Source organism: Pangasianodon hypophthalmus, chromosome 1, assembly GCF_027358585.1.
Source record: "Pangasianodon hypophthalmus isolate fPanHyp1 chromosome 1, fPanHyp1.pri, whole genome shotgun sequence".
Taxonomy (NCBI): Eukaryota; Metazoa; Chordata; class Actinopteri; order Siluriformes; family Pangasiidae; genus Pangasianodon; species Pangasianodon hypophthalmus.
The window spans coordinates 29,055,111-29,127,199 of NC_069710.1; the positions used below are offsets into that span (position 1 = coordinate 29,055,111).

At 38.2% G+C, this 72,089-nt stretch overlaps 1 protein-coding gene across 5 annotated transcripts; it reads right to left on the reverse strand.

Moving 5' to 3' along the window:
* Positions 1 to 11,939: 11,939 nt before the first annotated feature.
* On the reverse strand, positions 11,940 to 52,292 carry pfkpa (phosphofructokinase, platelet a). Of its 5 annotated transcripts, XM_053234524.1 has the most exons (23): positions 52,065 to 52,292; positions 42,791 to 42,864; positions 41,920 to 41,997; positions 41,145 to 41,334; positions 39,577 to 39,742; positions 39,006 to 39,050; positions 38,700 to 38,808; positions 37,101 to 37,196; positions 33,847 to 33,939; positions 32,184 to 32,309; positions 30,879 to 30,943; positions 30,706 to 30,775; positions 28,944 to 29,090; positions 26,219 to 26,289; positions 26,010 to 26,097; positions 24,376 to 24,549; positions 21,493 to 21,624; positions 19,819 to 19,983; positions 18,473 to 18,534; positions 18,074 to 18,185; positions 17,508 to 17,607; positions 13,876 to 13,981; positions 11,940 to 12,531 (listed from the first exon to the last, which is right to left on the reverse strand). In XM_053234524.1, the coding sequence occupies exons 1-23, from the start codon at positions 52,153 to 52,155 to the stop codon at positions 12,375 to 12,377; spliced, it is 2,517 nt and encodes an 838-aa protein (XP_053090499.1). In that variant the 5' UTR covers positions 52,156 to 52,292; the 3' UTR covers positions 11,940 to 12,374. The 5 variants fall into 5 exon arrangements, with proteins under 5 accessions (XP_053090499.1, XP_034164663.1, XP_034164666.1 ...); XM_034308772.2 differs by lacking the exon at positions 21,493 to 21,624 and having other exon boundaries at positions 24,397 to 24,549; positions 52,065 to 52,290; XM_034308775.2 differs by lacking the exons at positions 21,493 to 21,624; positions 37,101 to 37,196 and adding an exon at positions 37,413 to 37,508 and having other exon boundaries at positions 24,397 to 24,549; positions 52,065 to 52,290.
* Between the last annotated feature and the right edge of the window lie 19,797 nt (positions 52,293 to 72,089).

Genomic DNA, 72,089 nt, shown 5'->3' on the forward strand with positions numbered 1-72,089 from the left:
AGTTATTTCGTAGCTATGTAACTGCATGTCCCTACAGTGTGTCTTCATATATCAGTGTGTCCACCCTGTGTCTCCAAGTGTCACTGCAGTGTATCCTCACGCCTCATTTTGTCTCTGCAGCATGTCCATGCTGTGTGTACACACAGTGTGTCCCCTCGCAATGTGTCTCCACTGAACAGCGTCTCCTAATTGTGCCCCAGAACTGTATCACTGCAGTGTGTTGGCAACAGTGCAGTGTGTCTCAGTGCCGACGTCCTTCTCTGTGATTTCTGAGCCGGCAGAGCGTCCTCTCACTGAGCACAGCCTCATTCAGTAATTAAAATTCTGTTCAGCTTGACAACGCCGTTTCATGGCTCATTTTTCACATGTGCAAAGAATACACAATCAGCATTGGCACAGGCGAGAGGGGAGGGTGGTGGAGAACACGTACCGCTGTCAGAGAGGACATGCAAATGTGTGGACGGGCAGGAATTAGGGACATATGACCTGACATAGTGCTGATATGCAAGTTTACAAGGCTATTATTCCTACTGACTGATACACAGTTTGTCTTTGTGTGTATGTGGGTGTGTGTCTATTGGACTGTGAGTTTAACAAATCATGTTCATCTGCATCAGTGTGTGTGTGTGTGTGTGTGTGTGTGCGCACGTGTGTGTGATCTGGTAGATTGTAATAAACTGTGTGTCCAGCTCCAATAGTGTGTTTGTGTGTTTCCATTGCTAAGTAGCTCAGTACCTGTGCTTAATTTGGTTACTGTTCTTGACAGGGTGCCAACATTTCCCTGCAGTGTGTCCCCACAGTGCAGAGTGTCCCTGTAGCATGTCCCCACAGTGAATTGTGTCCCCACAGTGCAGCCTGTCCTTACATTGTGTCCCCACAGTGGTGTGTATTCCCACAGTGCAATGTCTCCCTGCAGTGGATCTCCACAATGCACTGTGTCCCTGCAGTATGTCCCTGCATTGCAGAGTGTCCTTGTAATGTCTCCACAGTGCAGTGTGCGCCCACAGTGTGCTCCCACAGTGCAGCCTGTCCTTACAGTGTGTCCCCACAGTGAAGTCTGTCCCCACAGTGGAGTATGTGTCCCTGTAGTGTGTCCCCACGATGTAGTATGTGTCCCCAGTGTCCCCCCACAGTGCAGCCTGTCCTTACAGTGTGCCCCCACAGTGCACCCTGTTCTTACACTATGTCCCCACAGTGCAGTATCTCCCTACAGTGGGTCCCCACAGTGCACTGTGTCCCCTCAGTGTGTCCCCACAGTGCAGCCTCTCCTTACATTGTGTCCCAGCATTGCAGTGTGTCCCCATAGTGCAGTGTCTCCCTGAATTGTGTCCCCACAGTGTGCCCCAGAAGTGCAGATTGTCACTGTAGTGTGTCCCCACAGTGCAGCCTGTCCTTACATTGTGTTGCAAAAGTGCAGTGTGTCCCAAAAGTGCAGTGTGTCCTTGCAACATGTCCCTGAAGAGTTTGCATTCATACCTTAATTTTGTCTATATATCAAAATATTGGCAACTTTAACATCATTTATGTCACAAATTAATCCTGCCTTGTGCTCAGTACATTAGCCTGTGAAGGAGACATGCACATGACCATGCACATTTTAACATTAATTTTTAAATTTCATTTAAAAGAAAATCAATTTACAAGATAAGTGATCACTCCTCCTATTTCCAGGGTGCTGCTATGAGATAGGAAACCACCCCAATGTTCTCAAACAGGATATGGATAGTTCTGCATGTGGACTAGCAACTTTGACAATAATGTGTCTATATCCAGTAATGTGTGAATGCATATGCATTTTCTGTGATTCAACATACTGTGAGTGAACAAAGTATGTCTGCTTGCACAGTGTGGATTGTGTATGTAACAATGTGTGTGTGTGTGTTCTATCAAATTGTAACAGTGTAACACACTGTGTGTCTATGTGTGTATCTGTGTGTCCCTTGTGAGCTGGTGCTTTGTTTATTTGACTGAAGCCAGGAGGCTCTCTGGGGATTGTGTCCACAGGGCTTGTCAATTACTGTCACAGCATTGTGTGTGTGTGTTTCCCCCATGTGTGTGTGCTTCCCTGCGTGTGTGTAGGGGTCTCAGAAGACCAAATGGTGCAGTCAGTGGAGCTGTGTGCTGTTTAACCCCGACCATACACACTCTGTTCTTCCTTCAAAGCCTCCCTGCACCACGGAGGAATATTACTCACGACAACGACCAGGCTCCGTCTCTCTCTCTCTCTTTTTCTCTCTCTCTCGTTCGTTCTCTGTTGACTGCGAGCTTGTTGGGTTTGCATTACCCTGTGATATTAGAGCTCTGTCTATTAAATATGCATGAACCCTGGAGATAAAATTAATTTTAGGAATGCTCTCTTTTGAATGTTCAAATGTGCTTTCATCTGCCTTTGTATCAAACCTTGAATGTGTAATTTTCGGTTGTAGCGACTGTGCTCAACTAAAGCGCTGCACCGTTTTGGCTGGTGAGCTCGGAGGTAAACAAATGCAGCCGAAGGAGGGACTATATGAGGTTTTGATCCAAATATATGTGCATTTTTGTCCCGAGGTCTTTACACAGGATATTGAGGATGTCACCTAAATTGAATTATGGATGGGTACAGGACTTTAACTCCTAGTTAATTCATTTTGAGGGTTTTTAATCTGTAATTCCCTCTTCAGTCAACATAATGTCCTCAGCTGCATGAGCTATGGGCACTCCACTGAAGCACTGTGGGTTTAAAGTGAGTAGAGTTAGTGCACTTGGCTGAAATACTACCAATCTGTGCTGATTGGAAAGAACCACTGTTTTATTCACACATTTTCACACATACTTATCTACTCTGAGATAGGAACACTGGCAAACTGAGTCATGAACAGCCTGTAAAATATGGAGTTATTTACTGCTCAAAAGCCTTCAAATGTAAATGCAACAGTTAATAAGATAGTTGTAATAATCGTATTTGTAATTTTGTGGCTGTTATTGAAAACAAAGTTTAAGGGAAATTGTAAGGGAATCGTAATTTACATCTTTACATCATCAATGCTGCAGTTATGAAACACTATTTACGTACAATTACATACAGGTGTACAACTCCAGACAGTGGAAGGGGTGGGCCCGAATCTAAAAGTTTTAGATTCTGTTCCATACTGTCAAACCCTTGCAAGTAAATGGCAAACCAATAACTATTCACGAAAGGCACATGGATGTACACGGTGATCCATTTTTACAATGTACATCCATGTGATCCTTTTTTTCAGTTATTTATCTTAAATAACTGCTTTATCCTGGTCAGGGTTGTGGTGGATCTTGAGTCTATCACAGGAAACTGTTCGAGGAAGGAGATTACCCTGGATGGGACACCAGTCCATCACAGGGCACCATGCACACACACACACACACACACACACTCATTCACACCTAGGGATAATTTAGTGTATCTGATCCACCTCGCTGCATGTACTTTGGAGGACTCAGAGGAATCCCACATAGACCTGAGGAGCTTCCATGCTACATACAAATGTAATCAGCAGAAGAGATTTCACACGTTTTACATGATCTAGCCAACACTGACAAAGCTCTGCACGTAAACTGGTAAACCAATTCATAAATGTCACAAGTGCACATCATGTTACAAATTCCAGATTTATCAACTGACTACTGATTTGTATGATTACATTTTTCGCCTTTGCACTTGCACCTGATAACCTTTGAGAGGAAATCACCTCCATGCATAAAGATTCCATATGACACACATGGCTTCTTATTGGGATTGAGCTGCTTCATGAAAGCACAAGTTTCTCATACACACACACACACACATACAGCAGTATCTATATAAAAACATAAGACTCCCTCATGCCGTCTCAGGGAGTTTTTCCTCGCTACTATTTTCTCTGGCTTGCTTATTAGGGATCTAAATCTACATCCAGATTTCTGTAAAGCTGCTTGGTGACAAGGTCTATTGTTAAAAGTGCTATACAAATACAACTGGATTGAATTGAATACTGTGTGGAAAACAGTCAAATCTGCTCTTAAGCTGCTAAACGGATAAATGGTCTGAGAGGCTTCTTACTGTCAGAATTTTATCCACAAACACCATACCTTCACTCTTCACTTCACCTTCTCTGGGCTGAGATCGAGAGCCGAAGCGGCCCCGTTTTCAGGACGGGTCATTAACAGTGTTAGTGCTGTCTGATGTTGGACCCCTTGGCTCTTAGCACAAGTGCTTTTTGATTAGGGTTAATGAGAATTGGTAATGGCCTTTGGCTGGTACATGAATGTTCATGCTTAAACAACAACGAGAAAGAGATGGGATTGTTGTTTGTTGTTGTGAATGCACACACCTAATTACTTTTCTCAAGGGCACAAAACTGGTGGGATTGTAAGAGCTGATTTTGGCTGCAGTTTTTATGGTTTATCTCAAACCACTGGCACTAATCAGCCCAAGTCAGTGCCAATTGAATATGATGCTAAATCATCCATTTAAACAGATTTAGCTACAGTACATCCCAAACTGCATCCATGTGAGCATAGACTCACCAAAGACATCCAGTCTGGCCTGACTTACAATAGCCATACAAATACATCACTACTGGTCAAATTTTGGCTAATTCTAGTTCAGCCTTGACATAGCGCCTAAATATCAGCCTTTTTTGGATCTATTTTTAAGTGTAATCCCTGTATATGAACACAATGTTTGCGTCTTCTACATCCCTGCAAATATTGAAAACTTTCAATCTGACTGATTTTTTTACACCTTTTAAACATACGCTATATAGCCAAAAAGTTTGTGAACACCTAACCAAAACACCCATATCTGAGTCTTCCCCAAACTGTTGCCACAAAGTTGGAAGCACACAATTGTAGAGAATGTCTTTGTATGCTGTAGCACTACAATTTCTCTTTACTGGAATTAAGGGGTCCAAACCTTTGAACTGATGGCATGGCTTGTTCGAAAAAAAAAAAACAACAAAAAGGCCACAACAAAAACAAAATGTTTAAAGACGAATGGCCAAGAAAGAATATGTTTATTCTCCGCACTTCAAGTTCAAAACAGATGTCTCACCTGTTCATAGTCTGCGGTGACAATCATAAGTGGTAACGTGAAGCACCACTATAAAACAAAATATAAAAACATAGCACTTCAGACTGTCTTATTTATAGCCATAAACTAGTTACTAATGCTAACTGGATCTTTACACGGAATAGCCTTGTAATATACCACAGAAATATGCCACAATATGCACTAATATACAATATGTGCATTATTTTGGAATACTATTTGGTGCATTAGTATAGAAGTTGGGACACAGACTTTGTCTTTGTCTATCTGGGATATTGTGTCCCAAATGCAGACTACTGCCCCATTGTGGTATGGAGAGTAATTACCTTTCACATGTGCATCCATCAACCATCAACCATCATCATATCTGTTGCTTGCAATTCCCTGATATTTAACTATTCACTGCGTCCTTGAAGCTCATCTTCGAGTTATTCTGACTATGCATTATAACTAAATTTGACCTTTCAAAGAATCTGAGCAATGAAAACTGGCTGCATGCTTGAGCACACCTTAGTCTCAGCACACACCGGTATCGAGCTGCATTCTGTCCTGTATGACGATGCATTCTTGGATTTCTACCTCTCGCCCAAAATACCCAGCACCTGCTTTGAGACTAATGCTAGCATAATATTATTCTTATGAACTGCCAGTGACTTCACATGTTAGCCAGCACTCCGTCATATTAATGTCAATTCCATTAACGCTGCTGTCCATTTGCGCCCTTGTTGCTCCCTCGCGCCAGCAGCTGAAAGTTTTTCTCGGTGGCGCCAGCGCAGCAGGTCTCCTTTCCTCCACTAAGATGAAAGAGCCAGAGAGTAATGGATGCCCAAGGTCATTTGTCAAAAGCAGGACCCAAAAGTGCAGACGAAACTGCAGATGAAAATCGGTCCTGGGATGTGCCTGTGACAAATTAACTCCAATGGATCAAATCTGGAGCTTGCACAGTCCTGAACATTTTACAATGTTCCAGCGTGAGCCGCTGTAATGGAGCAAAGCTGAGAAGAAAAGAGACACAGCCGAGGTTTAAAACATAGCATACCTCACCAGTATACACTGTATACGGTATACTACTCCTTTCAGGACTATTCTGTGTTTGCAGGAAATTGTTTCCTAGGTTATACTACACAATAACGTGACTACGTGTCAGTTCCTTCAGAATGACCTCAGACTGCTTTGTGCCTGTATTGTGTGTCATGTATTTTCAGTTACAGTGACACCAGAATATGTTGTGTTTTAGTCATTAAGGCTAAAAATTGTGCAATTAGTGCCAGAAAGGTGGCATATATGGACTTTAAAAGCCAGTCAAAATCTGCTTTAGCCTTAATTTTGAACCAGGAGTACGATGTAAACAACCCAGCTGGTATAAATAGCTAATTTTCTATTCTGTACCAAGTAAGCCATTACAACCAATTAGGAATTGATAGCTCTTTAGACAGAAATTTGCAGTATTAATGCATCAATTTATTAATAACTGACATAATTACAATAACGAATGAAAAAGAAAAACAGACCAAGGCTGAATTCCAGTTAGTTAGCCAATTCCAGAATTGGCTGCCACTTTGTCCTTTGTTTTTTGTCCCTTCAGCTTGCGGGCTGATTGGTCAGGAGGTAAAAAGGCGTTTGATATTGCTCAGTGCTTTTCTTTTCGGAAACTCTGGGGTGACCAAAGAAATGCTGACGGAAGCACTTTTTAAAAGCTGCTTTCCATAGGATTACATGTAACTCGTCTCGGCAGTTGAAAAAAAAAAGGCAAGTGTGAAAGCAGCCTAGCACGCTATTTAGCAGTCGCTAAGAGCTGTCGCTTAACATTCGTTCATTAACATATCTGCAACTTTTACAACCTGTTTTTACATATAGTGTATATAGTAACTGCTGCTTTTTAAAATCACAATTTTTTTCAGGATATTATTTGTAAAATGAAATGAAAGCATTGCATTGTGGCATACAGGACACCACAACTACAGCAACCTCGTGGTACTGGAAACGTTTGTGATCACAAACTGCATGCCACAGTACACACTGTTCTCAGACAATGTTTAATATGAGTCATGTGCACAGTTTGTCGTTTCAAACATATCCTCAGATATAGCCCAGAGGCACATCTGTCACTGGGTTGTCAAGAGTAAAGTTATAAATGCGGCAGCACTTTAATGTTGTGGTTAAAATAATCCTGATAGTGAACCTGCTTCATATGGCCTTTATATGACCTTTATATCATTGCACATTTTTACCAGGTGTCTAAATTCCACCCTCAAACCCGTTTCACTGTGCTGCTGAGAACTTGTGCATCTGTAAAACTGCACCTCGGGGCTCTCAGGATGAACATCGATGTAGCATGTAGCATTTTAAGGACAGTGGCTCATTGCCTCTCTTTTCTCAGATGGATTTTTTCCTGGCCTGTAGATATCCAAAAATGAGATGACTGCAGTTCTGGGGTGTCAGATATTTGGTGATTTCTGAGATATACTCAGAGCTGAATGTGAAAAATGGAGCCTCTTTACTCATACTGTGCATCTGGTTTATAGCATCAGAAGCGCTACGTCTGATGCTATCTCTAATACGAGTGTGTGAAAGCGAGCGACTCTGCAGCCTTTAATCAATGAGAGAAATCAGGAGTCAGATACTGCACACACTGTACAATACTGTACCGATTCGTTCAATCAGTACGAGAGGAAAAGTGAGAGAAACTCGCATCCATCACAGCCGTTCCTATTGAGCCGCTACTGCTACACTGTTACACCTTTTTATCCTTCCTATGGATATATACCATCATAAATATTCATTCTCTACTGTACACGTGTCACACAGTCAGACCGTCTCAGTTATACACATGCATGATTTATCTGAAAGAGAAATATTGCTTTTCTGATATCCCAGGCGAAGATTTATTGTCTCTCGTTACCATTGTTATTGCAATAGCTTTCAAGTAATCTTTTTTTTTTTTTTTTTTTTACTGCTATGGGTATTCAGCATTTAGTGCAGTCCAGTTTCGTCCAGGATCATACATCTTTCTCTGAAAATCCATACATGCAGAATCAAAGGCAGAAATCTGCATCACCAAGCATTCTCAGCTCACACGGCTCACACAGCTCACACAGCTCACACGCAGCCCCAAATTAAGAGTCTGTTTTATGGAAACTAGTCTCTTTGCCAGGCCATTTGAATGCTTACCGGCTTTGAGGTTTAATTGGTGCGGCGCTTAAGGTGACTGAGGTATTAAATGAAGATAAAGTTGACGAAGCACACATCTGGCTCAGCTATGTAACCACAACCGGTGCCTTCATTTACAAGCCCTAATCAGTCTGATGAGATCAGATCAGAGTCTGATTTAAGAGAGGGTAAGAAAGAGCGAGGGAAGAGATGAAATGGTAATTACTATTGATTCTCTATGTGCATATGACCCCTTAGGCCTCACTTTGCATTCTTAAATCAACTCAAATGATTGGATTTGCTAATTCTTTTTCGTGCACCGTGTGCCATTAGGGACGCTGCTACGAAATACCACTATGACAAAAAAAAAAAAAAAAAAACACACACACACACATTGCCATATTTATCTCAGTGATCCCAGTGTTTGATCATTTTTATTCCTTAATCCACCCCAAAGTTAAAGGTGATGCCCAGAGGGTCACGTTATCTTTTTTTTTTCCTTTTTTTTTTTCCTCATCTCATCAACACCACACTCAAGGTTAAAATGACTAGCAGATGTAACCACTTATGATTCGGATCAGCATATACGTGCTGAGTAAATCCATTTAAGTGTGACACTTTGCTTCAATTACAAGTGCAAACTGACACAACAAGCCCCCTGGGAGGGTAAAAAAAAAAGGATGAAAAAAATGACTCTGTTAAAGGACACAATGTATGCCAAATATATAAAACATGCGCGCACACACGCACACACACACACGTACTGAGAGTAAGCGTATTTCCATTGCAGTCAGCAGTCAGGAAATTTGGCAGAAAGAGAGAAATGAGGCATTGCAGATTTTAAAGCATGCTGCAAAAGCATGGCAGGTCCACGCTGCAGAGCACGTGCAGAGATCGCCGCTGAGACAGAACTCTAACACCCTCTACTGGAGAAATCAAACATCCCACACTCACATTTTGGCCCTGCAGCAATAAGCAATGTATGAGCTATATGCAAAATTAATGGTCGAAGACCAAAATCTGGGCACTTCACCAAATCTGGTTTACATTTCTCACAATTTTTTTGTACAAAGAGTTTTTGGAAGGAAGGAAGGAAGGAAGAAGCCATAAATTGAAGGAAGTAGCAATATAGTTATAAAAATGATTTTAACTGTATATGCTCACTGCACACAATACAACATAATTGCAACAGAAACTACAAACAGGCAACTAAGGAATAAACTATTGGTTCTGTTATGCATTTATTTATTCATTTATTTAGCTGGCCTGCTTTGAGAGTGAAGCATCACTGCAAATCAATACAAAGTTCTTCTGAGTGGTCACCTTCCTATCCTATCCTAATGGGCGTGGTCTCTTCCATGATGAACCCGCCCATATCCACAGATCATGAGGGTTCACGGAATGGTCTGAAGAGGATAAATGATGTAACTCATATGCTATTGCCTTCACTCTCACCAGATCTCAACCCAGTTGAACACCTATGGGTAATTTTGGAGTGACGTGTTAGACAGACAGTGAGGAAATATCATTTTGAAAAATGGTGTTCCAGTACATTTCCAGAGACTTGTAAAATTGTTGGCAGTTAAAACCCCTTTTCATTCAACCACAACCACAGAAGAAGCGTGATTATCATAATCACCGAATTACATATAACCTAATATCACTTTAATATGTTTTTAATTACGCCAATTAGAAAATGGACAGACAATTTAAAGCAAAATTAAATCATAACTGACACGCATGTACAGTGCCTTGCATAAGGATTCACCCCACTTTGAACTTTTTCCATATTTTGTAGAACCGAAACAGACAATTGGGATTACATGTCATGAATCTATGCAAATTACCCAGAAATATTGAAGTGAGGGGAAAAAATCAATAGTTTTTAGCGAGAAAAATAAAAATTGGTGAGAAGAAAGCCATTTGCCACTTGGACCAAGGTGGAGACTCAACAAACATAAGAAAAGGTTCTCTGGTCTGATGAGACCAAAATCTAAGTTTTTGGCCTTGGCACAAAGCACTACATTTGATGTAAACTCAATACTGCTCATCACTTTGAAAAAAATAAATAAATCATGCCCATAGTGAAGCATGGTGGTGGTAGCATCATGTTGTAGGGATGCTGGTCAAGGTTGAGGGCAAGATGGATGGAGCCAAATACAGGGAAACCTTGGAAGAAAGTCTTCTGCAGTCTGTAAGAGACTTGAGACTGGAGCAGAAGTTAAAAACTAAAGATTGGACTGGTTCAAAACCAAGAACCTGAATGAGAAGGAATAGACCAGTCAAATCCCAGACCTCAATCTGATAGAGAATCTGAGGCAAGACTTCAATATTGCTGTTCACAAACAGTTTCAATTCAATCTCACAGAGCTTGAGTAATTTAGCAATGAAGAATTGGCAAAAATATCAGGATCCAGATGTGCAAAGCTGATAGGAACTATCCCAGAAGACCTGCAGCTGTAATTGTAGCCAAAGGTGGTTCTACCGAGTGTTGACCCAGGGGTAGGGGTTATTACCTGGTAGAACCTCCTTTGGCTGCAATTCTGCTTTTTATGTTTAATAAACCGTTGCATCACAATACAAATGCATCTTTGTATGTTAGACATATTGCATGAATCGCAATTAAGTCCATTTCAGTTTCAGTTATGACAAAAATTTGAAAAGCTCAAGGGGGTGAATATTTATGCAGGGCAATGTATTTAGGGCCTCTTTTCTGTAGGAATGGATTATTTAGACAAAAGCATTAAATATTAGAAAGAGTTTGATAGTAGATGTGGGATGTTATACATTTGAACACAGATTTTTTTTTTTTTTGCCTTCGAATACATAAATATGAAAATCTGCACTGTGAAATTTGCTCTTTCCCTACTGGGAATATCTTAATCATCATGATAACCATTTAAAAGTCATACTGGAAAAATCATGACAGTCATAACAGAAAAAAATAAAATGCATGAAGATCCATAAAGAATTGATTTATAGATTAATGCTGTGTTCATGGTCTCTTGTAGGTGGTCATTTGCAAGTAATAACGTCATTTCCCACCTCGGGGCGTTCAACGTGTGAAGTGGAAAATAACATGGACGCCTGCACAAAGATGTCTTTTATTTGTCCTGTCAGAGCATGTAAAGCTCTTAAAAAAATCCTCTAAGCAAACTTTTACAGTTACAGGCCATGACCAGCTATTAGTGCTGTTCTACTTTAGTGAATTTCAAACGTTTATGCAACATTTTGGACTGAAATTGGAGCACAGCAACAACAGCTAACAAAAGCGAGTAGCTTAGCAAGAAGCTAGCCAGCTAACGTTTGTGACAACTCTAATGTTGATGATTGTCTTCTCAAAACAGCGATTAATATGGTCAGTGTTATAGATTTAACTAAGTCCTGTGTCTGTAATTTTAACTGATCTAAAGCCAATACTGTTATAAACTAATTTAAAAGTAGAGAAGAGGGACTTTACATCGTTCACAGTGTGAGCGGCCATGTTGCTTTGACGTCACTCTGTAAACAGGGAAGGAACTGGTAGATGAGAAGACTAACCCAAGTTGACGAGTTGAAATTGCAAGCTGAGGGAGTTTTCTGTGGCTTTTACTGGTTATAAGCGGGGAATTACACGTTGTAACTTCGTCTTGAATGCAGCATAATATTAAAGATTAAAGATAAATATTTCCACTCCTAAGTGCACAGTGTACACAGCTAATGAGTTGTATGAAAAAGTTAAATAACTCACACGAATCTTCAAGCATTTCAACAAGCAGGTGAAGGTGTACTTTATTGGTTAAACACATGATAGTCACACATCCACACACCAAACCGTGCTTGGGAGATTGCACTGGACTCAAAGATAAGTTACAGCATCTGGATACTAACACGTGGATCTACAGTACAGCTCCGCCTTAACAGAGAGAAATATTGTGTTTACACAGCAGAGGTGAAAGTTTGAGGCAGCGGACAGTGGCTTACATCATGGCTAAAAGCACTAAAAGCCGAGGAAGCGACTGATCTCTTGCTAAAACCACTCCGTACAGCACATTCAGGACACGACCGGGGGAGGGATGAGCGGGTTTAACGACGAGACGAAAAGCCGATAGTTCGCGATGAAGATGAACGGAAGCATCTGTGTCAGCACACCCTACACACAACAGGGTGACATTTGACCCTGCTGCGACCTTGTGTGACTTCAGATGGCGGCAGTGACGTCACTCTCCTTGCCTCGGCTGCGTACGACGTGTTCCAGCTGGCCCGAGTCAGACACGTCGTAACTCGTCTTGTATTTGGCCAAGATCTTCATCAGAGGACGAAGCTTCAGCCACCACTGCTCCTTAGGAATCCTGTGACTGAACACACACACACACACACACACACACACACTTATTCATACCTGGGGACAATTAAGAGTTGCCTATCCACATGTTAATCATTCAGCTGTACAGTCTCCTCCAGAATGATTATTTCTATTTTCTTGGAATAAATGAACTTCAATTAAAGGTTAGAATTTTTTTTCCCATCTTTTCATCACGAGATTAAGCCAATTACATTACAAAGACATTTTTCATTTCATAATAGCTTTTTTCTTTTCCAGTCTTTCCAAGGGGGGTAATAATTCTAGAGCTGACTGTAGATTTTTTTGCCTTTGATTATGTAAATATTATGAAAACTTGAACTGTGAAATGTGTTCTGACACCCCTCTATTGCTACGCCTGGTGCGTTTCCAGATGGATAAAAATGATAATGTTTTAAGCGCAGCAAGTGGTTATACTTATACTGAAAAAAAAACATCCCTAAGGAGACAGGAAGAACATAATTCACTCAGTGACTAAAACATATCTCAATGTAACAGCATAAAATGGCCCCAACAGCGCTGAGGCTCACACGTACCAGTGTCACACACACACACACACACACACCACCGCATCAGTGTCACTGCTGTACTAAGAATGATCCACCATCTGAATAATTTCTGATGAGTGGTGGTACGTTTCTATTGAAGTACAGTGAAAAGGGGGCTGAAAAACTGTGTGTATCAACGGAACAACCTAGAAAGCGACCGATGTGGAAGGTAATGTTGATTGCAGAAGCCGTGCTGTGACATGGAAAGCTTCAGAAAGTGCTTCACAGGGCAAGTACATGTACACATCAAGGAACACGGGGCATTTAGCCAAAACATTTACAAGTGAAACGCTATAAAAATATTGGCAGACGTATTCTACTTTTTTGGGTTAAATGTTAAATTTCTCATGTTTTTAGGGTGAGATTAAGTTGTATTTCTTTCCAATACAAGGCTTTTTTTTTATAACCTTTTTTCAACCCATCGTTACTAAGGACGCCGATAATTCTGGAGCTGACTCTTTCATTTAAATCACTCTGATTCTTTCATTTAAATATGGAAATATTATGAAAATTTGAACTGTGAAATTTGCTCTGACAGCCCTATTGGAAAAAAGGATAAAAATGCCAACAATAATGTTTTAAACACAGCAAGTGATCATAGTGGAACAATCATGTTTGCTACTGAAATCCTGGGTGGCTGTAAATGTGGCTCTGAATGTACAAAACAGCGACACAAATTAGCTGGAACAGAAAAACGTAGATTCGGAGCAGCGCTACACTACTTTTTATCAGCTTATCATCGTTAGGCTGTGTTCAGCGTAGTGTGGGAGGAGAATCAGCTTCATACGTACACAAAGTCCGTCTCATCCTTCAGCTGAACAACAGGCTGGAAGATGAGGTTACGGCGACGCATCCCCAACAAACAGGCCGAGTCCTCAGTGTTAGCAAACACTCTCCCTGAAGGACACACACACACACACACACACACACACACACACATGGATGTGTGAAGCATTAGAGCTGTCTGTAGTGATTTCTATTTTAATGTGTAAGAAGACCTGACGTCCGTGGTAACCGGATTTATACTACAGCGCTGTTGAATTCTCTATTCTGATTGGTCAGAAGGTGTAATTTTTATAACAGCAGCTCTGACTGTAGTTCTTGCTGCAATTCAAATCACAGGGTGATAACTCATCCCATGCATTCATTTTAATGCGTTGTTGTTTCTATAGTAACAGCTAATTCATAGAGACTTGAATGGTAGATATTTAGAAGTCTAATAAAAAAAAAAAGAATTAAAAAATGTTGTTCATTAACAATAGAAAACATATAATTGTTGATATTGTGAAGTATCTAACGAGTTTATTTAGCATTTTTGGAAGGAGTCTCCAGTATCAGTGCTTGGTATCAGAGGGTCAAGACAGAGGACTTGTTGCTTTTAGGTTTCTCAGTAACATGACGTACTGTGTTGTCTTTACTTCAAGAGAGAGAGGAAAAAGAAATGGTGATGATGGAACAACTGCTTATAGCTGCTATAACTTAAGTGACAAGTTGACGAGTTTCCCAGATGTTCCTCAACATTAAATGTGACTATAAATGAATAAAAATGATGACACACTTTGAAATTGTAATAGTTGGCTAATTACTGTGGTATAAGAGGAATAAAACATTCCATGATGTGATGTTATAGGAGAATAATCAACTTCAGGGTGGTAAGAGTAATTCTGCTTTGCATCAGGACGCACCACACCATGCATCGTTGATTACTTTCCTGTAACAGCACACCCCCAATGTTGGACTACAAAACATGTTTATCATGCCTCAGACAAACGTATGAATTATTATCACAGACACCAGAGAGTGCAATATGATTAAAATATTATCACAATATACAGTATTATCACAATGTGCTTTTCTGAGCAGGTATCAGCAGTAGCTCTGAAACACATCAGAAAAACTAGATATATATTATATGAAAATGTATTAATTTTAAATTTTCACATCTATGTAGATCTATTTATGCAATTTTAGATCTTTGATAGCGTTCAATACATGTATGATTAAGAACAAAAGGCAAGTTTAGGGTCCTCAAAAACAATCAAACATTTGGGAAATGAAGTCTATTTTGTGGAACAGACATGAATTACAGTGAAACAAAACAAACTGATGATGACTACTCATCAATACTCCTGAGTAATCCCTTTTAAACGTTAGGTTTCACTTCAGATGTTGTGATATTGTAAATTAATCATATTGCCCCCCTCAAGTTAAAAGAATGATATGATAAGCAACCATACCTGTCTAATTCTCTATGTTATACCATGGCATTCTGTTATGTGGATGAACATCTTATGGATATTATGGTTGAGGTTTTAAGTAAAATGTAAGTAAACAGTTACCTTCATCTTTAGTCAGCCACACGCACAGCAAAAAAGGCAAAAACACACAGTTGAGAAATCAAACCAAAGCCTCTTGTACAGTTAATAATCTCACACTGATACTTTGACTAAAATTATTAATAACAATTATATAAATAAATGTATACACTGAACCTCTCTATGTAAATGCAATACACTGCTCACCCTACATACAGCATCTTCTTTATCTCTATACCTTTATATACATGTCAGTTTCAACACTACTTATTCAATATGATCTTTTTGCACTGTTCAGTGATGTATACAACCATCTTTGCACCTCCACATCACTACTTGCTCTACATTATGTTTTTAAATGATATTACGCAATCTGAGCTATTCACACTACATGCAATCTCAACTGTTGCACTTTTCCGGTCACTTAAACAACTTGTATGTCGTATCTCCATGTTTGTCATATGTTAACTGTAGAGGGAAGCTATTTTTTTTTCATAATAATTTCATTGGGTTGAGTCAGTTAGTCTGTGTTGACTACTTTATTTCTATAAGAGGTCATTTCATAATAATAGCTAAGAGACAGATTTATTTCAGCTTTTATTTACTCGATCAGATTTTCAGTGGGTCAAACTTTTACATATACTTTGTTAGTATTTGGTGGCATTGCCTTTTAATTGCTTGAACGTGAGTCAAACACTTGGTGTAGCCTTCTAAAAGCTTCTCACTATACTGTACTTAGCTGGAATTATTTGCTCATTCCTCTTGACAGAACTGTTGTAACTCAGTCAGGTTTGCGGATCTTCTCGCTCAGACATGCTTTTTCAGTTTAACTTTTCTATAGGATTCAGATCAGGGATTTGTGATGGCTACTCCAATACTTCCACTTTGTTGTCTTTAAGCCATTTTCTTACAACTTTGGAGGTTTGCTTAGGATCACTGTCCTGCTGGAAGGCCCAGCTGTGTCCAGGTTTTACCTTTCTGGCTGATGCCATGAGGTGTTGCTTCAGTATTTCTATATAATCCTCCTTCCTCATGATTTGCATGGCATCAAGGGCAAAAAAAAAGCACTGGCTCTAAAATACAGCCACAGTTACACTCCTAAATAACTCTTAATGATCACAACTGGCCAATCAGAAGTCTGGAGTCTTCCAGGCTGGAGTCTTCCAGACTGCCAACTTGGTGTATGTAAACATTTGACCCACTGCAATTACGATATAATGAATTAAAGCTGAAATAAATCTGTCTATAGTCGATTGCTTTAAAATTACCTCTGATGTGAATAAAGTAGACGCCCTAACTGACTTGCCAAAAGAAATGTATGGCAACATGAAATGTGTGGAGTTGTGAAAAACTCAGACTGACTATCATTATCAGATTGATTATATTAAAAATTGAATATCCTTAGAATTTTTAGAATATCTTTATATGTACAACATGGAACTGAAATGAACTTAAGTGGGATTGTATGCCATGAATCTGCACAAAATAGCCCATAATACTGGAGGAGAAAACAATACAATTTGGAAAATTATTTATAAATAAAAGATGTAAAAGTGTGATTACATAAGTATTTACCCCAACTTTTATGATATTTATTTGTAAATCATTTCGCAAACTACTTTGATTTTCCTCCCACTTCAATGTTATGGGAAGAGTGTTGCATATATTGTGTTGAATTTCCTGATATTTATTTAAACTGATATTTATTAGACTTAATATTTTTGGCTAGGTATCTCTCTTGAGTGTAAAAATGTAAAAATATAAAACTATAATAAACTTGATGGGCTATTTTGTGTTGATTCGTGGCATATAATCCCAATTAATTAGTTCCAGGTTCTAAGTCTACCAAAGTTCATAAGGGGGTGAATACTTACGCAAGCCACTGTATACTGCTATTCCTCCAGCTAACACTAACCCCATCATTAACCTCAGCGCCCACAATGGAAATATGTTGTAAGATAGGTAAAGAGGCAATTATTTCGTTGTGGAAGTGCCTCGGGCTGTCTGTGTGGTTGGTGTGTTCCTGCGTCAGTGCTGCGTCTGTCTCTCATCAGAAGACTGGCTCAGCACGCTAGCGGTCTGTCAGCACTCTCTCGGGGTTCACTTACCTTGCCTGTAGCACTCGTTCAGCTTCTTCGAGATCCACTGCATGGCCTTGGCTGAGATTTTAGTCCCAAAGTTGCGGTCGAATGGGGATGGAGCACCTCCCTGAGGAGCGAGGGAGAAAGATGAAGAGAGAGAGAGAGAAAGGGTTTACATGAGAACATCACGTTATATTTATACTCTAGACTTTTTAAAGTAATAAAATCAGATCATTCTGTCTGAAGGATTTATTACAATGTTTTTTCTATGTTATTTCCATTGATCAAAAATGGTCATGTGGAGGCAGGATTATGTTTTTTCATCTCTTCATGGAGACCAAGTAAACCCATAATGATGACAGTTTTGACATTTGAGGAAAACTGTACTGTTAGAAAAATGACAGGTTTAACTTCATAGAGAAAAAAATAAAAGAGCCAAAATGTTTCCTTTTAAAACACCCTTTTACTGACGAGGGTTTATGGATCGGTGTAGAAACCATTATTTCGCTACAGTAACACACAACTTAATACAAATAACCCACAAAGAGTTACAAATGTGTGTGAGTTATGTGTGTGTATATATGTGTGTGTACCTGCTGCATGTGGCCAAGTACATTCTTCCTGCAGTCGAACACGCCTTTGCCCTCCTCTGAGTAGAGCTGATAAATGAAATCTGTTGTGTAGTTCTCGTTACAGTTCTCATTCCTGGAGGAACACGCATGCAGAAATCACACACCCCCACACACACACACACCCACACACACACAGCACAGCAGGCCTTGAGGTGCCAATCAAAACCGCCCCAAAAATATCCTTATGTGATGTGATGTGATCTGAGAGGCTGTTTAAAATATTCAGGGGCAAACTAAACACACATTTCGGTTCCAGTTCTGTTTACGGGGTGAGATCCACACACACACACACACACACACACACACACACACTGATGACGGCGTTAATGTTTAGTAATGAGAAGGGAAAGAAGGTGTTACCTGAGGACGAGTCCTCTCTGAATGCTGGTCTTCATCTTCTCTGTTAAGTGCTCCACGTTAGACTGGGATATAACACACAACAAATTAGTTCTTATATAACTACAAGATTAAACTACCTGAAAATGATGATAGTCCTCTATGTTTAATCAGTTAGCGTCTCTACTACTAACAAATCTACTACTAAAAAGTGTACTCTGTGACATTTTTTAATCCAAAAAAATAACAAAGGAACCTGAAAATGAGTTGCCTCTAACAATAACACCATACAAATCTTCAGGTCTGAGTCACAGACTGTGTATCCTGTTTTCATATGTGTGTATGCGTATGTGTGTGTGCAGTGGAGTTTAGAATTTAAATGATAAATACTTAGCATTTTAATATTTAGCATTTTAATGCATTCAAATACTAATGAGTCGACATTAGCAACAGCACTACACCATGTGTGATGGAATTGTACAGCTGATTATTTCTGTTATTTCTCTTTTTGTATGTTGTCATCTACTGGTCGTACTTATGCTGCCTTCACGCCCTTCTCGGAAGTTCGTGCGTACAAGTTCGACAGTGGTGATTACAATGTGGTGTGTGTTCAGGTGGTTTTAGTCAGAAAAAAATGGACAGCATAAGAAAACCTCTTCTGTTTTTAATCATTTACTTTTTGAATCTTCAACGACAATATGTTTATTTTGTCTTACTGAAAGAAATTGAAACGGTAACTGTACTGAAATGTTAAATTACCACTTAAATTGCCCCCTGCTGTAGATGTAACATTCATACTGGTAGCTGGCATGACTTTTTATAATTGACACGGCCGCAGCTCGAAAAATCGAAACTCAAAGAAAAAAAACAAGTTCCCGATTTGAAAGTATGACACTGTTGTGGCGTTCAAGTGCACTCACATCGTAATTACGATATTTCTGACAGCAACAAGAGTTAACTGATTCAGTGATAGAGAAAGCCATTTTAAGCATTTTCTTGTCACATCTGAGTCTCGGCCAAGAAAGTCCGTCTGTCTCTTTCCTGCGTCCTCCTTCACACCCAGACACACACCGTGTTCTACTCTGTCCTTCTTCTATAACTAAGAAAGCGTAATTGCTGGTAAAGTTCCGTAACATAAGAGGAATAAAAGCCTCTGGGGTGGTAACAGTAAATTTGCTTCGTCTTGGGCCGCATCACATCACCCCGTCGCTGATTATTTTTCTAGTGTTTTATTCCTTTCCGAACACACCATGTTAACTGATGACTAACACCCGACTCGTGTTATCATTCCTGCTGCGATCGCTCGAGTGCGTTAGCCTGATGCGATAAAACACAGGCTTGTTTTGGTCGCTGGTGTGTATGATGTGTACCTGCAGGTCTCGGATGTCGAAGGGCTCTTCATAAATGTAAGCGGCGTCAGCACCTGCTGCCAGACCGCCCACGCTGGCCAGATAACCACAGTACCCTCCCATCGTCTCGATGATGAACACACGCCGCTTTGTCCCACTGGCTGACTGCTTGATACGGTCACATGTCTGATCTCACACAAACACACACGCACACACACACACACACAAGAGATTTTGTCAGCAGGTCCTGCATTAATGCTGTGTATATAAGCTAGATTATATACTAATATAATATATTATATACTAAATTATATTATTATTACTGGCTCAGTGCTATGCAATATGTGGAAATAAAATAATAAATAATCAGGAAAACTGAACACTCTGCATTAACACTCCCTGCTCTTAGGAACTCTAATGGAAATACTTACTGCTGAGGAACAATAACGCGAATATCTTCCTCTAATAAGAAGACGTTTTAAAAAGATTTACTGTAGTTTTTGTCCATTGTAATTGTAAGCAGATTTCTCCTCAGCGTTGTATAATATATAATGTAACTAGAGCACAGAGGGTTGTGAATTAATCTAGAGGGTTGTGAATTAATCTCATTTTTAATTATTTTTTTTTCACCCTCAATTAATTGAAATTAATTGACTTAATCAGTGAGCTTAACTATTGGCTTAGTAATGTTACCTAGAAAATGATGTTACCTAGCCAAGTGATCCATACTGTTGTGGCAAATAAGTAAATAAATTCATGAATTAATTAGCCATTAGTCTAATCGATTAATTAATTTTGAGTCTAATTATCTTTGTATTTAAATAATGTAAGTCTAAAGCAGTCTCATTTTCATCTGATTCAAAGATCTGTGTCTGAAGATTGAAGAAAATTATGATTATATGCAAATATACAAAAATATCTCTCTAATTTCTCTCATTTCATGAAAGCTGTAAATTATAAATTATATATTAAGAGAGAAATAAAGCTGTAAACTGCAAAACTGTAAATTCAGAATAAAAGTCTACATTACAATGTAAATCCAAAATGTAAATAATTAAAACTATTTATAAATAATTTTTACACATTTTATACATTTGTATTTAGATTTCATTTTTTTCTGTGTTTGATCCTCATACATTTGTTTATATGTATAATTGTTTTTCTTTCTTTTTTATTTAACAAATTATTAAATAAACAATTTTATTTAACAAATTATTAAATTATTTTAAATATTTCTAATATATAATATCGATTTTTTCGTTAGATTTGCTTTCGATTATTTGTTGATCCTCATGCCATTGTTTTTGGCATAATTTTTCATATGTATAATTATTTTTGTAAAATTTCTTTTTATTTGTTTTAACCTCTGATCATCATTTTTATTTTTTGTCTTTGATCCTCATACGTTTGTTTACAGTTTACAATCTACTAAATAAAAAGGTCAGTTTTTTTTACCACCATTTAAAATGATAAGGTTAAATAAAACCATTTTATTTCTAAACTGACTAATTAATTCAAGGAAGTGATCATGATTTTCAATATTCAGTAAAATAACTGTAAGATTAGTTATTGTTATTTGCAGCACTATCCCCTGGAATTAGACTTTCTTCCAGTAGCAGAGGTGTATATTAGGGTGAAACCTTTTCTTGTAGAAATGATTTTCTAGAATGATCGAGGCAGTGTTTTCTCTCTTACCTCCACGATGGCATTAAGGGCAGTGTCTGCCCCGATACTAAGGTCAGTACCAGGCACATTGTTACTAATTGTAGCAGGCAGCATACACAGTGGGATGCAAAACTCCTCATAGTTGTTGCGAGCCTCATAGAGCTGCAGCAGACACTCAAGCGCCTGAGATGACCCCATGCACACACACACACACACACACACACAAACACAAACACAAGCACACCACAGCACATTGCAGTGCACACGTCAGACCAGCTGAGGCGCGTTCTGGTGCAGGAGTGGACCCCGTCGATCACACACTGACCGTGTGATAGCAGCACCGGCTTCCCATTGGCCAGAAGATAGAGGAAGGAAGAGGGGGAGGGGAGGGAAGGGGGAAGGGGGCAAAAACATAATGCATGCACGTGGGTCGGTGCATGCATATATACAAGTGCACACAGTGTGAGGTGGGATGCTGAAAGATGGATCGGGGTGGGAAAACATACAAACCACCAAGCACTTGTTGCCATGACAACAGCAGCAGGATGGAGAGTGCAAAACAGACTTTGTGTTGATCTGTCTATCCCCGTTTTCCAATCTATATTTAATTCTGCTTAACTGTAAATTGGGTTGTTTGATACTGCAATCATTTCCAAACTTTATTTTGTCTTTTTTTTTTTACGATTTTTTTCTACTATAAGAAATGAATGTCATTTTAAAGCGCAGCGATGACTCAGCTTGATTATTTATGCAAATGTTTGGCGTGTGTCAAGGCTTGATTACAAATTAAGAGCTGAAAATTAAAACTCAATCAAGAATTTGGCAGGCTTCCTGCGGCGTGATGAGTTTAATCGACGGCATTTACATTACTGAGGTGTTCGCTCGGCACCGTCCTGATCCTAAGTGCATTAAAGGTGAATTAGGGGTAAGTGCTCTGTGGATTGAGTTAAACGAGTGATCATGTTGAATTCCTCTCTGAAGGTTCGTGCTGCTCGCTGTAATTCAGACTTGGGGAATCAGCTCTCTAATGAGGCTGAAAGTGGTGCGTTTACAGTCAAGGAACAAGACGGCATGCACAAAACCAGCAGCGTGCCTTCATGCCTCATCATCATCATCATCACTTACCTGTGAGCTACCAGTTCGCCTTTGAGTTTACCAGCCTGCAGTCTCCAACAGCTCCTAAATCTCTGTTACTGCTGCACTTACGGTTTAATGATCAGTAATGGCTAATGGCTTTATGATTAGTGCCGGCTCACAGTAACGATCAGCAGGCCGTTATGGCTCAATAATCAGCATGGAGTGTGAAATTTAGCGTGTGTTTATGAAAGAAAAATGGAATTCTGCTATTAATGCCTATAATCTGTCATCTAAATCACACCATTTACTGATCCTGCGTGTTCAGAGATCAGAACAGAGATCCACACCTTATCATAATACCTACGGCTTAATACCAACTCGATTTGCTTAAAAAATGCATCATGTATATTAACTTTCCATCCATCAGCCAAATAATATCCAATTTCAACTAAAAAATAACCATTTATTATAACAACTAGTCTATGCTAGAATTATGCTTCAGTAGACCCCTAAAGGCTGAGTCTATAACCAAGAACTGATTTTTGTTTTATTTTCAGCATTTATCATTTTACATTTCCTTATTTGGCTAACGCTTTAATTCAGAGCGACTGCGAGAGGATATGATCCAGGCACAGGTCTGAGCAGGGACATTGGTTTCTGACAGGCCTGGGTTTTAAACTCACAACCTACTGGCTCCTAGTTTAGATCCTCATCCACTGTTACCAAAAGCCAATGCAAAGCGAACCTCAGGTATTTAAAGGGATGTAAAGGAAAACTCCAAATATATTAACTACCTTTATACTGAAATATCTGATGTGTTTAGTGATATTTGGTTCTAGTTTTTTTGTAGTATTTTCATTAATCCTGTGAGAAGGTAATAGTCCTCCCCTGCACTGACGTCACAGCAGGACAATGCTAGTGCAGAAAAAAATTGAACCAATCTCAAAAATCAGTGATAACGGTCCAGTTTTGCTGTTAGCTCCTAAAAAAAAGAGGAACAACTTCTTTTCTCAGTCTCCATTTTCCAATGCTGTTCAACGTCATATTAATAAAAAGTCCGATGTAGAAGTAGTGGAAAAATGGGTGCAAATGCTTGACTCAATGTCCCAGAATGCAACACAGATGTACGCTGATTTACAGCAGAGACTCGGCTAAGCTAGGTAGCTATCTATGAGAAGATGATGGTGATGGCATTGTCGGTGGTATTAGCATGAAAGTTGAAGGTTTGGAAGCTGATCTGTTTGAGCAGAGTGTACAGATTAGGAGGCGAGAGAGCTGGACAAGCTAAAGCATTAAAGCACTGCTGCATCACTATCAGCAGGTAATCCAATGGCATTGTGGGTAATATAGGAAAATATACCAATATGTAAATGAAAGAAGTTTAAATTGAAAAAGTCAACTTATAAATCTTGGACATCATTGAAGATCACTTAATTATAAAGATTAGGGTGGATTTTTCCTTTAGGAATACATTCCTGATCCTGTGTTTAAGTGTGTTGTCACGCCATGTGGTTCACCCAGATGGTAACACACACACACTCATAAATACAGATCATTTCTTCAAGAAAAACAGTTGATATTGATCTAATTAGTACAGTGTTCTATGTGTTATCATCATTATTCATCCCTAGCCTTGACGACTGAGGAAATGAAATATATTGTAAATAATTTTTTGTAGCTGACTCAGACATTTGGACCCTATCATATACAATCAGTTTGTTTGGTCAATCATGACATCACCACTACTTTTTTGTGTGTATGTATAGAGATGATTGGCATAAAGCTGGTAAACTGAAGGCGTAGCCCATGTTATGTCTGGCTAGTGTGATTGTGGGCGGAGCAACAAGCCGCACTTACATGAGTGATGGCGTTCAGAGCGGTGTCTGCGCCAATGCTGAGGTCTGAGCCTGGCACATTGTTGGAGACTGTGGCTGGCACCATGACCATGGGCACACACAACTCCTCCCATGTTCCACGGGCTGCTAACAACTCCATGATCCCCAGGTAGGCCTGCGGGGTACGGCAGAGCCACGGCTTTAGTAGTGCTGGGAGGGGGCTGTGTGGAGGGAGGTATGTTAGGGGAGTGTGAAGGGACGAGGTGAAAGAGAGAGAGGGACGGAGAATGGGACGGAGCCGAGGGAAGAGCCAGGTCTATCACGATGGACAGCACGGGAGGGACAAAGGTACCACTCCAAACACAGGAAATTACATGTTCATATAGAAGATTCATTCAGACATCCTAATATATGTCACTCACACACACACACACACACACAATTTGTAGACCTGTCTGAAAAATGTTTAAATTTCTCTGAAGAGAAAAGATGAGATTAGGTTAAAAGAATAAAAGGCCAGCTACATTTAAACTCTTAAAAAAGCAGCAGAGAAAGATGAACGAATGAGGGCAGAATAAAATGATCCACATGTACATTAACCACTTCTGAAGAGCAAAGAAGGAACCGGTATATCACACATGAAGAAGAGAGAGTTACACAAACATTCGACATGATTAAAACGAGTCTGAAAAAAAAAAACACAACATTATATACAGCACTCCTTTATCCTCATGTCCCTAGTCTAAAATTCATTACTAACAAATCCTGCTTATAATCCAATATAGATAACACTTTATAATAATGAGAATTTATATGACATCTGTGAGCTTTTACTTTATAATGAACTAAGCTCATTGCTTGGCTATGCATGCTCCATTTTTCTCAATTGCTGTTTAAATTACAGTTTTTTTTATTAATGCGCTCGTTATAATATGTAATCGTTTCTAGTCACAGCTCATTCACAGGGACAGACACGCTTTACAGAAAGCCCAATAAATAGATAAATGGATTTAAAAAACATTATTTAACAAAGACATTGGTTAATTGTTGATCTGGTGAAGGTTTTTTGGAAGGAGACATTTGTTTAACATTTATGGAAAAGCTTTCTAGCATCAGCAGTCAGAAAAAAAGCTGTTCCACTGTTGAAAATTCTTCAGAATGAAGGACTATAAGGTTTCTGGTTTCTCACTAACATAACAAGCTGTTTTTTTTTTTGGTCTTATTCCCTTCAAGGGAGAGAAAAAAGAGAACCTGGTGAGGGAATTACTGTTTATAGCTGCTGAAAAAGACGTTCCACAACATTAAATGTAACTATAAATGGATAAAAAAATGTACTGTGTGTCATTCATTAATTGCAAATTGCTGTAGTATAAGAGGAATAAAACACATCAACACATGCTGTTATAGGAAAATAATCAACTTCAGGGTGATAATTTCACACCACCGAGCATGTTTTATGTGTTATTTTAATTTATACATGTTAAAGCTCGTATATAATCTCATAAACTATCATTATTATAAAGTGTTACCCAAATATCCAGCAATTTATGAATCTTACTATCTAACATCTATAAATTCTAGGATCATTTAACTACAACATGGTCCACACATACTCAGTGTCCTTCACCCACATACCTCAAACCCTCCGATGACCAGCAGTGCGTTTATGTTGTATTTCCTAATCTGCTCAGCGATTTTTTCAGCGTGCTTTGCGGGAAGCGTCCTGCAAAGAGGGCAAGACATCGACTCAGGTACATTCATGGCAAGTTAATTAGATCAAAATCGCCTTAGCACATACGCTTGTCACAGGCACACGACAAATGTCTGCACGGTGTAATAATTACCTTTTAGTCCCTAGCAGAGATCCTCCCTGGCCTGTCCAGCCCCCTACATCTCCCCATTTAATCTCTTTTATCTGCGACAAGGACAGAATGAAACAGGTTTAAATTACAAACTGGAGAGGATGGATCTGAACACAAAAGCTGAGAAGCTATTAACAGTGGCACAGGCATGCTGCTAGCCAGATCCTGCTGCATCCAGTGAAAGAAATCTGGTTCTAATTTTTTAAAAAATGATTAATGATGTTGGTAAAAAAAAAAGTAGAGTGATAAAGACTGTGTTGCAAAAACAGCCCCTATACTGTTTCCTTGTACTAAATCACACAGAATCTGTAGAAAAACACCCTTACAGCGTGTACTTTAATAAATCCTGATGTAAGGATGTTGACCTTTTTGGTATAAGACACAAAGACGCTTAGCAAATCCCATTCTCTTGTATGGCGTTAGGTACAGTATCAAGTGGGCCGGAACAAAAAGAATCACTTTCGTTGACCATTATCACAACAGCTCCTCTTAAATGTGTTATCAGCATTTATCTGAAAAGTGCATTCTGAATGGATTGAACATATACGCTCACATTTTGTGTTACATTGTGGAACTGAAATAGATTTAATTCGGATTATATGTCATATAATACGACAGAAAAGCATGGATTCCCAGTGATTCCACAGCCATCCATGGCCAGGAGTCCAAGAGAGCAAAATTGGCTATGCTCTCCGGGAGGGAGGGATGAAATACTTTCTCTCCTCTATCAATCACAGTGACACTAGCCAATAGTAGGTGTCTGTGAGCTCATGCATGTAGAAGGGAGCTTTTCTCTGAGTCTGTTACGCCACCCCATGAAACAGCATGTAGAAGCAGGTAGAAAAGATGCAGCTGGAGGTTTCACGTGTCTCCCTGGTTAGTGGATGTCATACAGTATTATGGCTTTGAAGAATTATGCATCATTAGTACATCATTTTGTTGGTAGCCGAATTAATGGCGGCTACTTATTTTTCTGTTTTGCTCACTAATGTAATAATAATGTTTCAATTTAATAGCAGTCCACAGGACAATTTTACTTTAGAACTCGTATTCTAAATTAATTTTGGTGTGTCGGATTAGAAACTTTACCGGTCCAGTCCCAGCCTGTGGGGGGTATGTTTGTAACCCCTGCTCTAAATTGAAACAAGACACAAACACATGTTCAGGGCAAAGAGTGTCTGGTAATGGGGAATTGCATCTAACTAATTGACAGTGTTCAGCTGGGTGAATTCATCCATGACTGGGTCAAACCAACATTATCCACGCTTGCTGGATCAATGTAGAAATCGATACTGGATGGAAAGTTGGAACTGGTAGTTAATGCAGGTCCTTGCTTAATCTCCAAGCGCTCTTAATTCTCTTTTTCGATTGGCTGTCCACATCCAGATTCATGGTGGATTAAGATTTTATCTACTCCATTGACAAATGTAATTAATGTAATCAGTAAATAATTACTTTGGACATGTTTATCTGTATGACCCTAACAGTTTGCACATTGGCACTGGCACTCGTTGCCCCCTGTCAGCTCAGAGCAGTACTGCAGCCTACACAGTGAGGCTTATTGGTTTAAACTAATCCGATAATCCGTGTAATCTGGCTGACGCAGCGAAAGATCATGGGTGCAGGGTCACAGGTCACAGCACAGCGGCTTTGGTGTTTATTTGCGCTGTGACCCCCTGAACCTGACCCATTCACACGGCATTTGAATGAGACTGTGCAGGATGTTCTGTGGGACACTGATGCCCTCTAGTTTTCATATTTTACTTGTGTCAGTAGAACATTAAACACACATTTTACATTCACATAATCTAGGCTTCTTATGCCCACAGGATGCTTTTTGTATAGGCTGAACATGATAGCTGCTTTATATGCACTCTGTACAGTATGTACTCTGCTAAATAGTAATATTAAGAGCTTAGTGGGCTTCAAAGGGCTTTAAAAACCACCAGCTGGTTGCACCAGTGCTACATAAACTCTATTATTATAGCCTAGTTTGCATGGGCTCGAGTTTACAGACTACTAAAAATGAATGGGTGCACCAAATAGCGTAGTTTTAACACTGCTTTAAAGTTCTGACTTAAAATGCACACCCTCCCTCTGTGTCTGTAACATCTGCTGTAAAAATAAAACTACTCTGTAATTCAAGGAAAAAAGTGCATGTTTACTGACTATACATGTGTTTTGTTTTATTCAGCACCGCCACGTTGAAGTCTGATTCAACTTCACACACTTTTTATTTATGAAACTTGTTTTGCTGCCAATATTGCATACATATTCCATAGATACTGCGCATATTGTTCTGTGTATGTTTGGTCCTGCACTCATCTCACACTCCTGTTTACTGTTGCACCACAGTCTCACACTCCTGCACTCGTCTCACACTCTTGTGTACTGTTGCACCACAGTCCTGGAGACTTGCACCACAGTCCTGGCAGACTTGGCCACCTCACTGAAATATCATGTTTGTAACAGTACATTTATAGTAAACATAAGGGATCATAGGATAAAATAATTTTAAAAAAAGCTATCAGGCAGCATAACAAGCACTTGTAAGTGATAGCACAAAATGTCACGGGACAAATTATTATTACAGATTATTGGCAAAGTACATCACAATATATATTTAAAGCATTTTACCATTAATGTAATGTTATATTTTATTCGTTCAGTGAATACAAATACAGATTTAAGACGTGTGTGTGTCTACCTGTCCCTTATAGAAGCCCTCGAAGCCGTCGTTGATGGCGAACATTTTGTGCCCCTCGGAGATGCCCACTCTGACGGCAGAGCGCACGGCCGCGTTCATACCCGCTGCCGGAGCACCGACATTCAGCACCGCCACGTTGAAGTTGCTCTAAAGAGAAACAGGAAGAGAAAACAGACAGTATGATGAACATCTGACACTTTTGTTTGATCTTTTTAATGACTTTTGCATCAGTATTTTTCAGATAACAAGATAAAACATATCTGTTTAAGGCATAGGTAATTAGCACATCAGGTCTCAGTGTCTCAGCAGCTAATTTACTTGCATTATTATCCAACATATTTCATTAGCAGTATCACCAGAACACAAGGAAAATCTGTGTTAATACTCTTGCTATGTGAGTGGATGATAGGACCTGATTAAATTCTGAGTATCCTAACCTTCAAAATCTATTGAATCCCCATAAAACCTGTAGACATATTGTATTAGTGGCTTTAGTGATGCCTTGCGCTGTGTTTGTTCTGGATGCTTGTTTCTTCTGGATGCTTGTTCTAAGTGGAGGATGTGAGTCAGAGTCAGCGACTACATTAATGGTGTAATGACTTGCTCAGTATTTACATAGGGAAAGTTCTCTCTATACAGACTTGCCTTACATAGGTGCTTAAGTTAATTTTTTGGGCTCCCCCTTAGCCATGTGTAAGTTATGCCTCTGAAACTGACACGTTTTTCTTGTGTAGAGCTTTCAGTACAGCAGTTTTTTCAGTTCTGTCTAGATCACTGCCTGTAAAGACAAGCACATTCTTTTAAGCCCAAAACCCGGGGATAGAAAATGCTGACTGATGAAGCAGGTTGCATTTTGTCCTTTGCTATCAACTGCAAAATGATGTAGCACAGAGCAAGAGAATTTAAAAAATACATAGTTTACAGTGATATAATAACATACAGATGAGAAGTAGGCAAATTTTCAAATAAACATCTAATATTAATTGTGTAATATGTTATGGAAACTGACTATCATGGGCAAACAGAATATGAAAAGGATCCTAGTCGTGATAATCACGTTTCTCAGGATGATAACATGGGTTGCAGCATTATTGGCACCAAATATAAAATTTATTAATTAATTTATATTATATTCTCAATTCAGATTGGTCAGAAGCTGCTCATTAACATTCTCTAACAGCACTTCTGACAATAGTGCTGACTGCAAGACAAATCACAGGTTTATATTAATGCGCTCGTTCTAATACATTATTATTTCTATAGTAACGGCTAATACACAGGGACCTGTATGGCAGACGCTCCTCATAAACTCCTGTGTAATTGTAATTGATATGGTAAAGTCCTAGATTGTGGCATTGTGTTATTGTAAATGCTGAGCTAAAAATAATAATCCAATTCACAGAGATGCCTGGCAGGAGGTGTGCTATCATCTGATCTATTAACACGCTCTCAGAGTTACTATTGCCTAAACAATGCACTAGAAAGAGAGAGAGAGAGAGAGAGAGAGAGAGAGAGACACTGGCTAAAACAACATGTCCTACATTGTCATTTGTCAACCACTAAAGCTTATCTCCTCCCCTTCTCTCTTTCCAAACCTGTTCACATGTGCAACATGAGCCACAAGAGCAAACACACAAATAAAAAAAAAAAGAGGTGCGGACATGATTACACCTTCCTGCTGCTGGGAAACGGAGACATGCCCGTTGTGACTAATAAATACACAGCCCTTTGTTCATGAGTTATGAATCACAGGAAAGCTTACACGTGGAAGTTCAGATTCTGGCTTGCGATGAGCCAGGAGCTTGTAGGTCTTTAGATTGTTCTCAAAACTCCTAAAGACAGGAAAGAAAAAAAAAAAAACAAAGCATGAAATGCATTTTCAGAATTTCAGGTTGTACAGATTTTCCATCATGTACCTGTTTTCCATCAATATACCTGCCACGAAGCTTTACAGCATCTTCAAACTTCTTCTCATCCATGGCCTTCTGTACCTCCTGGGTCTGTTAGGACAAAGCACCAGGTTTTGAATTACAACAGAAGCTCATTCTGGGCTAGTGGTGTTTGACTGGCATTAAAATATAACATATAAGATTTGGTTTGAATCCTAGTGCTTATGATAGTTGTGTTCAGTGATGCAATATGTGAATATTCTTAATGCTTGAAATGTGCAGTATATGTCACCTCTGCTCAAGTGTCTCCTACAGCGAAAAAAAAAAAAGAAAAAAGCAATGCTGGATATCAAATTACACATTACTTTTCCAAGCTGAGGCAAAAGGCCACAAGGAGAAAGAGCAGAGGACAAAGTCAGAGAGTTATGCCTAAATTAAAAATCCCGTATATCAATTAACATTAGCATTATGTGCTACGGATATAATCCCAGGTGGCTTTCTAGCTAATTTTTTAAATAAAACAGCAGACTGCAAAAAATGACATCTTAGCAAGTGGAAAAACCTTGAATATAATCAAATTTATCTAATATTTCCAATTATAAGATTATAATAAACCAAATGTAAGATTATTAAAACTTTTTCAAGCCATTTGTGCTCATTTCAAGCTTGAAATAGTCTTGCTCTATTGGCAGATAACTGTACTCATTTTAAGCATTTATTTCTAAAAAGAAGAAAAAATACAAGCTTGAAATAAGTAATATGTCTAGAAATATATTTAGTAATCTTATATTTGGTTTATTTTAATCTTATAATATGAAATACTAGATAAATTTGACTATTCATTCAGAATAATTTCACTTGCTAAGATGACTTTTTTATTGTAGTGAAGTGAGACAGAAGGAGAATTATCTCACAACAGTACATACCAAAAATAAATAAATGAATAAAACAAACCAGAAATGATTTCTAACACTTTTCTTAACCAATATTATAAGCTTTTTTAAATCTTAATATTACAAGCTTTATAATACCGTAGCACTTTAAAAAAGCTTATTTAAAATAATTTCATAAGCTTTTTTTAAGTGCTACAGTATTATAAGTAGTGCTACAGTATTATAAATAATTACTAATTCGTCCAATGGCTTCAAAAATAACAATAATAATGACAAGAATAATGACAGCAATGATCATAAAAAATGAATGGCACATGTTTAACCGTCTGAAAGCATCACCAGGTGATTGTGTAGACATGTGATCCTTTTTGGTCCTTACAAAGGGCTAAATATCTCTCTCTCACACACACACACACACGCACACGCTTGTAAGGCTTGGCCTGCGTCTTAGAACATACCATCTGCACACACTCCATGAGAGGCAGCCTCACAGCCTGGTTTCCACACAGCGAGACGACGCAGGCCGGTGTGTTAGCCGTGGTCTCCAGCAGAGCCAATACGGCCTCCACGCCCATACGACTGGCCTAAACAAAACACACACACACACACAAACTTTACACCATATCCACAGGAAACACTCGGGCCTATTCTACTGCCATTTTCTTATTATACAGTTAATGCCTGTAACATGGTCAACAGTTTGATCAACAATCCTCTTGATGCTATCCAAACATATTAGAGTGTAACCACAACCGTCACGACAACCTAAATCCACTTTCCTACCGCACTGCAAAACAAAAACACGTTCATGTTATGGTTAAACAATTTAGAAATTTCTAAAGTCTACTGTTTATGGAAATGTGTTAAGAACAGTATGATGACTCTGACACGTAACCGTAGCGACGACGGTAACCTCTTAATATATACAGCGGGCTAAAGAGTTAGCTAAATAAAACACTAAGTTATTTTTCTATCAGTCTGTCATGAGTGAAGCATTAAAAAAATAAGTGAGTAACCATGATAAAAACCAGAATGGCCTTTTATTTTTAAAAAAAATGTCCATTTTGTCAGGGTTCTTCTTTCATTGGTCATTATCTACGACACATGTGAATGTGATTTCTTTACCATATCAAGGCTGTCAAACACATAGGCACACAATCAGGGATATATGTTATATATTCACACTGTAAAAAAATCTATTTTTGTAAGATATGTGCAAATATATCTAATATTTATTTGATTATATGTCAGTCTAATATTACACACTTATTTCAAGCTTAATTTTTCTCGTTCTACTGGCAAATAATTTTGCTTCTTTCTAGAAATGAATTGTTTTAAATTAGAAAAATGATCTGCCAGTAGAACAAGATTGCCTAAAGTTAGTAAAATGTCTAGAAATAACTTTAATAATCATATATTTGTTTTTGTGTAATCTTATAATAGGAAATAATAGATATATTTGACTACAATCAAGATATTTTCACTTGCTAACATTTTTTTAGAGTATAATCTATAATCATGATCTATAATCATAATGGAACAATTAATTAATTTTTATTATTATTTATTAATTATTAGATGATGTACCATGAAACATGAGGAAAACCGAAATATTTGGTGAAAAATATATTTTCACATCCCATCAGCTACCTGTTACACAAAATTATATTTTTGATTATGTTATTGGTAGATAATTTTCTAGAAATAAAAGTTAGAAATTGGGAAAAATTATTTGTCATTAAAATAAAAATATTTTTGTAAACACATTATTTTTGTATCTCATAAAGAAAAATATTATAATAAATAAGTAAATTTGCCTATATTCAATATCTTTATTTGTTAAAACGTATTTTTTTTGCTATGTAATTAACGCTAGACAGTCAGCGTTATAAAATTATTACTGATACCTGCAATATCTCAGAAGAGGTGTTAATGTATCACAATTTCAGTGTTATCATCAGTCATTGCACTTCAGAACCTCTAGTCCTCGTGACGAAGAGGTAAAACACATGTTCGTAAAATCTTAACACTCCAAATCTGTTAATGTGCTTAGACTAAAAGCTCTTCCAAGTGCAAGTACGTACGAGCAGGGATCACACACACACTCGTTCACTCTCTCACCAGGATTCTGTCGAAGGCTGACGGTGTTCCTCCTCTCTGGACGTGACCCAGGATAGTCACACGTGTATCGAAGCCCAGACAGCGGACCACTAGCTGTAGAGGAGAATTTAAAAAAGACATAAACCAGACATTATTTCCAGTAATGGATGTCTGATGTAGAGAGTGAAATCTGGGAAATACAGATTCTCTCAAAGTAATGTCAAACACAATTAAATCTGAAACCGAGGGAACAGTATGCTTTATGTTTTAATGATTTAATTAGGAAAACATTTGAGCAATCAGTCAGAGCTAGGCAGGAAAATCTGGGAATTAAAGAGGATGTGGCATGCAATAGCAGACGTTCACTGAAGAGCTGCCATGCATGTGCAAGTCATTAAGGAATGAACAGCAAACGAAGCATGTTTACTATTAACAAGCGCGTGCAGCAAGCGCAAGCTCAACTCCTGCAAGACCTGTTTAACTGGGAACACGGCCCACTATGACCTTATCCTCATGATATTCTTGGTGCTTCTTTAGTTTTCCACTGGAAAACACAGGCTAAAAATATTCATCCATATTCATATACATACACATTACATACAGTATTCTGTCGTAAATAAAAAAAATATCTTAGAGAAATAAATAAAAAAGAAGCCTTTAAAATCAGCCTAAATCTGTCACACACTTGGCTACGGCGCCTGTAAAGCTTCTGCGAAGCAGGAAAAATCTCACGCAAAAACCAGGCGCTGATAATCATCTAAAGTTTAGTACGTCAAACAGAATATTTAATCAGCCACGCTTCCTGATTCTCCACGTGTTTTTATTTTAGCTGACATTCCACTTTTTGTGTGAACCTTCTTCAAATGATTTTTATATTATGTATGAGAGAGAGAAGTAGACTTTGCCTGATGCTGCGTGGATGCCTAATAAGGCCTTGTACAATGTTTTTCACGCAAAATGAAGCGTAATTACGCCTGAAAACAGTAAGTAGCTTACATCAGACCCACACTGCATCAAAAAAGACTATTTCAAGCTTGAAATTAGCTTGAAATCGTCTAGAAATAGGACTAATAATCTTATATTTTGTATATTTCACTACATTCGACTGTATTTAAGATATTTTCACTTGATAAGACACATTTTTTGCAGTGAAAGGTGTGTTCCAATCAGCATTTTTGGAACTGTCTGTTGATATGTATCTTATTTGGTGTCAGCTTTGCATGTAACATTTCTTTACTGTTCTTTAAGCACTGTGTTTACAGTTTGTTCGCAGTCATTCTGTTGTTAAAATGAACTACTGATATCACAGCTTATGCAGCTAGTTGATCTAGCCATCTAGATAGGCTGTGTTTTTGATACATGATACGTCTCAAGCTTACTTTTCAGATAAAATACTGTCTAAGGATGCAGCTACTACAGCCTTTAAAATGGACTGAAATGATAACAGTGTCTTTTTAAGCTGTTTTTTAACAAAATAAAATCAACAAATATCCTGTTATTGCCCTACAACTGGACTGACTGATATATCTATTTAAGGTGCATCTTCTAACGAATAACAATTACGTTTCGGTTATTATGTGATGGATGATAGGGATGAGAGGAGAGCATATGACTTGCTGGTTAGCAGAATTAGCTTTCAGCAATGGCCAAAAGTTTTGGCAGTGACATCAATATTGTGTTTTGCAAAGTTTGCTGCTTCAGTATTCATTTTTTTTTTTTTTACGTTTCTATGTTATACTGGAAAATGATGATAAGCATTTCATAAGTTTTAAAGGCTTTTATTGGCAAAAACATTCAATATATGTAAAGAGTCAATATTTACAGTGTTAACCCTTCTTCTTCATAACCTCTGCGATTCACTCTGGCTATCTGGATATCAGTTTCTGGGCCAAATCCTGACTGATGGCAATCCATTCTTGCCTTATTAGTGCTTATTAGTTGATGACAGTCTGTGGGCTTCTGCTTGTCCATATGCTTGTCCTTTTGAGGATTGACCACAGGTTCTCTATGGGATTAAGATCTGGGGAGTTGCCTGGCCACGGATCCAAAATTTCAATGTTATGTTCTCTGAGCCACTTCATTATCACGCTTGCTCCATCATGCTGGAAAATGCACGGATCATCACTAAATTGGTCCTGGATCATTGGAAGAAGTTGTTCTTGCAGGACATTTTGATACTGTTCTTTATTCACGGTAGTGTTTTTGGGCAGAACTGTGAGAGAGCCCATTCCCTTGGATGAAAAGCAACCCCACACATGGATGGTTTCGGGACGCTTCACTGCTGGCACAACACAGGACTCAGGGTAGCGTTCACCTTTTCTTCTCCGGACAATCGATTTTCTAGATGTCTCAAACAGTCGGAAGGGGGCTTCCTCAGAGAAAATAACTTTGCATCAGTCTTCTGCTGTCCAATCCTTGTACTTCCTGCAGAATTTCAGTCTGTCCTTGATGTTCTTCTTGGAGAGAAGTAGCTTCTTTGCTGCGCTTCTTGACACCAGGCGTTGTTCAAAAGTCTTCGCCTCACTGTGCATGCAGATGCACTCACACCCACCTGCTGCCAGTATTGGTCAAGCTCTGCACTGGTGGTGACATCATTCCGTAGCTGACTCCTCAGGAGGAGACGGTCCAGGAGCTTGCTGGACACTCTGGGACATCCTGAAGTCTTCTTCACTGCATCTCCTTGCAGTTCTTGATGATCCGGTAAATGGTTCTTTCATTGTGAGGCCATTTTGATGCAAAGCAATGATGGCTGCACACCTTTCTTTGGAGGTAACCATTGCTAACACAAGAACACACTTCTTCCCTCCTTTTAGAGAAATCAGTCTGCTCTTATTATCTGATCAGAATGATAGAGTGATTTCACCTGACTAGTACTCGTTTACACTTTCCCATGTGCCGATGATATGATTAGTGAAATAGTGTTAGCTGGTCATTTTGTACCAGGGCCAAAAACAGTGAACTTTGGTTTTTTGTCATAAAGTTCATTTTTATAGCCAAAGAAGCTCTTTGCAATTATTTACAATGCATCTGATCACTCTGCACAATAATCTAGAAACAATGTGAATCAACACCACAACAACTGAAGCAGCAAACTTTGCAAAACACAAAATTTGTCACTGCCAAAACTTTTGGCCATGGCAGTACTACAGCTATCTTACCACACAGCCTTCCAAAGAGGTCACAAAGCCACACAGTGAAGCCACACAGACAGGTCAGAGAGGTCAAAGGTCAGGTCAGTGCAGGAGTCGTGCTGCCAACAAGCCTGATGTACTTACATCTTTCACACGATCTGTGGTTATAGGCTTGTTGCTACGATCAATGGCGCCCTCGGCTACTATTATGATATTCAGCCTTTTTCTTCCTGCCCGATTCTATGAGTAATGAAAGACACATTACAGCAAAACGGACAAAAAGTGCCGAGGGAGTCCCAAAGCTGGAGACCGTATGGTGGAAGCAGTTCAGCTCGTCCGGGTTTTTTTTTTTTTTTTTTTTGTATAAGGATCAAATCTGAATGTTAGTTACTGAAGCTGCTATCATTCAGGTCTCCATGCGTTTGGTCTCGCCTGGCTGCATGATCCAGTACTCACATCCTTCAGCAAACTAGATGTAATTGCTTTCCCATGTCTGTCAATGGCTCCCTCTGCCACTATGATAATGTTCAGCCTCGAACCTCTGGATCGAGTCTGGGTTCATGAGCACATTTCAGAATAACACGGACACAAAACATTTGAGAAAGAAAGCGTCAGTGGAGATCACTTTCAGATAAATTACCCTGAAATAGAGCTGCATGATAATGAATAGAAACAGGATCACAATTATTGTACTCAAGAGTTAAATCACAATTATATAACCAAATTAAGGAAGAGTCAGTTTATAGTGCATCGTTTAAAGGAGCAGTCTGTAATTCTGAAGCCCTCTGGAGCCGATAACATGAACTGCAATTGCAAATAACAATAAAGAACCCTGGCTAACTGTTGTATAATGATAGTAATATTATATAATTATATCTTACGTTATTATATGTTTATTACGCGTATATAAGCATTACAGTATATCACTTATATATAATTATATATATATATAAAACAGTATATCACTTCAAGTGAACAGAATATCCAGTATAAACCCATGCTAACCCACACTTCTCAGAACTTGTAAATGATAAACACCATTATGACCAAAATAAATATATAAGCAATAAATAAATAAATAAGTTTGTCACAGTATGGCATCGTGGCTATGATTGGTATATCCCACCTTGTCTTTAATTTCGACTGCGTACGCAAATAAAATTCCTTTTGTCTGCAGTCTCAGTGTAGTTCGTAAAAAAAAAAAAAAACAAACAAAAAAAAAACAGAGACTGGAAGACTATCAGGGAGAGCTGTGATTGGTCAGACAGGTTACCATATAAATGAAGTGCTCATATGATTTAATAAGTGTGTCTTGTTAGTACTTGGTGTGTGTAATGTCATATTTTATGTCTGTCTGCTGCTGTGAAAAAACAATTTCCCTCAGGGATCTATAAAGCACTCTATCTATCTATCTATCTATCTATCTATCTATCTATCATCAGACTGAATCAAAACTGATATCCAATAAAAGCTAGTTAGATACCTTTAGCTCTAATTAAGTTGGTTATGTTTAACTAATGTGATCATTATTAAAATTGTGCAGCTCTACTATCTTACATTACGTATCGGATTCTGAAGAATAGCTTCTCAAAGTCTACAACAATCAACTCAAGCATATATTTGAACTATAGTTGCAAACAGATGCATATAATAGAAGCTGTATTTAATCAAAAGTATAAAAAAGACATGTGAAACTGTAGCCGGTCGAATCTGGAGGTGAGGAAGAGCTGGAGTTTGGTTTACCGCAGAGAGCTTCTCACACATCTTCTCCTCCCAGCCGTCTTCAGGAGGCATCTCGGGAATCAGAACCCAGTCCGCACCGCAGGCCAAAGCGCTCACCAGCGCCAGGTAGCTGCGCAGAAACAGCCCAACAACATCTCAAACACTTTACTGTGCAGATTTTAAAGAGGGACTCTCAGTACGAGTTTGAGTTTTGAAGCAGACTTTGCTCATCTGAACATCACCATGAATGTGTCATTTTAACTGGCTGTGATCTGATAACAACAAGGGGCTGATTAGATTTTGTAACAGGTGACTGGTTCTTCTTACCCACAGTGTCGACCCATCACCTCCAGCACAAACGTCCTCTGATGGCTGAAATCACACGCAGTAATTCCAGTTAGTTCAAAACTAGTGTATTGCAAATGGTTTTAAATTAAAGTTTTAAAAAAAATAATAAAATTACAAAATGTTGGGAAATAACTTCTTATTCTTAAATATTTGTCATCTTAGTTTTATTATTATTAGTATTATTATTATTATTATTATTATTATTATTATTATTATTATTCAGTGTGCCCAGATACCTCATGGAACTTAAAAAGCACTTAATAATTATAACACTGAAATTAATAACATTTTAATAAACAACAAGAAAAAGGTAAATAAATAAGTAAATAAATAAATCACAATAATAATAATAATAATAAAATACATAACAATACATAACTGTGAGATAATAAGCAGATTAGAAAAATAAAATGTAGTGAACACAGCTGCAGTAAAACAGCTGCATATGGAATTAATTAGCCTGATTTATTAGTTAAAAGATTATTCATTGTACTTTAAAGGTTTATTTAATTTAACTTAAAATTTCAGCTCTTAAAATCTCAGCTCCAACCTCTGAGCAGTAGTCATGATGGCGTCCACCACTTCGATGATTCTGTGCAGAGCTGAGTCCGTGCCGATCGTCATGTCTGTGCCGCAGAAGTCGTTGTCGATGGATCCCACCATTCCCACGATGTGCAAGGCTGAATATTTCTGCGCAGCCTCGTCATCAATCAGACCTGACAGGGAAATTTCAGAATATACGTTCTTTCTCTCTGCTCTCTCTACATCCTGAGTTTAACAAACACAAAACTCATTTACTCAGAGAGTTTTCCTAAAGTAAATTAATCTCTACATCTGCACAATTTATTCTTTCAGATATGTGACTACTCTTCAGAGAGAGTAAAATGCGGATGCCACGTAAGCTTTGGGAAGAGATAAGTGTTCAGAATTACTTTTAATTTGAATTAAATAAAACTCTACAAATTTATAAGACATTTTTCATGTTAGTCTTGTTCTAAGACCTTTATTTAAGAAGTCTTTTAAACGTTCACTGTGAAATTGCAGCGTGTGCCCTTAGACTTCCAGTACAAGTGTATTTGGAGTAAACAGGTTTGCTCTTCTTTTCTCAGTGCAGGTAAATGCGTTAAAAATTAAACTCTGTGCTGTTCTCACATACACTACAATACATAACTCTATTACAATTCTATTACCCTTAATGTTACATCTATTACTATTCTATTACTTCTTCATTATACAACTTCATTAGTGAAGTACTGTAGGCTGATTATCCAGAATAAATTGCATTTTAGAGTACATTTTTACACACACACACACACACATAAACTCAGATGAAAACCTTTTATAGCCTCTATATACTCTCTACACTGCAGCTACAGTGCCGAGAGCTCAGCATGCCTCTAATCCAATCTCCTCTCCCAGATATTCAGCCTTATCTTCCACTATCCAAGAATAAACACATGCACACACACACACACACACACACACACAAATACCTCAACCTCAGTAACCAAAAGTAAATATTTTGGCTCTTTGGCCTGGGTGACATTTGACACTGACTCATCATTGTGAGGACATTTCACACTGACTTATCATTGTGAGGACATTTGACACTGACTCATCATTGTGAGGACATCTAACACTGATCTATCGTTGTGAGGACACTTGACACTGGCCTATAAATGTGAGGACATTTGACACTGACCTATTATTGTCAAGACATTTGACATTGACCTATCGTTTTGAGGACATTTGACACTGACCTATCATTGTGAGGACATTTGACATTGACCTATCGTTTTGAGGACATTTGACACTGACCTATCATTGTGAGGACATTTGACATTGACCTATCGTTTTGAGGACATTTGACACTGACCTATCATTGTGAGGACATTTGACACTGACCTATTATTGTCAAGACATTTGACATTGACCTATCGTTTTGAGGACATTTGACATTGACCTATAAATGTGAGGACATTTGACACTGACCTATCATTGTGAGGACATTTGACATTGACCTGTCGTTGTGAGGACATTTGACACTGACCTATCATTGTGAGGACATTTACGCACACACACACACACACACACACACACACACAGTGCACTGCGCACCCTGCTGCACAAGCTCAGCCAGCAGGCTGCTCCACTCCTCCCTGAAGAGGTTGGCGCCTGTCAGACTGCCGTCTCCGCCAATGACACACAGGTTAGTGATGCCATGCTGCACCAGGTTATGGGCCGCCTTCAGACGTCCTTCACGTGCCCTGAACTCTTTACACCGCGCACTTCCGATCACAGTGCCACCCTGATGATGGTGCGAAGGAAAATATTTCAATTCAAATGACATTTAAAAATGAAAAATACAAATTAATAAACTACCATAAAGGGCTACGCAATAACAACAAATATGGACAGGTATAACATCAATATGGAACTCATGAGGGCACAACAATTAATAAACAGTCAGCTAACTGTAGATAGACTCAATAATAATAATAATAATAATAATAATAATAATAATAATAATAATGCTGTTAATTGTTTCACAAAGTGAAATAAAATAAAAAACAAATATTGCAGATTAAACTTGTGTGTGAGACATAATCTACGTCTCACTGGCTGGCTAACAGTTCCTAAAAAGTCTATGGCTGGCTAACAGTTCCTAAAATGGTTCTGCTTATAATCACCTCTATTATGGAAATATATCCAGTGTAGGGTTCTTCACAAAGCCCTTAAAGTTTTCCCCAGAAAAACAACCAAAGAACCCTTAAGAGATTAAATATGCTTCTTGGAAAGTTTTTGCATGTGAGTCTGTGTGTGTGTGAGTGTGTGTGTGTGTGTGTGTGTGTGTGTAAGTGTGTGTGTGTCTGAGCCTTATCATAACACTCACCACTTGCAGCATGCTGGACACACTCTCCCATGTGGCCTCTTTTATGTTATCACCTCCATCCACCATACCCTGATACCCCTGTGGAACAAACACACACACACAAATAATTCATCTTTCATGTCCCATATCCTTTTATGTCCTTTTTACTATAATTGAATCATCAATTTGATTTTATTTTGCTACAATTTTAATCTGAATGTCATTAAGTCATTTATTCACATCAGACATTTAATAAAAAAAAAAAACCTGGTGTGTGTGTGTGTGTGTACACGCATGATTGAACCTTCAGGCTGCTTTATAAAGAAACACACGCGCACACACACACACACACCCGTCCCTGGGTCAGCAAAGATTAGTAGCACACAATCCATTTAGGGAAACTAAAGATGGCACAGTTTTAGCTTTAGGCCACTTTTTTTAGGACGCTGCTGCAGGGCAGGGTTTATTTATTGGAAGCAAAATTAATGGCACTAATAACATCATCAAAAAAATGTGTACACAATCAATATTACAGGAACATATATAAAGACATTACACCTATAAAAAGGTATTTACACTTAAAGACCTTTGAAGAAATTATAAAGATTTTTCAAGGGTTCTTTTAGGGTTGACTGATAGGAAAACACTTGGGTGTAGGGTTCTACTAAAAAACCTTTAAGTGTTCCCCCAAAATGTTTAAGGGCTCTGAAGAATACATAGAGACCCTTCTAATTTATTAGGAGATAACACAAAAGTGTGACATATTCTGCAATACGCAAATCCATAATGTTGCACAGTGACTACCACATGCTCTAACACGGGTGTCCTCAGATCACCGCTTATATTTATTCCTTTAATAAACGCGACATGTTTACGGTCAAACCTAACTTACCTCGTGAATGAAGTAGACTTTGGCTCCCACGTAGATTCCCATTCGCACCACAGCCCTTACGGCGGCATTCATACCTGTAACACACACACATACACAAAAACAACAACGATTAGCAGTGCGTACTGTATGAGAAAGAGCCACATATCTGCAACAGCCCCAGTGACTAAAGCAACCTCAGACATTTCATCCAAACACACTGACAGGAAGATGGTCACATGTCTATCAGACGGGTATCAAAGCAGGACAGTTATGAGGAGAAGTCCACTTAGCGTACATTTAAATAAGAAACGGAAAGTGTACGTTTGATTTACAGTTTATCTACAAATGCTAAAAACATAAGCACTTGCATTTAAGAACCAAAGAAAAAAAAAACAGAGAGAATGCAGACTGAAGAAGCAGACTGCATTTGTTTGCACTTGCTGTCAAATGTGAAACAATGTGTACATAAAAGCAAGAGCTCATTAAAATGAAAATAATGAGCCTAATAAGACTAATACAATGATATTTGAATTAAAAAGATGGCAAGCGTTGAAGTAAACACATTTCAATCATAGGATTCTAGTATATTTCTGTATAAATAGTGCTTGTAATTATTACATTAATCGCACAAATTAGTGAGGCTATGAGATACTACATCAAGGTCATGAAGGTGTAATATCTCAAATCCACAGAAAAAGAAAAATTACAGTGGTGCCAGTGGATTAGAAAGAAAAAAAGGAGTTTTGGTGTCAGTCTTTTGGATCATACTGTGTTGTATTGTGTGTGTGTGTGAGCTCTCTCTCACTCACTACCATGTTTGGTAAAAGCTGAGTGTGTCCTGAATCCTCGCACTCCCTCACTCTGAGGTTTTGAGAGAAGTCACTCAAATTCCTCATGTGGAACTGAGACACAGTGGTGAGGAACGGAAATGCCAGCCTGTAATACTCTTTACCACTGCTATGTGTTCTGTCTAATGTATTAAACTATTAAACGCATTAAAGCCCTTCTTCACGGTTGTTTACCAAACACTGAGACACTTGATGATTTATAATGTAATGCTGGCACTAAGCAACAAGTCAAACTGAAATCAAACACTAGGACCTTGACAGAAATTTTGCAGAAGCTACGTTTTCATGAGGACAACTGCGAGTCTTCATGAAAATGTAGCTGCTGAGAAAAGCAGCAGCAGCGGAAGTGAAGTAAACGTGTGAAGATGCACACTGATATTAGATTAAGACTGAACACATTTCCTTTTTAAAGCACCAATGCACTGCGGTCGAAACCATAATGAAAATAAGGAGTGTGTCGTGATTTATGTTCCAGTTAAACATGCAGATCTTTCACTTTTCGGATATTACATGGGTCTGACATTTCCGTTACATATTTTTAAAGAATATTTATACCACAGTACTTTTGAATTCTCAAATCTGATTGGTCAGAAGGTGTAGTTCTGATATGATATTCTTTCTATAGTAACAAACACACATGGACTTGTATGACATTTATTTAACATTTATGGAAGGAGTTGGGGGGGGGATGTAGTGTAATGCAGTAACTAATAAAAAGTAAGATGTGTTATTCTTAATTAATTACTTGCAATCAGTAGCAAGTTGCTGTGTTATAATAGGAATAGAACAGTTCAGGGTGTGCTGTTATAGGAAAATAATCAACTTCAGGGTGATAAAAGTAACTCTGCCACAAGTAGAGTTCCATCACTTCACCGTTTTGTTGATTAATTTCCTATAACAGCTCAAAGTGTTTTATTTCTTACGAGGCACTGTGTTTAGATTTTCTTATTATGATATCCACAATCATGCACATAGTAAATTTTTCTAAATGTATCCAGTCACTAGGTCTTAGATCAGCCTGTCCTTGTGCATATTCTCTTCCCTGGTGACGAGTTCCCATGTTTTCACATTGACGCTCCATCTGAGGTGCCTGTGAGTCTCTGCAAACCCGCGAGTGTCCTTCAGCAACATCATCATCAAACCTCCAGAGGGTTTAAATCAATACATGTCACCTGATCCTGCTGGTGATCTTCTGCAACTGCAGAGAAACCTGCGGGTCTTATTAAATTGTGCTGACAGCACAAACGTTGAGCTGTCAAGATGCTGCGATTAATAAGCTGGTGTGTGGGCATAACTGATGACCTTAAGAGTGAAGCAGGAATTCATGGCTTTAATATCTCATTTTCTACAAATGTCATAAATCAGCAAAGACATATTTGCTGTCTAAAGGCAGCTTTATTCTGTACAATTTTCGTCATGATTATGCTGTCACAAAAAAAAAAAAACGATGGTCTTGAATCGGTTAATATGAAGCGATGCACCAGTGGCACATTTGCGACCTAAGATGGCCGACAGTGTCAAAAATTTCAGAACAAAATCTTGAAATGTGAACGCATGTGTTACGATACGTGTCCAGAAAGTCACCAGTATGACCAACACTGCACTGCAGGACTACTGTGAGAGAATCTATCATATAACCTGAAACGTAGTGAACAAATCATACAGGCTGGCACACAACTCAAGATTTACTCGCGTCATCTCCTACAGTGTGTGAGGCAATACACTTATAAATCCAGTGTAAAGTAGCCTTAAACCGTGATTTGGCACTAAAATTTGGCACTGGAGCCCCAAAACTAATTTAGCCACTCATGTTAAAGTAGTTTTAAGTAAATTTAGGTAGCAATGTTAACTAATCAATGAGGTTAATGCAAAACTCACCTTCACCTCAAATCACATCAGATCCACACTGTATGATGTCACAGTCAATAAGGATCATTCTCGCTTAGTTTTTCAAATTAATCGATTTGTTATGCCATCATATTTTAATCAAAACTTTTATATCTATCCTTAACCATTCTTGTCACTCTTTCTAAAAACTGTACATGACAAGATCTAGTACGTAAGTACACAAGTTTTGTTATTTATTTACACTTTTAGCTGTCGTACATTGCAATTTGTGTATTTCAGTAATAGAGATACACTTCAACAGCCCATGTGCCCACTGCAGCCTCAGATTCCTGCTCTTGGCTGACAGGAGTGGAACCTGTTGTGGTCTTCTGGTGTAGTACCCCTCAAGGTTTGTCATGTTGTGCATTCTGAGATGCTTTTCTGCTCACCGCAGTTGTAAAGAGTGATTATTTGAGTTACTGCAGCCTTTCTGTCAGCTCAAACCAGTCTGGCCATTCTTCTCTGCAGAACTGCTGCTCATTGGATGTATTTCTGCACCATTCTGTGTAAACTCGAGAGTTTTGTGTGAAAATACCAGGAGATCAGTGGTTTCTGAAATACTCAAACCAGCCTGTCTGGCACCACCAACCACGCCATGGGTCAAATTCACTGACCTCACTGAGATTTTTGTTCATTCTGATGTTTCATGTGAACATTAACTGAAGCGCTTGACCGTTAGCTGCATGATTTGGTGCACTGCGCTGCTGCTACATGATTGGCTGATTGGATAACTGCATAACTCAGACGAATCAGACTCAAAAGAGAGGCTATTCTCTTCTGGGTGACACTGGATAGTGGGGTGATATAAGTGATATTTACACTACTGTCAGCTATTATATTATAAAGACAACAGACTGATATTATGTGTTTGACAGTTAAACTGTCAGCTAATTTTTGTCCGTCTGCATTTAAAGAAGACGGTAATGAGTACATCTGATTTTTCCCTGACTGTATGTTAAACTAACGGCTGAGCTAAGCATTGTGTGAGAAACCTGTCAGTCCCTTGTAAGTGATTCTACATTATATCATGTTTCCTGATTAGCAACACATCGGAAAGAGCATTCAATTCTTGCTAACAGGAAGCTGACAGATGTCTTGCTCCCTGGCGCTGCCACTGCTGGCAACTCACTCACCTGTTCACTTCCATCTGTTTGACATATGGGTTTTTTTATGGTTTTATTGTTGCATTTCCAAGCTGGACTTTTGTGTATTATCTACCAGCCAGGATTCATGATGAAGTACATGTATATAATAAGATTGATTATGTCGCGGTGTGTCAGTGTGTGCGGTCCAAACAATCACAGGATGAAAAATATGTTGCCATTTTTCCGACACATCTGTGAACCAAATTGTTTAAATTGATAAACCACTGATGTCCCTGGTTCTAACTGAGTAAATTATGAAGCATACAGGTGTGGGTGGCAGGAAAGCAAGTCTGAAATATGCAGACTAGTTATTTGTCTCTATTCTATTTTAGGGCCCATTCAGAAAGAGCAACAAGAGCAGCGGTCATCTAAATATGTCAATGACTCTCCTGTAATATTCCAGATGATTTAGTATGACCTCTTCAGATACAAATTCTCCATGTGACACGTCCGGGGCTGCCTTCACACAGGACGTACTTTCCTCAACTACTGCTGCCTTTTCAGAGTAAGTACTGTGCGGCGTCAAGCACTTTTTATCTCTCGACCAATCAGGTCGCAGCTTAGCGGGTGAGAAACAACATGAAGGAAAGTGTCAGCAGAAAACATGTCTTTGTCAGTGAGTGAGGAGCTTTATTATCTTTAGAAGATATTTTGATGTTAATATTTTAATGTTGCCATGCAACTAGAGATTTGTAGAGAATATTTTCAAACTAGTGCTGGACATACAACTATATTGCAAAAGGTGACTTCATGAAGACATGGTGTGATAAGTTTGGAGTGGAAGAACTCGAGTGTCCTGCACAGAGCCCTGACCTCAACCCCACTGAACACCTTTGAGATGAACTGGAACACCGACTGCACCCCAGACCTCCTCACACAACATCAGCGCCTGACCTCACTAATGCCCTAAAGCTTTCCCAGAAGAGTGGAGCTTATTATAACAACAAAGGGGGACCAAATCTGGAATGGAAAGTTCAAAAAGCACATATGGGTGTGATGTTCAGGCGTCCACAAACTTTTGGCCAAACAGTGTACCTTTGGGGTACAGGCTTCATCACACCACCCTGTCGTTGATGATTTTCCTATTACAGCATGCACACAAATGTTTAATTCTGTAAGTGTTGTAGGTTTTTGTGATGATTAGTGGATCACATGGCTATAACATGTATATAACACCTGCAACACCTGTGCATTAAAATCTCGGTCAACACTTGATTTTGGTTTAGTTTCACTGGGAAAAGGTACATAAGAGTGTTTCTTGTAGTATCTCTATTCCAAAGTAAAAGCACATAAACTCTATTTCTCAAAAGATATAATAGAACCTTTACCAATGTAAATGTGGATTGGATATATGTATATTACCTGGCATGATTTCTTTTTTATAGTATATAAAGGATGGTGACATTTTCCAGATGGAAGAAAAATACAGATATGACATATACATCAGGTATAACTACATTACCCTACATCCCTGTGAAAAACTAATCCAGCTGGAATAGGGCTTTTGCTACATTGAAGACCTGGAAAAGATGGACAGCACAGAACGTTGGCGGTGAAATGTAAAGAAGGGATTTGCATAGTACATACAATACAGAATTCATATTTCAGTCCAGCTCACCAGAGAATACAAGTGCTTTGACATCAAGTGTAAATCTATGTGGTTAAAAATAGGGCCTTTCGCACCGCTTTAGTTCCAGAGCTAAATTTGCAGTACTAAAGTACAGGGCGATTTTGCGCAAACTATTTCCCAGTACCGTTTAAAGGGTTGCATTCGCACCGACAGTGGGCACTAGGAAGTGACGTAAGCCGGTCGACAGCGACGTCATTTGTGCGCGGCGTTCAACAACGGAAACAAAGAAGAACAACGGAAACAACCGGAGGATGGAGGACGCTGTGATTGGAGCTGTGTTTTTGCTGTGTCTCGCGTCCATCTATCGCTGTTCTCCATACATGCGAAATAAGTTGACACTACAATATGTTTACTCAGCGTTTTAAATCATGGCGGGTGAGGGCTTTTTCTTACATGTTTGGTCAATCAACGTCTACTTACGTCATGGATACTACCAGTTGTGCTGGTTAGACCCTGCTCCGGAGTAGGAGCTAATTTGGTTCTCGAAAAAGGCAGTCCGGGACTAAAATCGCACCCAGTTCCAGAGGTGCGAAAACGCCCAAAAGTGGGTAGTTCCACAATTAGTTCAGGTACTGTGAAAAGGTTCCTGCGGTGCGAAAGGCCCTAATGTATCTGAACACAATCCAAACACAAGACTCATTAAACATCCAGATGTAAACTGGGTCTAAGATACACATCTTATGCCTGGGCCACACTAGAAGATAATTCAAGCTGATCGCTAAAAGATCTCTTCTGCAATTATCCTGCGGTGTGTAAAATCCAATCTTAACCCCTCTGATCCAATCCAGTCGTAGGCACCTTTATATAAAACCGTAAACTATAAACCTACTTAGTGTTTATGACTCAGCATTCTGTCCTGTAAGAAACGCTGAAGGTGTCGTGTTGAAACACAATCCTGACTGCATGGAAACCAGTGACAAAGAAGCTGAACTCTTGCCATGTATGTTGTGATCTGGAGTCATGTTTGCTCATGAGAAACTCTGTAAGATGCCAGGTTCAATGATTCATGAGCATTCTGTGTGGTGGTTTTACTTCCAGGCAAATCTTGCAGTTTGTGAGCGTTTGATGACAGAAGGATGATCGAGAACCAGAAAAAAAAATTTGTGAAATCTGTTATTACTTGTGGAGCCTCACACAATCCTCACACAATTTCACACTACATTGACTAGTATTGCATAAATCGTGTAGCGCAGGTGGTGCAGGATGATTAAAACATCTAAGAGCAATGTCTAAAGCAGGGGTTCACAAATGTTTTAGACAAACAACCCCAAGTCTTGACCACCTTACATTTTTCTAATTCCAGATTTATTATATAGGACTACTTCACCATTTTATTATGTCAGTAACATACGTATGTGTAACGTATGTGTAACGTATGTGAGTAAAAAACATTCACTACGTGGCACATTAGAGACAAAACACTCCTGTTCATCAGGATTTCAAGTCGAACTGTAAAATGTTTATAGCAATTTTATGCACAGGGATGTTAAACACACCTGTGAGCTCTGTTTCTCTTAAAGCTTTCCACCCTCATCGTGATTGTTGTCATGATCTGCGTCTCAAGTCGGAAACTCTTACCTTCCATTCAAGAGTATCTAGTAATCTAGAAAATCTAGAAGACTGGCAAACAGGACAGGTTTAAAGGTGGCATGAAAAGTTTTTTAAAATTCAAACACCACACGTAATAGGAAATCTGGACTGTGTTAGCACTCAGTAACAGTTTAGAATAATACATATGTATGAGATTTGAGACACAACGCTAATTTGTTAAGCTGAAGTAGATGGATGAGGCCCACTTTTAATGCGAAATTACGCTAATTCAGTGTGTCAGGATAATGCAAGAGATGAAAATATCACGTATTGATTTAACCGTCGCTTGTCTGAATGTGACTCTCAGTAATATTTCAAAATATTCGCACAGAAAATCCATCTTCAATGTTAATTTGTAAAGTAAATGAATGAAACAAAAGAGGAGGTTTTCTCTTGTGACCCCAAATGTCTATAAAGCGACTCCATGTTGGGTCGTAACCCCTCATTTGGAAACCTCTGGTCTAAAGGTACCGCATCTGAGCAAGTCTTCAGCCGAAAGAAACTGGACTAGAAGGCTGAGAAGCCTCTTTTTTTTCCTTTATTCATTCGGTCATTCATTCGTTCAACCCCTGCTGCTGTACCATTAGTGAATGTCTAGACAGGGAGTGATCGCAAGATAACAAACTGTTCTCCAAATTATTTCTGGTTGAAGCCCTCGTATGGAGCATCTGAGACTGGTCAGAGAAGATCACAGCAAAAAAAAAAAAATGAATATTCAGGATTTGAAGAAGAATCATGGTTTTAAAAAAAAGAAGAAGGAGAAGAAAAAAGGAGAAGAACATCATGAGAATGGTTAGGAAAGAATAAGAAGTCATGATATGACTGTCATATAGAGTAAACTGATGGTGTTTGATGTCTGTACGGAAATGAGTGTGTGTGTGAGAGAGAGATTTTGAGAGAGAGAGAGAGAGAGAGAGAGAGCTTCCCACCGCAGGGTGACGTGCCTTCACTCTCGTGCGCCTAATAGAGAAACTACACGCATGACTGTACGTTTCCGCCGGTTGGGATGCCAGATTGGGATTTTCTACGCATACATTTTTCCTATTTTCACTAAACCAGGGCAATAAACGTGGTCTTATGGCGTGTGCTTGTGTGTATCTGTGTGTTAGTATGTGTGTATGTGTGTGTGTTCGTGTATAAACATGCCATATACTTAAACCGCGACACTGATGTCAACAGCTAACACCCAACATGGCAACCCACCTAAGTCAGGTAACTGCAGTTTATCACGTAGCCTCCTTAATGATGTCATTTCCGCTGATGTTTAAACCTTAACATCCAATAAAATATTGAAAAGTTATGACGAGTTATGAAGGGTTGAACTGAGCTAAAATAGGACGACTTCCGGGTTTGGAGTTAAATACAGGAAACAAAACACTTTAAAAAAAAAGGTCATTAAAACATTAGATAGAGTTTTAATAATTACCGGAATGTCTGTGGGTTGCCATGGTGACCGTGTGTCGCGCAGTGTTTTCGCATACTAGGGTTTTTTAGTGCGCTAGTATGCGTTTTTCCAACGCAGCCTACGTGATGGTCACGACTCCGCAATGCAGTGGGTGCCGGGGATTTTTTTTAATCATCAGAGCCATCTCAGAATGATCTAATACTGTATTAAACTGTATTAGGATCTAGATAAACAGAGTGTAAACCCAGTTTGAACAATCAAAAAAAAAAAAAAAAAGACACAAGTAAATAAATATCCTGTATCCTGATACGCCACCTGTTTTATTGCATATTCTACACTGTGCTTGTGCACCTGAGAGCAGAACATGTTGTTGACATTCAGGAGATGCAGTTAAATACATTTAAATTACACCACACCCTGACAGTAAGTTTAGGTTTTAACCTACACACACTGTCATTAAGCTAGCCATGAGCAGCCAGAGCTTAACTCCTGCATTAAAATATGTTAATTTCTACTCATATCCTATTTTGAAATAAGCCGTATTTACGTCTAAGATTATATTTAATTACACGTTAAACCCTTTAAAAGCTGTCAAGACCAAAATACAGCTGTCCCTGGGGTTTTATTCGTCCTTTACAATGTCACGGACAACATTCTCCAACACTGGCTGCATACCAAAACAACCCTAGTGCACTACATAGGGTGCAGAAGCGCCCTTACCTCGCACCCTACGTAGTGCGCATCTATAGGGACTAGGCAGTTTTTTGGGATACATCCCAAAACACGGTACCTTGAGCATCTCCTCCGCTCGTCAGCACCGCTATGGCTTTCCCAGCTCCGGAGAGGTTCTCAAAAAACTTCTTGGTGTCAGGCTTCGACATTTTCGTTCCGCAGAAACACCGAAATAAACGAGATGGGTTAAAATTGTGCCGGCTGAGGGACACTGTCCGCCCCTTTTCCTGTCTCTCCACACACCGCTTTGGCACGTCCGCGAACTGAGCGAGGGCTCATTTGCATAACGGGACAGATCGAGAATTCGCCCAATGGCGTGCCATATCATGGCTGACGTTTATTCGCGTCCACCAATCAGATCTGTCATAAGTGGGATGCTTCCGCGTAGGGAAACCGTGATGTGGGCGGGACAAAGAAGTGCATGGTGTGTGATGGTGGCTCGCGCTGCTGCATCTCTCCAGCTTATAGGTACTCTGTTTAAAATAATGTTTTATAAGCATCAGTACAACATGAGTACATTTTCCCCCACGTGTACAGCATTTTTAAGTGTTCAAAGTCACAACATCAAGCAGATAAGGATTAAAGATTAAAAATTAAACATTTTAATGCAGATTAAAGTGTTTGACATTCATAAGACCCTATCAAAGTAGCATACTAAACACTTCATACACTTAAAACACATCTCAAGTCATAATATGTGTTGTGACAGGATTAAATAAAGTGCATTAAAAAATTATGCACTTTCCAGATCTGTGGTTTGTGCACTAACAAGACAGTGATTTGTTATTCACGAATGAGTCGACTCTTTGAACCGACTCTTCTTGGTAAAAGATGGGAGTCAACTTGGAAGAGTCCTAACAGATGCCTTCACTTTTTTGACAATTCATCAGCAATTTGTCACGTATAATTGTGACCAAACTTCATCCAGTGAAAAGATGGAGTTAATGATAGTTAACTACTAATTTAATAATAATTTAATAATTCAAAATGCATAATGCACAGGATCCCAACCCCCTGCGATGCACATTTTAGTGTTTCCTGCTCTACCAGACCCTCTGCAACTTAGGCGTGGCTGTTAATTAGCTCATTACAGTGCGTAACTCAGGTGTGTAAGAGCAGGGAAAACACTAAATTATACAGGACAGGAGTTATGCCAATGTAGTTAACTGTCCAAATTTGTAGTTTACATTTATTCAGTGCTATTTTATTAAGCAAAGGTAGCGTAATAATTTTTTTTCTTCGAACACATTTGGTGTGAGTGCTTGTACTGCTTTCATGAGGTTCGACTCAAATACAGCTGATTCGACTCAAATAGTAACTTAAGTGTGTATGAGTCGGAAAATCACCCGTGTTGGATTTTGGTACTCTAGGATTGGAAATAGAAAACCCTGATGCAGGGTAAAGATTTGCATTTAGATTTGCATTTACTATTCTTTTTTAAAGTTTGTGTCATAGCTCATACAAGTATAGAGCTACGTGTTACGCTCAAACAGCCAAAGATCACCCTCCTAGGACCTGATCACCCTCCTGGAGTCATCAGCTAATCAGCACTGTGCTATTTCTCTGCATCCTTTGTGTGTGGTTAGTCACAGAACATTTGCAGCTCTAGTAATTGGCTCAAATTACATTCCCAGGAATGAAATCTCCACAAAGCAAAGATACCGTCTTCTAAGACACATATAGTACATCTGGGCTTTCATGAGCCATTAAACAAATATATAGAATACTAACGCTATTACTTTTCCCAGGTCTTATAATATCTCTGTGGTTTGGGCTTGTGGATTGAATTACATAAAGCAGGAAACTGAGATTTTTGTAACATCAGGAAAAAAAAAGAAGTTTTGAGATCATTTGATTTCTGGGTGATATGATTGGGTTTGTACCCAAAGCAGTGTTTATGAGAGATTTGCTTGCATTATTACTCTCTGTCCACTGTGTGTTTCTGGCTTCAGCAGTTTATGCAGCATCAGTCAATGTGTTATAACTATTATACTCATTAAAAGAACTTATACAACTCATATTACTTATTTTGTTGAACTGACATCATTGGTGATGTGCAAGATGTATTTTTTCCACAATACAGTTCAATTAAGGCTTATTAAATGGGAAAAATTGTTCAAATAAATATTAATCGTTAATCGTTAATTCATCAATTGTTAATCTGATGAAAACATTTTGCAATTGTGACATAAACAAAGTTTGAGAGGGTTATGAGGTCAATATTTCTATTTCAATATTTAATTTCAATTAACATTTTGCCAGAAGTCAATACTGTCTCACAAGCATTCCAGGACGATTCTCCTTCTGTACAGCAATGACTTACTCTATTCATTTCTACTGAAAGTTAATTTAAGCATCAATGCGGGATATGAAATATGATTATTTGATAAGTGTGGATCTCATTATATGAAATAATTTCGATAAATCACTGCTTTTTTTATCATGCTGTCTGCAGGTATCAAGTTAAATTTAATAATTTTTAAGGCTTTTAAATGCCACTTTGGATGTAATTTGTACCAAATACCAAATATAAAAACTCACATTTCCATTTATTTAGAGAAGAATAACTAATGGTGACTCCAAACACTCCAATGATCTAAGTCGCATGATCTAAATATATGTACATCCTGTTCCTGGAAGGACAGAGTTCGTTAAAGAACAAAACTAAACAAACTCTCCATAGACTTGCACTGGCTTCTGAGTGATTCTAGCCCTTGGTGTATGATTGGGATGTAATTAGCAACATAGCTAATACAGCATCTTGATTTCCTGTATGTATAGTCATTGTTGTCATTACATCAAGGGAAAATCACATACAGCTTTGTCTTGGTGTAAATAGATATGTAAGAAATAACATGACAGACCGTGCGGTTATATGAAAATAATCCATGCCAGGGTGGTGTGATGCAGCACAGTGTGTAGTGTATAAACGCGTGGTCTGGAGTGTGTTATTCCGCTGATATCACAGAGATTTGGCAACGATTGCAGTGTTTAATTTATTAATGAATGACATTGCACATTTTAATGGTTTATAGTTGGATTTAATGTTGTGGAATTTCCACAAGACAAGTTAGTTCCTGTTCTCACTTATGTTATAACAAAGATAAACAGTCATTCCCACAGCTTCTCTCTTTCTCTCTCTCTCAGATTATGTGGATCATCTCATATAGCAGTTTCTCAAAATTAACTGTTACTACAGAAAACAATGCTGTGTTAGAACAAGCGTATTAATATAAACCATTGTTTATGTTAGTGCCGGAACTACTGTACGAGGTGTGCCGTACAAAAATAATGCACACCTTCTGACCAATCAGATTTGAGAATTCAACTGCGCATTGGTCTAAAGTGTAATAATGGAAAATGCGTCTCATAAAACATGATCTGTTTGTGGAAAATGTTTGGAGCTTCTCCAGGAGAGAGACGTTATGATATTATGGCTGCCTGAACTGCAGAAAAAGTTTTAAACACTTATCATCTCTGCTCATAGAGTATTTTAAAGTCTGATTCAGGAGAAAACTTTTCCAATTCTTTACATATTTACCAGCTTTTGTGCTTCAAGAGAATTTAAAAAAGCTGTTCATTCATATAGAAGCATGAAGGTTTTACTCACTATTGCCAAATAAATAAAGGAAAAAAACTAGTGTTCAATTAAATCCTTAAATCTTTATATTCATCATCCACTCTCAGATTCTCACAATGGACAGTAATGAGTGCTTTATTAAAAGTGTAATTTATTATTTTTTTTTTGGTAATGCAGATACTGTAAAGCTCTATTCGGATTAGTTTTACATGTGGAGTTGGGTTTGTGTAACTTATACTGGGATTTCAGTCCAATCCAAATCTATCATGTCAGGATATTTTTACAGACTGTATGTGCAGAAAGATTACACTGTATGTTACCTTCTATATCATTACCAGCAGCACAATCAGTACAATCATGCATATAAAAGTCAAGAGCTTCAGTTAATGTTCACATCAAACAATATAGGGTGAGTAAATCTGCATTATGTGTTGTGAGAAAGAGGCTTTGTGGCTTTTCTTCATTTTAGAGGAAGCACTCTTTTCTATTGTTTGCCACCAAAACCAAGTAGACTTATCATCTTTTATTTAGTCTTATGTACTGGTAAATCATGTAGCTAGAGGACATAAGGAGTAATTACTGTATGATCAGTTTGTGCAGGATAATAAGCAGTGTTTGTATAAATCCCAGAAATGGGAGTGTCTTCACAAGGTATTCATGATCATCACAATAAAAGTTCCATGCACACCACATACCCTTTATTTTAATACAAGCAGATTGCTTTGATCTTTATTATGAATAATTATCAATAATTGATTTTGGTGGGAAGTGATGATAAATAACGCTCCCTGGAGTGTCTTAATACTGAAGAAAATTTTTTAATTATATACTGGACTCTTTACTAACATGTCAACGCATATGGGATATATATATATATATATATATATATATATAATATATATATATATATATATATATATATACAGTCAGGTCCATAAATATTGGGACAGTGACACAGTTTTGGTAATTTTGCCTCTGTACACCACCATAATGGATTTTAAATGAAGCAGTCAAGATGTGACTGAAGCGTAGACTTTCAGCTTTAATTCAAGGGGTTTAACAAAAATATTGCATTAACCGTTTAGGAATTACAGCCATTTTTTACAGAGTTCCTCCATTTTCACAGGCTCAAAAGTAATGGGACAATTGACTGATAAGCAGTTTCATGGCCAGCTGTGGCCTGTTTCCTCCTTATATCATGATAAATTAAGGAGATAAAAGGTCTGGAGCTGATTCCAAGTGTTGAATTTGCATTTGGTAGCTGTTCATGGGAACTCTCAATATGCCGTCCAAAGAGGTGTTGATGCAAGTGAAGGAGGCCATCGTTAGGCTGAAAAACCAAAACAGACCTATCAGAGAGATAGCAGAAACTTTAGGAGGCCCAAATCAACAATTTGGTACATTCTTAAAAAGAAGGAATGCACTGGCGAGCTCAGCAACACCAAAAGGCCTGGGAGACCACAGAAAACAACTAAAGCATGTTTGGCTGCCAGTGGAACTGGGTCACTGGGGTTTATTGATAATGTGACTGTTGATAGAAGTAGCAGGATGAATTCTGAAGTGTACAGAGCTATACTTTCTGCTCAGATTCAGTCAAATGCTGCAAAACTGATAGGACAGCGCTTCACAGTACAGATGGATAACAACCCAAAACATACTGTGAAAGCAGCCCAAGAGCTTGGAAATTAAATGTTCTTAAATGGCAGAGTCAGTCACCTGACCTCAACCCAACTGAGCTGCTTTTCACTTACTGAAGACAAATCTGAAGGCAGAATGACCCACAAACAAGCAGCAACTGAAGATGGCTGCAGTAAAGACCTGGCAAATCATCTCAAGGGAGGAAACTCAGCATTTGGTGATGTCCATGGGGTCCAGACTTCAGGTAGTCATTGACTGCAAAGGATTTACCTCCAAGTAATAAAAATAATCCTAATATTTATGATTATATTAGTTTGTCCCATTACTTTTGAGCCTGTGAAAATGGAGGAACTCTGTAAAAAATGGCTGTAATTCCTAAACGGTTAATGCAATATTTTTGTTAAACCCTTTGAATTAAAGCTGAAAGTCTACGCTTCAGTCACATCTTGACTGCTTCATTTCAAATCCACTGTGGTGGTGTACAGAGGCAAAATTACCAAAACTGTGTCACTGTCCCAATATTTGTGGACCTGACTGTATATATATATATGTATATAAGCATTAAAAACCACCTGCCTAAATATTCGGTAGGTCCCCCTTGTGTGGCCAAAACAGCTCTGACCTGTCGAGGCATGGACTCCACGAGACCTCTGAAGGTGTGCTGTGGTATCTGGCACCAAGACGTTAGTAGCAGATCCTTCAAGTCCTGTAAGTTACGAGGTGGGGCCTCCATGGATCGGACTTGTTTGTCCAGCACATCCCACAGATGCTCGATTGGATTGAGATCTGGGGAATTTGGAGGCCAAGTCAACACCTTGAGCTCTTTGTCATGTTCAAACCATTCTTGAACAATTTTTGCAGCGTGGCAGGGTGCATTATTCTGCTGAAAGAGGCCACTGCTATTAGGGAATAACGTTGCCATTAAGGGGTGTACTTGGTCTGTAGCAATGTTTAGGTAGGTCGTCCATGTCAAAGTAACATCCACATGAATGCAAGGACCCAAAGTTTACCAGCAGAACATCACACTGCCTCTGCCAGCTTGCCTTCTTCCCATAGTGCATCCTGGTGCTATCTCTTCCCTAGGTAAACAACACACACACACACACGGCCATCCACATCATCAGACCAAGCCAGCTTCTTCCATTGCTCCATGGTCCAGTTCTGATGCTCACATGCCCATTGTAGGCGTTTTTGGCAGTGGACAGGGTCAGCATGGGCACTCTGACCAGTCTGCCGGTAAACAGCCCCATCCACAGCAAGCTGCGATGCACTGTGTGTTCTGACACCTTTCTATCATAGCCAGCATTAACTTTTTCAGCAATTTGTGCTACAGTAGCTCGTCTGTTGGATCAGTCTTAAACCTTATTAGTAGTCTCAGTGTGATGTGTGTTTTCAGCTGTAATAGAGTCTGTCCTTCACTGTGTACACTCAGTAGGTAGACAGTGCATTAGCCAACTCTGTGAGCTGTGTAATAAGTAATAAATCCTTTTTTACCTCCACTGAAAATGGCTCATATATGATTCCTGCTGGTTTGGGATCATACAAGACGAATAGCTGCAAAACATCGAAAATCTGAGTCAAACTAAAATTCTGCCACTAACAGAAACTATTCAGCTGTAAGCACTATTAGGTGATACCATTAAAGTTTTTAATATACATTTCCTAAATATCAAAAATATATAACGTTATTAAAAATATTTATTTAAGATTTATTTAAGAGCTCACACTGGCTCATCTTGGTAGACAAGAACATACATGTCTCCCATTTCTCTTGTCTTCATGCTCCACTGTCTTTTCTACAGACTGCTTCAGTGTTATTTTTTGCGAGTTTGCTCTGGCCAAATGAGACAGAAGGCCATGTTTGGCCACCAGGCCTTGGGTTTGACACACAAAAAAAACCCCCACAAAAACATGAAAAATAACAATTATCCAGCCCTACATACATGTAAATCTGAAGAACTTTTTGGTAAACGTAGTAATAGTAAAGATCTTAAGCAACGGCTAGTTCACAAAATCATATAAAAGACATTGCCTATGTTCCACTGTTATGTTTCTGTAAAATCATGAGCTATCTGTTCCACAGCTTTTATCTGTCCATCATAAATACAGTCAAGAGTTTCCCATTTCTTCCATTTAAAGGGAAAAAAAACCACCATTTTGGGTTAATAGCTTTGGTTAACAGTGTCCTGCGTTCATATTACAACGTCATATTACATTGAGTTCAACAGTATATAACCACTGCAGTTCCAACAGACTCCACAGGGTGGAAGCAAAGCTCTTTTATTACGTCATGTATCTCCACATATCTTACTGTTCCCGTTTCCCAACACTTTTATCCAAAACGACTAAAAACTACAGAAGAATCCAGGCTATGTGTAAGGCTGAGCATGTGAGAATTAAGGGCCTTACCCGTATCCAACCTTATGATCCAACCCTGGGACTGTATTCACAAAGAATCTTATCCTACCGCAAAGCGTTCTCCTAAGTGGCATGAAAAGTTCTTAGTTTTCTGAGTTTCTTCTTAAAACGCATTCCCAAAACTGCCGAAAGAAACATTTGCTAAGGACTAAGCTAAGAGTAAATTTGGCTTCGTTGCCACTGATATTCTTTTAGCTGCCATTCATTTACAGGCTGCACAGTGAAGTCATTAATGACATCCCAATTCACAATGTCATAAAACAACAAAATCAAAATGTCACTGATGTCATACATGAAAACGAAGGTCTAAATGCTCACGTCAAATATATGTTCATATACTGTATAGGGCAGGCAAATTGTCAGTGTCGCCTATACATGTATTAATCAGAGGATTTGTATTTTAATTTACATTTACTTATCGAATAACACAGTCTGTATGTCCATTATTTTTTTTAAAACAAAATACTGTATATTTCATATGTGAGCATTTCAGTTCTGGTTTTCACATAGTGCACAAATCAGACCCTGTTTTCTATTTATTTATTTATTTATTTTCTCACCATAGTCCCAGCTGTAATTTAAAGGTTTATATTAATGCGTTTTTTTCTAATACATTATTGTTTATATACCCTCACCATCCACTTTTAAAGGAACACCTGTACTACTGCAGTTATCCAAACAGCCAATCCTGTGGTAGCAGCACAATGCATAAAATCATGCACATACAGGTCAAGAGCTTCAGTTAATATTCACGTCAAACATCAGAATGGGGAAAACGTGTGATCTTTGTGACTTTGATCATGGCATGGTTGTTGGTACCAGATGGGCCGATTTGAGTATTTCAGAACCTGCTGATCTCCTGGGATTTTCAACAATCTCTAGAGTTTATACAGAATAGTGCGAAAAACAAAAAACTTTGAGTAAGCGACAGTTCTGTGGGTGGAAACACCTTGTTGATGAGAGAGGTCAGAGGAAAATGGTCTGAGCTGCCAGGAAGGATAGAGCAACTCAAATAATCACTGTTTACAACCGTGCTGAGCAGAAAAGCATCTCAGCATACACAAAACATCAAACCTTGTAGTGGATGGGCTGCAACAGCAGAAGACCACATTGGGTTCCACTCCTGTCATCCAAGAACAGGAAGCTGAGGCTATCATGGGCACAGACTCAGCCAAACTGGACAGTTGAAGATTAGAAAAAAAAATCACCTGGTCTTTTTCCAGCCTTTGCTCATGATAGTGTGCTGTAAATGTTTTATTACTGACTTATTATGCTGTATTTATTTTTAATGATAATATGACACTGTGTAATGGGTTTTCATTAATAAGGTTACTGTGATGACGTCTGCATCAGTCACTCACTGTCGATCTTCAGTTATGAAAAATGCCATCACCTATAGCAGTGACGTAGAGAAGACGTTTTCGATGAATTTGATGGAAAACATGACTCATATGATATTTGAAGTTCATCACAACTGCATAATGCATGTGTAATTTCATGTAATTGCACTTATAACTCCATAATCATTAATGTACAGTCATCATAATGTCTTCTTTAAAGCACTTTGTCTTTAAATATTATATCCTACAGATGAACTTGACTAAATCTTTAAAGCGCCAGCAGCAGCCATGTTTGTGATGTACAAGTTTTCAGAAGTATGAGCTGCTTTTAGTTTTAAAATGTTCTACTCTTAGACAAAAATAGGAGTCTCAATATAAGCGTTAACATTAGCATTTTTTAAAAAGAATTTCTCCCTTTAGAAGCTACCTTTAGCCTTAATAGTTTTGTGAATATGGCGCTGATTCATACTTTTTAAACCCAATTTTAAGAGAAAGAAATGGCAGAAAGACTGGCAGCTTGTGTGCTGACTGCAACAGATACACAATCCACAGATGTCGAATAAAACAAATTTTTATTTTCATTTTTATTATCACATTATCATTATTATTATTATTATCTGGCAAATATTATCTACTCTTGTTTAAATATAAAAGTTGGATCAATGCACATACATTAATAAAATACAGACAACTATCGATACTGCTTGAAAAGAAAGAAAGAAAGATAACAGATGAGTTCAGCGTCGTTTTCGGTGCGTGCGTTTCTCCAGTCTCTGAAGGATTTCCTTCACTGTCACATTTACTATCTCCCATGCACAGCTCTCATGAGACTGAGAACAAAGAGAGAACAAGAGAGATGAAGCTGTCTGCGATTTAACAGATCCAATTATTTAACATGATAGAGTTTGGGGCTGTTTAGTCATGTGTCTTTAATAATTTCTAATATGTATGAAAAGGATTACCATATTGTCCTGAATAAAAGCCTCCAGTTTGTTAAAGCACATAGATACAGGCTTGTGGTCGATGTTCTGGGAGTGATGAGCCTGAAAACAGCATACACAGTATTATTATTATTATTATTATTATTATTATTATTATTACATAGTACTTCTGTACTTACTTATGTAAAAGTTTTACATAGATCCCTATCAGAAAGGGCTACAAATTAAAACCCTATAACTCCTTAAGATACCTTTAAAGAGCCTTTCTCTGAAAACCATATTCTCTACTATAATATAATATAATATAATATAATCAATAGATGCTTAGCTTTAATTTATTTATTAGTTGTATTATTCATTGTTTGTGTTTTTTTTTTTTTTTAACAGTCCTGTCACCATGAAATTTTGGTTGACTATTTCATCACCATTTCTGTTGCCTTTATGACACTTTTATAATATAAGTGTTAGTGTAAATTATAAATAAATATATTTACACTGAAACTATAAGTTAATTAAATATGTTTCCCATTTAAACTACAAAAAATTGAAAGGGAGATACAGCCTATTAATATAATACTGAAAAAAAGGTTACAAACAGTAACAATGTACGGTAACTATAACTAGATTCATACTGTATAGAATGTAGTATAAAACAGGATAAAAAATAAGTATATGAATAATGTACTAATGTTATCTACCACACAATTCAGTTGTTCAGGTATAATTCTGTATATTAGTGTTGTTACATGACTAAAGAGTTATAGCTGACAGATCAAAGTCTAAGAATAATAATTAAATAATGACGATGCAGCAGTTTGATTATATTAAGAAACTAATTAAAGTTGTGGTTAGTAACTACATGCTGTATATGTGTTTGGAAATATAATTATGATCATTTTGGAGTAAGACACAATTGTGAATATTTTGCGAATATTATTGTGATTATATGACTGTGTAATAATCTTTGTTAATGTTTTGAGACATTTTCTATTAAAGTTAAATATTTAAAGAATAACACACTCCAGACAGTGCACTTTACAAAAAAATAATCAAGGCCAGGTTGCAATTTGTCAACAATTGTAATGTGTAATTTATTAATGAACGACTCGTCGTGCATTTTAAGGGTTTATAGTTAGATTTGATGCTGTGGAGTGTCCGAGAGACAAGTTAGTTCCTCTTCTCGCTTAGTTTATAGCCACAATATACAGTCATTCTACTTTTTTCTCTCTCTTTCTTTATGTCCCAGAAGAAAATGCAGCTTATCATTTTACTGAGATACCAGAAAGCATAAACATTTTCTGTGCTGGGAAACTTTACAAAGCGCTGTGATTGTTACAAAGTGCTGACACTCGAGACTCCTTCTATATACGTTTTCTTTATTAAACAACACGATTTTTAGATCCATTTTTATTAGTTTATTACAGCATCTGTTATGAGCTAAAAAATAACGTATTAGAACGAGCGCATTAATATAAATATGTCATTCATGTTACAGCTGGAGCTACTGTCCAAGCCGTGCTGTTATACAAAAATAATGCACACCTTCTGACCAATCAGATTTGAGAATTCAGCTGTGCTGTGGTATAAATCTGAATATTCTGTTTACATACTACATGCTTCATTTGTGAAAACTGTTATGACTAAATATCAATATCTACTAAATGACTTATGACTAAATATCAACATCTCTTAATGACTCCTACTTCATATTAACAAAGTAACTACATATTTGCTGCATTCAGTCTGTAAATATGGACGACATAATGCACTGTTTTTTTTTTTTTTTTAAATTTAATTAATTAATTTTTTCTTGGTAAGTGTTGAAAGGCACATTCTCTGAGGAACCCAACGTTAACTTACGCATGGAGTTAGAGTGTGTTGTGTATGTTGAAGCATGTGGATGAAGTGTTCAGGGTTTGGATTTTTCCCATAAATGGTTTCTGCTTCCTTCATGACATCAGACAGCAGCACGGCATTGAGCTCCACCTGAGTGCATCAAAAACAAACAGTCAATACATCAGCTATGTGTTTAAATTAAGTGTTTTCATTTAACTTTTCTCTTCATCCAATATTATTCTCCTTTTTCTACCACCTAAAGGTGGGTTTTTATAATATACACAATATCTGTTCCGTAAAGTGACTTACTGTATAGTAAAAGTGTAATAAATAAATAAATAAATAAATAAATAAATATTTTTAATGTGTTAAAAATTTTTACTTTGTGTTACACACATTAGAAAAGCACTATGTAACTCAATCAAATAAATAAATAAATAATCTATAATGATATCTTACTAAATCTTACTAATAATAAATAGATTAATTGATTATGAAATCTACATTCTTAGAGGTAATGCAAAAATTTTAGATTGATAGCACAGAAGAATTTTCTCTGGCTTCCCTGAGAACCTTTTCATTTTGAGAAAATTTTACTACTTTCAAAAATTTCCTATCACAGATATTTACCAATATATGGAAGGATCTTTGTGCTGAAAAACTCCCAGCTCATATTTTCAGGTGAGCAGAGGTTGATTTGAACACTAGGTCCTGGAAACTTTTGATTCATAGTGTTCCTGAGAACTGTTTTTTGCTTGTTAAATTTGTGAACATCCCTGCAACATTGCCATAACACATTTTAAATGTAGCTCTGTTAACACTCACATCTCCATACCATTACTGTTTGTCAGTTTGTGAAGATGCTATGAACAACATTCTTATTTCATTATGGAGCAAATGTTTTTAGAATGTTGCAGTAATGTTATTTCTAGAATATTACAGTCTAACCAAGATTGTCCTCTGTTAGTTTTTTTTTTCATGGCAACAACCAAAATTTGCTAAAAATAATGCACTGAAAGCTTTTTTAGGGAACCAAAATGTTTTTCCCCTATGGCACCTTCTGATTTGTACTACAGATTTATAAAGAATTAGCATTAATACTTCACCTGATGTAGCATGTGGGATGGATCACAAAGTCTGTCCTTCTTATAATGATGAGCACATGTTTCAGATATCCCATTGCTCTGTTACACACACACACACACACACACACACACACATCATCACATACAGGTATAATGGATAATTCATGTGTTAACTCGATTTAACTCTATTTAATAATTAAAGTGATGTTTAAACATAAGGCAGTGGTAATTTACCATGCTGCTTAAGGCCTGGAGGAGGTTTCCCCATCTTATCAGCTGTGTGCAGTGTTTATGAGCTTGAAGTAGAGCCAACAAGCTGCTTACGATGAGCACTCGGATCCAGATCATCTTCGATACAACTGTGGGATCGGGAATTTTAGAAATACTCAGTATTTGTTGCTTTATTATCTGTGGCACGATAATGCTTATAATCCAGTCAAATGAATTTGTTGTAAATTAAAATCATTTTGTGAGCTATCATTGAACAGACAGATTTTTTTTATAGAGCTTGTCTCTGTTATTCCACTAGAGGGCAAAATAAAGCATGAAGTTTCATTTCATTAACAAGGTGAAAAACTGACACTGTAAGCCTGTCTCTTTCCAAAAGCATGTGTTTAGTTGTTTCGCAGAAACAGGAGAGAGAGAGTGCGTGGGAGTGAAATCACATTTTTTTTACAGCTTTCATTTGTAAACAATTTTGCAAACTATATTGTTCCTCCTCCCACACACACTTCAGTATTATGGGCTGTTTTTTGTAGATTAATATTATATAATCTCAGTTCAAGGGGGTGAATAATTATGCAAGCCACTGTGAATATACAGTGCTTTGCAAAAGTCTAGGCACTCTACATTTCTTAAATGTTTATAACTTTAGCTTTATTGGGTCAGTAAAAAAAAAAAAATCATTTTAGATTTCCAAACATTACTTTCCCAACAAAAACTTTAAAGCTAACAGAGAAATGTTTGCATTTCAGTAAATCCAGTAACATAATACGTAATAGATGACTTTTCAGACAAGAAATAAAAAAAAGATGCTGAAGTAATCTTTGCTTTAATGTATTTCTTTACATGTGCATAAGACATCTGTACAGTACTATATATATGGTAAAACCATAATTTGGGAAAGAAAAATGTCTTTTTTAATAATGAATTGCAGTGTTCCTATGTTTTGTAGGTGGTACATGTTCAGAGTATTCAGTATTCCTGCTGATAAATGGACTCATTTAAGAAGAGCTGTTGATATGTCATCAGTCACTAAACTCTTGATTTAAATGATAAGATTCTGTAAAAAGCACTCAGTAACAACATATAAACCTGTCTGTACTTAGAGACTAAAACAAATATTTGCAGGAACTAAATAAAAGGGTTTTTTGGCTTACCTGTGGTCGGGGTCTGTGTCGTTCTAAGCTGTGTTTTGAGGATGGAGGTGTGATGCTGAGCCATGCAGCTCCATGGTGCTTTTATAGTGAAAGGATGCTGCAGCAGCTACACCACACCTGTCACTCTTACCCAAAATGAAACCAGATGATTCCCTCACCACATTCCAGTTTGCCATGTGGGAGTCCCCCTTGGTAGAAAGTGTGGAGGTGTATAATTGTTTACCTGAACTACCTTTTGAGGCCGTGTCTTGAGAGGAAGTAAGGCAGTTTGCAGTTCTTTCTTAATGTCAAGCACAATAAGGGACAGGAAAACACGCCTATTTGTTACCATTCCAGCACCGGAGGTAACCTTTTCAAAAGCTCATAATGAAATGGTTGAATGTGTGTATATATATTTCAAGCCAGTTAAGGGCTTTAAAAGTATTAAACGGTCTTAAAATCAAATTTATATGGCTGGGCTTTTCAACTATTCTTAATCTGGTATTATTTGTATTTATTATATACATATAAAAAAATATGTATTTATTTATGCATTATGCATATTAATTTCTTTTAGATTTTTTTTTTAATTTGACATCATGCCACTAGCATGAGGCAGGAGTGTGCTTAAACTGAGGCTAGCGTACTATGTGCTGTAGAGCTAGCATACACAGAGACACCAATTTGGGGAAATATTTCAACCAGAAGTTGAAATATTTTTTATAAAATATGATTTTTTTTTTTTGCTGTACCATTGTCCTCATGTATGGTCACATGGTGGGGCAGCGGGTCACAGCTCCACAGTCCCCAGTTCGATCTTGAACTCAGTTTACCGTCTGTGCAGATTTTCATGTTCTTCGCATGTATTTGTGGGTTTCCTCTGAGTTCTCCAGTTTCTTCCAACTTTCCAAAAACAACTACGGTAGATAAACTGGCTACACTAAATTGCCCCCTCTTGTGAAGGAGTGTGGATGGTGCCCTGATGTCCCATCTAGGGTGTATTCCCACTTCAGACCCAGTATACCCAGGATAGGCTCCTGACTCACCGCAACCAGGATAAAACATGAATAAATGAGTTTTTCTTGTGTGTAAATTCATTTGAAGTACTTTTATATTTTTGTACACTGTACCATCAGTGAAAAGTTGTTTAATTTGAAGTATAAAATATAATTTCAAGCACATTCTGCCACTTAAACAGTGGTGACTAAAACAAATAAGCAAAAAAAAATTACAAATTTCACTCACATTCTTTCAGTACTTACAATGTATATTTTTAGTTATGTACTTATTCATTCATTCATTCATATGATATTTTACAAGGACTGAGCCTCACATCCATCAACAGTCGACAAATCTAATGTGCACATGTGCTGCACATTTTTAGCTCTATAGTTTTAATCAGTGTTCCTCGGCCTCCAGGGATTATCTGGATTGGGAAAAAGTGCAGTGTGTGAGTCTCTGTAAGGACTAGGTTGTTTTGGAGAGAATCTACTCCAAATTCATTGAGATAGACCTCTTTTTGCCGAATAAATTCCCAGCAGGGTCTCACGTCTCTGTGGATTATTATGGTTTCCTGCTGGACCAGATCTTTGTTGCAATAATAATGCAGGTATTACATTTGCCTCCAGGCACTGCAGGTAAACCTGCGTTCTTCCTGAATGATGTTATTCTGATACAAGGCCAGAGTGCAAGGGAGCGGGAGGTTCTGGAAAGGAAAATGAAACTGGAAGCAGCCCGTTACGTTATCATAATTAGTGTCTGTAGTGAATAGGGAATCCTTTTGCAATATAATGTACACGTGGTAATATAATCTAATCTAAAGCATTATAAACAAACACACATTTATAGCAATTATTTTCAACATTTCTATTTTTGAGTCAATTTATAGGACCATTCTAATGTAGTATCTTTCATTCCCATGACCAAACAGTTACATATTCTATTTCCCTAATTAAATTCATATTATTTGTTCAGCAAAACTGGTTTAACTAACTTAAAAAAATGGGTGCTGAACTCTTCATATTTAAGCAGCAGGTAGCATTGCTGTCTCACTGCTCCAGGGTCCCTAGTTCAAAAATGATGTAAATCATATGCTATGGCCTTTACAGTCATCAGATTTTACCTATGAACTAAACGCCTGTAGGAAACTTTACCACCATCATCAAAACACTAACTGAAAATCTTTTGGAAGTTCAATCAAAATTGGTAAGTAAAAGAAGTACATTTGTGTCTACATGGAAGTGCTAAGCTACACAATAAGTTATATTATGCTAGTCCAAAAACTAAGAGAATTGGAAAAATAAGATTGTTGTAATATGTTTAAGTTGTTAAGTCTTCCTGTTAAATTATTTCTTAACAATAGACCAGATTATTGGAAATCGAAAGTTTTTACCACTTGGGTGTTGGCCAAGAAATAGAAGCCTTTAGATACAACACCCACAAGCCAGGAAAAGGGTGTTGTTTGGAGATCCGTGACACATCACATATTTTAATACCTCAATGTGTTGCGTCTGTATCCTGCCTTAGGCATGCTGTGGTGTTACTGTTAGATGGATTTTACATTACAGTAATTGTGTACTCAGAGATAAGCAGACATAAAGTTCTACAGCTCGCTAAAGGTGCATAAATTACATGACAGGCCATTAAACTTTAAATGACATTGCCTTGTGTCAGAGCATTTATGGTGTTTGCGTATAAGACCTGAGAAGTCTTTATAAGGGAAAGTAAGATGTGATACACTGTCAGTTTCCGACTGCTGCAGTATAGCGTGATTAAAACATGTTCTGATGTGATAATTAATGCTGACAGGTTTGGAGGGACATGACTCACTCTCTGGTACACCAGGCCTGTGACAACAGAAGCTGATTCAGTTCATATAAACCCATGTATTCCTTGCTCTTTCATTTATTACTTTCATTTAGTGTTTGGTATTAATTGTAGTTTTGATAGGAACAAAACCTTTACATGGTTAAGGTTTGACATTTTTTTTACTATATATTGTTATGGAAACTACAGATTTTGCCGAACTGAAATATGTTTTACATGTATATCCACCACAAATAAAGTCCTACCATTTTAAATTCTGGTTATCCTAAAAGTGAAAAGAGAGAAAATCACATTTAAGTATTTCATTCCAATTCCACTAAAAATACCCCGCATACCTATTATTTATATACTTATAGTCTAATTTACTTGTAGAAAATCAACATTACTGCCAAATTTTAAATAATTTTTAAAGAGTTTTTAAAAAGTTTTCAATTGGGATGAGTTCTCATTTTGATTATCACCATTATTCACATCAGTCTCTGTCTAATCACCGGAGGTAAATGTCATCACAGCAGCATTGCAGACATTTTTACAGGTAGGGTCTGATTAGAAACTGAATTAATTAGGTTTATGTCCATTCAGTTATGGAATATAGTTATCTAAAAACTTGATCAAAGACTGACAAAGATCACATTTTTTCCCATTCTGATGTGTGATGTGAATATTAACTGAAGTTCTTGACCTGTATCTGCATGATTTTATTCATCGTGCTCCTGCCACATGATTAACCTACTGGATAATTCATGAATTTGCAGGGGTATGGGTTTTCCTAATAAAGAGTCCAGTAAGTGTACATGGCTTAATCCTGTAAGTGTCTTAAATGCACCGGGAGGTTTGTGGAAGTGAGCACATGGTCAAGCACTGTTTGTGAATCTTGGGTGGAGTCTTGGAAAAGGAGTGGGTAATTTCATGAATGAGCATACACCTGTGTTCCTTTTTTAAACACTTTATCTTGCAGTGAGAGAGGGATGCGGAGCAGAGAAAGAGCCTATGGTGAAGTGTGACTTTTCTTGACAGAGTCCTGCAGAAATTGTGTGTTGTTCTGCTTTTTTTAAATTGAGTTATCTTAGTAAGATGCTGAGGTGAAAAACCCAGACAAAAAGGCTAAAATAAACTTTATCGCAGCTCTCTCTCATGCCTGCTCCCCAAGTCCTCACACCAACCAGGGTGTCATAGGACTGATACACCATCATGGAGATCTTACCCCTAGCTGAGATCATTAAGTCCTTCACAAACTTACATCATTCATCAGCAGGGCATCCTCAACCTGTGCATGGAGCAAGCCCAACACTTCAAGGCCCTGGAATAGGCATAGGGCATAGGCCAAAGACAGATAGGTATGCTGAAGCCTGGTGCAACCCATCAGTACACCAACTGCTGTTTCAGGCACCCCTCACACTCACCAAGATGATGATCCAGGATGAATTGGTGGAAAACTAGAGACTTGAAAAAGGTTATCATTCAGATGGTTGGCTGAACACTAGAACGCTGACCATCAGTGAGGGTGGCCAACACTTCATGTTTACCCAGCAGCACTGGGATGCCTTCACAGATGACTGCTGACCAAAGGATGGGACATCAATGCTGGACCAAGTGGAGCTGGAACAGTTCACTATGCAATTGCCAAGAGGAACAGCAGAGTGGGTCAAGTGTTCCCTGCAATATTGGATGAGATGATCCAGATGGCAGAGGAACATATGGTGGAATATCGACAGGCAGGTGGCCCCTCCTCTCAAACTTTCTCCCTCTCTTTAACCCCCTCCCATTCCTGCTCCAAGGAAACTAGAAGTTCTGTTTTTCCCCTCTTAAACTTCTTCACCAGGTCCAGGCTTTAAACCGACCCTCTTCCTTCCTGGCCCCTCTCCCCCTCCTACTTCCTGTATTGCTCTCTCTCTCCACATAGGTGGGCACTCAGGGAGCTGTGCGTTCAGAGTTAAGGCCTGGGCAGGTGCATTGGCGCTGCAGGAAGCTTGGGCATTGCCAGAACCAGTGTCCAATCATGGAAGCAAAAATACTGGTCTGGTCCCCTGAGGTGGCATAAGCTTTCCCCATTGGCTGGGATGTATTGCATACCTTATTTGAGAGAGTATATATCATGCTTTGGTGGATTCTGGTTGCAACCAAACCTCAATCCACCAAATCTTGATTCAGGGTTGGGCACTGGAAAAGGCATGTCAGATGAAGGTGCAGTGTGTGCATTAGTATTGTTCATGAATATCCACTGGAGTCTGTTATTTGTGCAGCACTGATTGGGGAGGCATTACCTGGGCCATTGAACTGGGCTTCATGCGCCTACCCTCCATGGGGATTCCCCTCAGGGTTTTCCACTTGGAGCAGTCCCTAAAGCATACCTTCGACCAAGTGAAAGCAATTGATGGTAAGTAGACCCAGCCAAAAGCTGCACTGTCCTACCCATATTTTTTGAGTGATGCTGGTGCTGAAGAGCCAAAAGGAAATGCTTTTTTCTCACCATAATCCTATGGCTGGGCATTTAGGACAGGATAAGATACTAATCCATCCATTGGCATGTTTCTATTGACTGGGCATTCAAATGCTGCAAATTTCAGCTGGTGAACCATCTGGCCACCTCAAAAGCACCATTATGCCCACTTCCATTGATCAAGGTCCCCTTCAAAAGAATTGATATGGCCTTGTCAGGCCATTAGAACAAGGTGCAAAAGGGCATCGATTTGCATTATTTCTAGTGGACTGTCACTATGTGATATCTGGAAGCAGTGCCTCTTCAGAGTAATCCCCAGGGTCACAATCCCAAAAGAGATTTTGACTGACCAGGACATTTTTTATGTAACATACATTTCTCAAAGTTTATGAAGTATTAGGCATTAAATCTTTTACCAGCATTTACCACCTTCAGACAGATGGACTGGTTGAATGATTAAATCAGATGCTTAAAAATATGATTATTAAATATGATTTATAAGTTTGCTCAGAATTGGGGTAAGTGGCTTGAACCCTTGCAAGTGGCATTTTTCTACCCAATTACATTTCCAGCATTTGGCAGACACTCTTATCCAGGGTGACTTACATTTATCTCATTTAT

Excerpts from the sequence above, each read along its gene's own strand:
- pfkpa (XM_053234524.1), bottom strand. The coding sequence starts at position 52,155 with ATGTCGAAGCCTGACACCAAGAAGTTTTTTGAGAACCTCTCCGGAGCT. Across the intron at positions 33,940-37,100 it reads CCACAGATCGTGTGAAAGAT|CTAGTGGTCCGCTGTCTGGG; the intron begins GTAAGTACATCA and ends TCTCCTCTACAG. Across the intron at positions 30,944-32,183 it reads TCATGGAGTGTGTGCAGATG|ACCCAGGAGGTACAGAAGGC; the intron begins GTATGTTCTAAG and ends TTGTCCTAACAG.